Source organism: Lepidothrix coronata, unplaced genomic scaffold, assembly GCF_001604755.1.
Source record: "Lepidothrix coronata isolate B3197 unplaced genomic scaffold, Lepidothrix_coronata-1.0 Scaffold220, whole genome shotgun sequence".
In the NCBI taxonomy this organism is placed as follows: Eukaryota; Metazoa; Chordata; class Aves; order Passeriformes; family Pipridae; genus Lepidothrix; species Lepidothrix coronata.
In genome coordinates, this window is record NW_016690400.1 from 735,336 (window position 1) to 800,894 (window position 65,559).

The window sequence follows — 65,559 nt, forward strand, 5'->3', positions numbered from 1 at the left end:
ACGAGCTCCATCTGCCCGGGGGGCTGGGAATCGAACCCGGGTCGCAGCGGTGAGAGTCCTGCACCCTAACCACTAGACCACCAGGGGCCCCACTCCTGGCTTGGAGAGGTCAGAAGAGTGACGTGAGGGCTGCTGATGGGGGGGCTGTGATTTTCTTTTTTTAGTTCTTGAGTTCATTATCATGGGACTGATTTGACCTTTTCTTGTTGCATTGTGCCATAAAAAGATTTTAAAAATAATTACTTTCTGCTGCAGCTTCATGAGGAAGTCTGAATTATCCAGCCAAAGCTTAAATTTGAGAAAAGGTTCCATAATTTCAGGACGCTTCTTAGAAGCACTTGCTGTTGCTCTGTTGTTGCAAAGCTTGAGTAAAATGGCCTTAAAAATGGTCTGTAGCATTCAGGGATTCAGTGAAAATAAAATTAAGAGAAGTTGAGGTTTCCTCCTGGGATGGATGCACTGATTTAACCGTGCCTTCTGCATCAACCATCTCCACCATATCACGGGTGAAGTAAATGCCACTTTTTTGCAGACCACCAGATCCTGTACACAGGCATGCAGATGACACTGGAGAGGCAGAGCCATTGGCATCACCAGCCCCACAGCTGGAAGCATTGGAAAGAGAAACAGGAGAACTCTACCCTGAGAGAGCAGGACCACCACTGTAACTCAAGCCACGGCATTCATTAATCACCTTGGAGCTACGTGGGCACTATGTGGGGTCTCCTGCAAGCCGGTCTATGGGGCTGGTTGTTCGTCTGAGACAAAGTGGCACTGTTTAAGAGTGTGAAAAGGAAGGAGTGGCAGACAACATGTGACACTCAGAGATGATTATGACTCTAAGGAAGGTTACAAGTGCAAAGTAACTTTTGTATTTTCTCAAGTTGGTAACAGCATTATTTACTATTGAGGTACTGTGTCCAGTTCTGGTCCCCACAGTTCAAGAAAAATGCAGATAGACTGGAGACAGTCCTAGAAAACTTGTCTGAAGAGGAAAGACTGAATGGATTAGGTCTTATCTTCCCAAAGAAGATTCAGGGGGGCCTCATCTCATCACAGAATTTCAGCACTCAAAAGGCAACTACAAGGACGAAAGAGGTTCCCTGTTCACAATGATCCACAAGGAGAAGACAAGGAGTAATGGGTACAACTTGCACCAGGAGAGATTTCATCTCAATATAAAAAGAATTTGTTTTTTTACAGTGAGAACAGTTGTTCACCAGAACAATCACCCCGGGGATGTAGTAGAGTTGACATCACCAAATGTTTTCAAGATGCAACTGGACTAGGTGCTCAGAAGTCTCATCTGAGGGGACAAATAATAAAGCCCCAATATCTGAGATGATTTGAAGAGGTTACCAAATGCTTTAATTCCTGGGGACTTTTATTTGGGAGTCATTGCTGGCAAGGTTCTGTTTTGGACATGGGCTTGGTGTAGAGTTGGGTAGGACAGGCTAGAGCAGCAGCAGAGAATGAAATCTTTTGGCCATTCTCAGCTTCCCTTGATAGCTCATTTGCAGCCCTACCAACACCAGGGCTCTGTGATTGCTCTAGCAGTTAATCCTGTTCCACATCATGACAAACGTAGCCAGAGGTCAGCTTCAAAACTGACTCACCAGCTAGGGCTCTCACACAGAAACAGCCAGGACTGAAAGCTTTTGGCAGCCCTCACCTTCCCTTGCCAGCTCGTTAAAAGCCCCAATAACACTGGGGCTCTGCAGTTGCTCTACTGCCTAACCCTCACCCACCACCTCAGTCTCACCAGGGTCCAGCTCCAAAGCACACTCCAGCCACCCAGGGTTCCCAACAGAAGTAGCCAGGAGTGAGAGGTGTTGGCAATCCTCACCTTTCATTGGCAGACCCTTCACAGTCAAACTCGCAGTGGGTCTCAGTGTTTGCTCTCGCACGTTGTAATGGTCACTGATATCGTGATCACAACCCTATGCGACGCACAGGTCCACCCCAAACTCTGCCAGCAATGGCTCCCTAGAAAATGTGGCCAAGTCTGAAAGCTTTGGTACCCCTCACCTTTCTTTTGCAGCTCCTTTGCACCCCCACAAATACTGCAGGGCTCTCTCTTGTACCTGTGTCTAATTCTCACCCTTGTATTAACCTTTATCGGACCCCAGCTCCAACAGGGAGCCAGCTATGGCTCTCATTTTCATGGCCTAGACCAAAAGCTTTTGAATGTCCTCACGCTCCCTTGGCTGTTCCTTCACAGCCCCATAAACACTGGGGCTTTGCTTTTTGTCATGGACCTATAGCTAAGCTTAACCCTAGCACTAGTCCTAACAAGAACCCAGCTAATGGGACACCCGGCTCTCTCTGGCTCTCAAGCAGAAGTGGCAGCCATTACCTTACCTCAGCTTTCACAGCCCTCCTAACCCCTTGGGTTCTGCTCTTTGTCTCGCACTGCCACTCTTTTCCAGACCCTCATCCTGCCCTAAGCTCACGTCCAACATGAGCCTTGCCAGCAAAGGCTGTCCACCAGGCACCAGCTCTTAGCCATTTCAGTCTTCATCAATTCCCAGTATACTCAAAAAGGGAGAATTACCTTTAAGCATTTCTTATGGAAAGAGGACACTGGTACAATTTTTTAATATTGGGTTGGAGACTCCATGACAGAAAAATAATTTTAAAACCTCTACAATTGACAAACCAAAGTATGCATATGCAACTAACAGTAAAATTAAAACAACCTCCCCAACCTTCCAGATTTTCTTGGTATAGTTTGCTGTCTAAAACTCAGCTCCATACTATTTCTTCGTAATTATCACTAAAGTATTTGAATAGAATAGTAAATTTTTAAAATTCCACAGCAGAAATCAGGAGGAAGATGGGATCCTCTTCCACAGTTTTGATTTTAAATTTTATAAGACTCAATACTGTGCCCAGGGATTAAGTAAAATGCATATGAGGAGACAGAAGGGACAGAAAAGTGAAAGTGTATACACACACACACACACACACACATATATATACACATACACATATATATACACATACAAATACATATATACACAGATATATACATATAAAATACGCAAAAATGGAAAACAACATTTCTGAAAAGATTTCAAAGACTTAAAATAAAGGAGGGATTAAAGCAATAGCACATAACAGTACAAAAACTCCCAAGAATATACTTGATTGCAATTCTCATTCCATAATTTAACAATAGTTCTAAATCTGCTTGCATGAGTCCACAGAAGACACACTGGTAGTGAAATGAGTAGAACAGATCTCCAGATAAAAGGCACGTTTACTCTTGCATGTGTTGTATACATATGCCATACTGAAAAAATGGGGTTTTTTTGCTACTTTTGAAAGACACAGACTGCACTGCAGGTATTTTGCCTTTCTAGTGTAGCACAATAGTTTTAGTTCCCCTTCTGTAAAAGACCTTGAGGATTTGTCTCACAGAATTTTTCACAACAGCAGAAAAACAAATAATTAAAATCTAAATTAGAAGCTTTCCCAAAGGTTATGTCATAAAGAATGAGCAATGTTCACAAATTATACTGTGATCTGCAAGTTATCAGGCAATGAAAAAACAGAAGTTTACATAAATGAAGTAACTGACATATCTATTAATTGCAAACCCTCTGCAACAAGGGGTGAAATTAAAAATCAGCAGTCAAAAGGGCATAAATCAGTAGTCAGTCAAAGAGATGAACCAACGTGGAAAACCACAATTTTTTGTCTTTGGTCAGAGACCAATACAGCAAAATCAGTTAAAGTTCAGTGATTCATTATGAGATTCTCAAAACTATCTGATAAATTCAGAGTAAAAGTTCCAAGGTCACACCACTGCTTCTGGGAATACCATCTCTGAAACACTTGGTTTTGCTATCTGTTTCTTCTTCTCCATACTACTATCCTGCCACTTCATACACCAAAGTGTATACTATTAGCATGAGATTTACTTTCACATGTGTAATTCCTAAAGAACACCATGAAAATAAAAAGCCCAAACTTAAATCAAATTGGAATTGCATTTATTTTGCCTCAGTTGTATAGTTTTTTAAGATTCACTACTACTTATGTACCTGAAATACGATTTTGTTTCACAATAGCTTCTATATCTACAAGTGTGGAAACCACATACAGTTTTGCATTAAACAAAAATCTACTGCTCAATGAGAGTCTGCAAAGAAGTAATAGTTCATGGTAACTCTTTCTTTCTGACCTGACTGTCAACACTGACCCACTGCTAAGAAACTACAACACAACTCCAAAGGAAAGGGTGTGAGTTTCACATATAAAATTATATTTAATAATTTGTGCAGACGTTTGGTCTATAGATGAAAACCATTTCAGGGTAAATACTTACATATTGCTCAAAAACGCTTCAAGGAAAATAAAAATTTATCTGAGACATGCCCTGAGCTATCTAGACTCCTTAATAGTGCAATGTTGCAGCGATGCCTGATTTCACCCTGGCTTTTGCAAAGGAAACACAGTAACTGTTCACAGAGCTCCTAAATGGCTGACACACCACAGTATTATGTGCACTAGAGCAGTTCTTGCAGCTTTGCTAAGTTCCTGTCCATCCACTGGATATTGAGCTGAATTGTGTCAATTGCTTCTTTTACACAACGCAGTTGAGAACTCTCCTCTGATTTTGACTCAAAAAATGACTTCACCTGCATAGCAAGAGTAAAGAAAGAAAAATAAAATTTTAATTAAAATCAGTACTGGCCACACAAATATGTTCAGAAGCAGAGGCTATGTATACGTTGCAGGAAATCCATTTTTGAGAATCATTTGCACCTATGCAGTAAGCAAAACTGTCAAAGGAGCTCCCAAAATGTAAGGAAAGCATTTTTCAAGGATACAGCAGCAATAACTCGTTTGGTTTCAATAAATTATTTCAGCAATAAACAGACATTTACTTATCAAATTCCTCACAAAGCAAACAGACAGTATTTAAGAGTTCTGAAAAGGAGTCCTGTTGCAAGCAACCCTCTTCAGCATTCTGGAATGGTCCCCACACCCACTCATCATTATAGTTGTCTATGTTAACACTTAAAATACTATAGATCAAACCACAAACAACTATCTCTACCAAATTATCTGAACAAAAACATTAATCTAAACTTTAAACCATTCTTGACATATTAAATTCGAGGTCTTGTCAGGGAAGACAAGAGAGTTTTTCTAACAGCTAGTACCCAGTTCTTAGCCAATACTCAACTTCTGCAATAGCTCCTTGGTATTGCTGACATTAAAAATAGCACAAAGAAATTTTTCACAGCACGGTATCACATTCCAGAGATGCAGAAAGCATACCTTGTTTACAAAATCTAGACCAAAACTGTATATAGATGAAATCATTATTTTGGGAGACAGTGTGTTCCAGTGAACAGGAAAACAAAACAGTATAAACCAATAACTGGGTTCAACTCTACAACTCAACTCTGTCACAGTCTCAGTATATAACCTCTCACATGTTTATGCATATATTTGCCATGTGTGAAATAGGGAAAGCAATAGATGTGTATATCCTTCCAGAAGGGCCTCAAGGATATAAATAACAGGTAAACATGCATTTTCCTCATCCCTCAACTAAATGAAAACAGCATTGGCACTAGTAAATAACCCTTTCTGGTAGATTAAGCCACCAACCTCAAGCAGATGCGGCTTTGTTGCAAACTGAGAAGTTGACCAGCTAATGATATTCTGGATGGTATATGAGCCCAGGTGAAACCTGAAAGGCAAACAAATATTTTTAACTAGGAGACACTTTAAGATGCAGTTTCAGTATACGTACACATTCTTTTCAACTATTTCTATTTCTCCTTTTTTGTTTAGTAGTGGGAAATAATTAGAAGCACAAATTCAATTTTACATATCTTATTTTTCAAAAAAAATATGCGGCCTTAGAAATCCAAGCTTCAAGTTCCCTGTTCCCTCTGAAAATGGAACTTCAGAGCAAAGGCCATGGAAAATTGTCAAACTTTTATCACAGGTCAAACAGCAAAGAACTGAGGACATAACACTGCGAATATCAAGATCTCTATTTGTGGTAAGTGTTCCAAAGCTCTACAGTAATTCAGCTGGTAACCAGGTTTTGTTCCAAGCACAGTAACTTCGTAACTGCATAACTGAAGAGCTTGATAGAGCAGAAATTTTGAGTGGAAGCTTTTTTAGCAATGTATAATTGTTTCAAATCAAAGCTGATATTTAGGAACAGAGGTGTCCACTACTGTTAGCTTTTTGAAGACTTGGGAGCCAGCTCTCCTGCTGGGTACCCTTAGAGGCCAGTTAGGAAGAACATATATTTCTGAAGCAAGTGGGATTTTTGGTTATTTGGTTTTGGGACTGCTGTAAAGGGCATAAAAAATAAATGCTGAATTAATTCCATGAGTCTGCTTTTAAACACATTTGATCCACACAAACATACTGCAACTAGAGCAATCATCTTAGAGATAGCAACCTTTCAAGAGAAATTAAAATCAAGATCGTTTAGAATTACTATGAGGTTCTAGGAAGCTCAAGTCCCATCAACGACTGGTGAGACTTCAAAGCTTATGTGGCAAGTTTTATTCATAAACTGAGACTTTAAAACATGATTTACAGTTTTAATACAAATCTTTTTATACGAATGCAACTATTTATTGTCTTATGCCGGAAAGAAACAAACAGGTGCTTTTGCCACTGTGAATTTGAAGTTTCAACTGCATCACAAGCCTTACTTTTGTATAAGCTTTTCCCAGTTCTCTTTGACAAAGTCCCAGGCCAGCAAATATCCAGGCAAACTCTGGCTAATAGTTACTATGATATGTGAAAGCTCCTGTGACCTGATGACTTCTCCTTCAAGACTGTTCTGCATCAGCCTAAGAGAGAAAGCATACGAAAAGAGAGAGGGAAAAAAAAAGTCTATTAATATTTTCAAATGTTTTTTCTGATAGTCCTCAATTAGATCGAAAAAGACTACATAATACATCAAACAAGCACCTTCTGGCATCTGGAACACAGCAGTGCTACATTTCATAAAAACTGTACTTACTTAGCTTTAATTTCCAGAAATAAGAGTGACCTTGGCTCTAAACCAATTTTCACTGAATTTTCACTGTTGTTGGGAAAGATGAAATAAATTTTAACAACTTGTTAAAGAAAAATAATATGTTGAAAAGTTAAGAGAGGAAAGCTGAAGAATAAACTAGGACAACTTGGTGTTGGTGCAGTACTGAGATTTGCTCTATAGAGGGGTGTTGGAGCACAACATAAAGCCAAAATTTCATCCAAAGAAAGAAAAAAAGAGCAAAAGACATCAAATGAAAAAAAATACCCCAACCAGTTATTATTTTGGTCATAAAAATATAGCAATCTTTTTAGGCTCTATAGAACAATCTGCAATTTTTTAATTGTACCATAAAACCTGAAATTCTGTGTTATTGGTAGTGCAAAGTCTTTGAGTTAAATTTTTTTCTCTTAATGCATACTCAGAGTTTGGTCTTTTGTGCCGCTTTTTTACATAAATTATTTTTAAGTGAAAAATATCAATTCTTCATGTGAATGGAAGCGTGTGCAAAACATGTGGATGGGTTCTCTTTAGCAATCAGAAATTTTTTCAACAATACAGAAAAGACAATGCACTTTTCAAAGAAGATTTTTAATGCTTTTAATTTACACAGCATACAACTTTTTGTCTCCTTCATACCAGATCAGCTTTCTGACATCCTCTGTGCTGGCCAAGGCTTCAATCATTTTACTTTTCTCTGCTTCAGAAACTGAAGACGAGTACATGTTTAGGAGGAATTCCCAGCCGTCACTAGTTTTGGCTCCAACTGTATATATGGTTTTCATAACATCACTAGGCAGACTACAGGGAAAAACAAAAGCAACAAAACAAACAAAAAAAGGGGACATAAAAATGCTCATCTGAGAAAAGAAGGAAAAGTCACAAAATTAAAGGATTAACTTGAAAGAGATAGCTCTCTTTAGAGAAATTTAATTCTTTAGCAACTGTTAAAGTTTGCTGGACTGAATTCATGTTGGTCACTTTAAGTCACTAGGAAAAAGCAAATCATACTAGTCACATGGAAACATGGTCAACTGCACAAAAAATGGAGTAATTTCCTATTGCTCGAAATGCACAATGAATCCAGAACAGAATGAATTCTGCAAGGCAAAAAGGTGTGCTTTGACATTGCTACTAAGTAATCCTCCTTCATTCAGCATGCAGCTTAGGAAATGCAGATGGAAGCAATTTGTGGCTGGTTTTGCAGTCACACTTAATGAGACTGGAGACAAAGTCTAGCACAGTCTCCCTCTCATCTTAAAACAGCAATTACTTTTACATATGGAACAGTAAAAGACAGAATGAAGTGCTTTATCAATACTCAGTCGGTGGTGTGGTGGTTTGTTGGTTTTTTTTTTTTTTGTTGATTGTTCTGTTTGTTGTGCTATTTTCCCCCAATACAACGGCGGCAATGTCACAGGAAAACAGACAGATAAAAGAACTGGAAGTTCAGTTTTTGCGGTACCTTACTGTTCCATTAGACTTCATCCACCTCTCAAACATCTCCATGGCTGTTGTTCTACAGTTTCTTATATCATGGGTGCAGGCAAAAGCGAGCAGTGTCGACCGGAGCTCTCGTTCAGACAAGGTCCCATCATCTGTCCAATGCTGCTGATCAATTTTATCTCCAAGTAAGTGCTCTATCCTATGCTAAAAGAGGAAAAAATTACCAGCAATACCTAATTCCTCCAAAAAATATTTTCTATATACAAAATTAGTCTAAAAAAAAAAGTAAAAAAAAAAAAGTTAAGATTTAGAACTGTGAAAGCTAAACATGATACTTTTTCATCTATTTATTCCAATTTAAAAATGCTATTCCTTATCTGTAGAAATAAGTATCTGATATTACATAGATCTGAAAGATGGGCCAGGTCTACATCTTAAATTGCACATGGAAACTGAAGACTACTCTTCAAGCCATGGTTCAGACTTGCTTGTAATCAGCTTACCATCTCAACTAACTACAACTTCTGTATGTTTAACTGCTTTTAACTTCACCAAGTGACAGTTAATAATACCTTAGGTTAGCACAAAGAAACACCTTTTATCTATCTACGGGCTGAGCACCCTTCAGTTTTGTAGTTCTGTAACTTGCCAAAACCACAGCTAGGCATCCAACCAGCTACCACATCTCAGCTGAGAAGTTTTGAACTTACATATGACTGCACAGACACTGCATTGTAAACCATAGCTTGGGCTGTTTATCCTAGCAGATTTGTAAAAACTTTGAAATAATTCTAAATAAGGAAAATTGTTATAATAGTACTTTTTATTTCTTATTTTTCCTTAAGTACTCGCTAATTATCCATACCTACCATAAAGAAAAAACATCTGCTGTTTTATCTAATAACTTAATGATTTTGCTTACAGACTATATCCCTTTACTGATGTTTTACAATGTAAAGCAGCAAGGAGCATTTTCAACCAGTAGATGAATATAGACAAGAAGCTTCATAATAAGATGGTAAACAGAGAAATGAAAAACACATTCCCATCAAGAATTGAGACTGCAGTATTCATTTCATTGCTAAGTCTGTAGCACTATATTGTATTAATCTAGCATACAACTGGAATGGGACAATGACAACCATTCATGTGTTCCTGTTTTTACAGAAAATAGTTCTGGGTTTTTTTCCTGCCTCTACACAAAGCAATTAGACTCTAATTTTTCGGGATAACTTTACTGCACAAGAAAAATGTCGTGGACTTTCGTTGAATTACATATTTGTACTACACTGACCTTTATAGGCACTGTAAGATAAACCCAGACACCACCGTGTTCCTACTGCACTACACTTCCTACAAAACATTTTGGGGCATGTGGATATGGTGTGGAAATGGGGGAAGGAGAGGGCAGGAAGCTGGTCCAAGAAATGTAGCATTTCAGTAAGAGATCATTAACAAAAGCAGGCAAGCCTGGCAACTCTCCAGAATCCCTATCCAACTTAGTGAAATTACTGGATACATTCAACAGTCAACACTTAAAAAGACAATGTAACTATATTACACTACATCACAGCTAATTATTTCAAATTACAATTTACAAAAAGCTAAGGCATACCATGACTCGTGCTGCCAGATGTTGTTCGCCCTTTTTGTCTAGAAGGTTGTATATGTGACTCAGCTGAAACAAAGCCTGAGTGAGCGGTGCAGTGCTGTTCTCTTTGTTAAGGTAATCAATCAGCTCAAAGGCCGTTACCAGAGACTCTCTTCCTAGACTGTTGGTCAACGAATAGAAACATTTTAATGGATTATAAAACAAAATCACTCCCTGAAACAAGATCAGAAGTGACGCTTTCTGTTACTTTAACAGAGAGATAAGTGAATAGAGGGAGTGACATAACAAACAATTTACATGTAGAGATTTTCATATTTTAACTTCAGAAAGATTGCAGAAAGGGAGCAATAGCCACTAGCATGCCTTCAAGTATGGCAATGATGTCTAAAAATGTTTATCATAATATCAGATACAGGTAGCAGCTCCCAAAGAGATCATCCAGAATGCTCAGTCTCACCTGCTCTGACAGTGGTGGTGAAAGACATGAGAGGGATCCAGGAAAAATTTCAGAGGAAAATAGCTTACTTTTCTAAAGTGAAGCATTCACTGACTGAGTACAGGAAAACAGTCTGCTAGGCAGATTATCAGTCACTAAAGAAAAGAGTGTCTTCCTGAAACAGAAGCTATCATGTGGCTCTGTGTGATGCAAATAAATAGATCATGCTATAAAAACAGGCAGATAACATCTAGCACCAGTATGAAAGCATCAGTGAAAGAACTTGAAAAAAACAGTAGTGAATGGTGAACAGCTCCAACAAAGCTATCAAAGACTGAATTAAAACTTTTCTACAGCAGTTGTCTCTAGAAACTAAATATGATCTTCTTTGACTTCAAAAACCTTTAAACATATATTAAATATGTTTTCCAGTATGAAAATCTTACCCTGCAAGGCTGAAGATATTGTTTATCAAGTTGGCTCTGTCTTTAGGACTCAAAGCAGTGTGGTTTTGTTTCAACAGATCAATGAGTGTTTTCCAGTCTTCAGCATAGTGTACCATGTAATAGCCATTCATGTCCACATTGAATTTTATCCATTCCACCTCTTCTGGAAGTTCAATGACAGCTATAGGACAGAAAATCAGTTAGCAGCAGAAACAAATATTTAGCAATTGTTTGTTCAAATCCAAGTCTATGAAACAGACTAGATCCAGAGAGACAAGAAATTCTTCTACACCCACTATTTCCCCCTACTATGAAGAAGGAACAGCCCATACAGAGGTTTCACAAGAAAGCTCAGAAATTCCAGATTGTATTTCTTCCTCCTTCTTCCTACAGGTTATTGAATGAACAGTATCACAGCCTGACCTGTGTTGCATCCATGCAGGTAATTACTTAGTGCAGTAATTTTTCTCCTTTCCAGTCCTTCTTTCAAACAGCCCCATCTCTTATCCACTTTCATACATATACATAGATATATATATATATACACACACACACACAAAGAGCAGTTACATGTATCATAAAAAGGAGTGCAGAAATGAGGATGGCCTTAAGTAGATGAAAGATCACACTCCAGTTTCTAAGTCAACTGGACAGAAAAAGAAAGGCTTTGGGAAAAGTTCTTCCTTTCAGTTGATTCCATAATGACCAACAAAACCATCAATTTGCACAGGACCTACAAGGCCTTTGAAATTTAGTTAATATTCTACCCCAAACTCTTTTGTACATCTCTCCTACTGTCATATCCTCCACATCCAACTTTCTACAGTGAATGAGGAATTCATATGATGAACATGAGACTAGCAACAGGGCCATTTAAAGTGAAATAAAAATGATGAAATCAGGCTGCTTACTTACTAGTTCTAATAAGATCAAGAACACATTCAATTAAAGAGCTTTGCTTTTCCATTTCGATAATTAGTGATTTTTTTTTCTAAAAACTCCATCTCAAACGAAAAAGAATAAGAATAGCATGAAGAGTTTGTAAAACCAATGTCAGAATGACATAAAGAAAAACTACTTACCTTATTTTTAGTATTTCTAATGTAATTTTAGGGGAGTGGCAGTTTGTAAAAATCAGTAAGCAGTGAAAATGTCAAGATCAACTCTAAGAACTTGATTTAAAATTTGCGTAGTTTTATTTCAAAAATTAGAGGTGTGAAATAGGTTTATGAATTAAATATAACTCCCAGTTAAATGCACTGCCTAGTAACTTTAATGGCACAGGGGGGAATGGTGGGGAGAGAAGAAAATACATCAGCATCTGTAAGGTGATGAGTCAGACCAGCTTCAATCAAATGCAAAAACCTATGCATGTCAGAGGAAAGGAATCACAGAATTACAGAATTGTTTGGGTTGAAAGAGACCTTAAAGATCATCTAGTTCCAACCCCCCTGACACAGGCAGGGACACCTTTCACTAGACAAGGTTGCTCAGAGCTGGTCTTGAACACTTCCAGGGATGGGGCATCCACAACTTCCCTGGACAACCTGTGCCACTGTCTCACCACCCTCAGAGTAAAGAATTTTTTTCCTAATATCTAACCTAAATACACTCTCTTTCAGTTCAAAGCCATTTCCCCTTGTTCTGTCACTACAATGTAAATATTTCCCCATCTTTCTTGTAGGCCCCCTTTAGGACACAAAGCCTTCTCTTCTCCAGCCTGAACAACCCCAACCCTCTCAGCCTTTCCTCACATGAGAGTGCTCCAGCCCTCTGATCAACTTTGGGGCCCTCCTCCAGACTTGGTCCAACAGATCTATGTCCTTCTTGTGCTGAGGTCCTCAGCCAAGGTGATTTTAGCACTACACAAAAGTGCATAGTAACTGTTCATTTGGTAAGGAGAAAAACAGGGTTGAATAAAAATAGTCCCATAGACCAGCAGTTTAGGATTCAAACTAATCACTGCACCAAAACCAGAGAGCGTATGTGAAAAGATTTAAAGGTTTCAAATTCAACAACAGCATTCTCAAAATCCTCATCTGTTCCAGATACATTTTCTTACACAATTAAAGAAAATAAGTAGTATTTCAGTGGAACTTTATTTCCTTAAATTTCTGCCAAACTGGCAGAGCTACTTTCACATTACTTGCTCTCTAAAGGATGTAGAGTTTCAGAGATTTTCTGTATGCACTGTGATGAAAAGAGTACGGGCTTTTACAAATTTCAAACCTGTGTTTCTGTTCCAGTTGCTGTCATTTATTTGTACATATAATGCTATGGGGAATCAACTCTCTGATGATGACAACAGCAGCAGTGCCGACCTCCAGATCTTTGTAATTATTTTGTGCTCTGTATGTATTCACCTTCACACCTTATGTAAGGGTGTGCCCAGAAAAAACATAAATCTACAACACTTAAGGAACTTGCTACCAAAGCTTTAAGTCACTTACCCGACTTTTGATCCAGTAAATATGCATTAGTACAATGGGTAAAGTTGCATTTACTAGTTATGTAAGTGAGAGGAATATGCCACAGATAACTGCAAAGGAAAACAAACATTTACTGACATATTATATACATATTATCTGTCTAGAAGGGCCTGTTTTCTTTTTTTTTTTTTAATTTAAGCATTTTTATATATAATACTAGAACCACTCCATGCTGTGTAAAATAATGAAGTATAAATCTCACTCATATAATCAGAATATGGTAACAAAAAAAATGCACAGCATGTACAGCAATTATTTTTTTATTCCCATCATGTTGAGAAGTGGATAAATTTCATAGAATACCTTGGGCTGGAAGCAATCTTTTGTGATCATCTAGTTCAGGTCCCCTGCAATGAGCAGGGACACCTGCAAACTGGATCAGGTTGCTCAGAGCCCCATCCAGCCTGGCCCTGAATGTTTCCAGGGACAGGGCATCAATTGCGCCAGTGTTTCACCACTCTTATTGGAAAAATATTCTTCCTTATATCTGGTCTAAACTACCCTCTCTTAGTTTAAAACCATTAACCCTTGTCCTGTTGCTACAGGCCCTGCTAAAAAGTACGACCCCATCTTTCCTTTAAGTACTGAAAGAATGCAGGGAGATCTCCCTGGAGCCTTCTGTTTTCCAGGCTGAACAGCCCAAACTCTCTGTCTGTCCTCAAAGAACAGGTGTTCCATGCATCTGATCATTTTCGTGGCCCTCCTCTGGACTCATTTCAACAGGTCCAACAAATCATTCCTTTGCTGAGGACCCCAGAGTTCCAGTGGGGTCTCATGAGAACAGAGGGGCAGAATCCCCTCCCTTGCCCTGCTAGCCATGCTCCTTTTGGATGCAGCCCAGGATACAACTGGCTTGTACAACTTGGCAGAGCCCATCCTCTCTGCAGGGCTGCTCTTCATCCCCCAGCCTGTACTGATACTGGGGGTTGCCCTGACCCAGGTGCAGCACCGTGCACCTGGTCTTGCTTAACCTACTAAATAAGTTCGCCAGTGATGCTAAATTGGGAGTAGTTGTTGACTCCTTCAAAGGCAGGGAGGTCCTGCGAGAGACCTCGACAAACTGGAGGGCTGCGCAGGCACCAACTGTATGAAGTTTAACAACAAGTGCCAGATTCTGCACCTGGGATGAGGTAACTCTGTGTGTACGTACACACTGGAGAACAAGATGCTGGAGAGCAGGGAAGCCACTCAAGGAGTGGCTACAGTCACTTCAATTCTTCAGCTTGGAGAACAGGACACTGAGGGAAAACCTCACTGCAGTCTACAACTTCCTTGTGAGGGGAAGAGGAGGGGCAGGCACTGATCTCTTCTGTCTGGTGACCAGTGACAGGACCCGAGGGAATGGCCTGAGGTTGTGCCAGAGGATGTTTAGGTTGGATATTAGAAAGAGGTTCTTCACTCATAGTGTTGTTGGGCACTGGAATAGGCTCCCCAGGGAAGCAGTCATGGCAGAGTTCTAGAAGCGTTTGGACAACACTCTCAGGCACATGGTGTAAGATTCTTGGGGTTGTACTGTGCAGGGCCAGGAGCTAGGCTTTGATGATCTTTGTGAGTCCCTTCCAACTCAGGAGATTCTAGGATTCTATGACACCTCATGGACCCACTTCTCGAGCTTGTCCAGTCCCTCTGGATGGCACCCCTTCCCTCAGGCATGTCAACTGCACCACTCAGCTTGGTCTCATCTGCAAATCTGCTGAGGGTGCACTCGATCCCACTGTGTACATCACTGATGAAGACTGCAAATCACACCGGTCCCAATAAGGACCCCTGATGGACAGCACATTTCCGTGTACTTCTTTCTCAGTTCCAGCACGCTAGGTAGCTTGTCCAAAATCGTATGGACAGGAAATCTCTGGCTGTATCAGAAATTCATTTAGTATTATTTCCACCTCAGTCCAATGTTCTGTTTTCCTGAAATTTTACAAATTTTAATTAAAAAAAAAGTTGAAGTACTAGGCTCAAATTCCACATCATGGTAATATAAACCATAATTAATTGCATACCACAAAGGCTTTCTCTGAACTGCAAGCTGGAAGAATAAACACTAAAGAGGATCAAAAAGATGATAACGACTTGGCTCTTTAGAGAAAACACTTTGAGTAGGATGAAAAAAGTTGCACATATTAATCTAACTTTGACAGGGACCCCTTCTGTGTATGCTTCACATGGAATGCTCTTCTTCAAAACCTTTTCATGCACGACCAAAATTGAGATCAACCAGAAAAGAAGAATTACCAAGCCTGACAATCCTTCCCTTCTTCCATTACTTTTCAACCACACATTGTTTTTCTTCCTTCACATCACAAAAATAAAGTAAAGCCCTGTAACTTCCTACTTTTCAAGAGATAAATTTCCTTCACAGGCCTAGTTTTCTGCAAGATGATGTAAAGGACTCAGCTCCTGTTAAAACTTCAAACAGCTGAATAAAACAAGCAAAATCCTCAGAGAATTCACATTTACATATTTTAGTTTGTAAAATAGTAAAACACTGTTGAGATTCATAATGTAAGTTGTATTCGCAGTAAACTAAATTTTAAAATTAGCAACTGCCACATCTTTGCTTCTTCAGTATTTGCATATGTACTTCCTTTTAGGTTTTGGTAAAATGGATATTGCCTCTGTTATATATTCAGTCATTTGTTGTCATGTGGTATTGACATCTTAAAATTTTGAAGCCAAGGCGGCTTTGACTCTAGCTTCTCTACCTTCTAACAAAGCCCAAGATGTACACTGAATTTTGGCAGGAAGAAGCAGAGGCTTCAAAGTAGGACATATGCATCTGTAACTTCTGTAAACTTCTGCAACCTGCCTTTCTTCACATTCTCGTTATTCACTCAAAACTTTCTTAAATTAGAAGAAACCTTTACCAATGAGATCTGCGTTTTAGTATTAAAAGCCAACTCATTATATCAAGCTTAAAAGCTTCAGGAAAGGAAACTCAGATTACAAAGGATGTCACAGACTCTTACCAGCTGCTTGGGTGGAAATAGACATCGACCTTCAGGCAGGTATTAGATGTGTGAATTTCTGTGCCAAATTCTCTGTTACTACCTGCCTTCAAAGAAAACACTAAAACCCCTGAACACAAGTGAGACAGATGTACGAGATCTAAGACAGATATCTGCAGTTGCTTTTAGTGGATAAAAGGTATTAAGAAGGTAATAACCTTGCATCTGATGTCCAATTTTCCGGTTCCACACGATACAAGAATTTCTCTTGTTGTACAGAAACAGTCTTTCCCTTTCGGACAACCGTGACTAAAGGAAATCCTTTATGCAGAATCCAAGTCTTCATCATTTTCTTCACATCCAGCGTTCCATTGGTAATCTGTAAAAACAACCATAACATAACAAGGAAAAAGCAAATGGAGAACACTTTACTTCCTTCTTAACTTACCAATTAAGTTGTGGCGTGATTTTGCATCTGTAAACAATCAATTTGACAATGATCTTGTAAATTTCATAAGCAACAATTTAGGGGAGCAAGTGGTTTTCATTTTAAATTGAGGGGATCCTAGCCACACAGTGGAAAGACAGATTGGAAACATCAGGTAGGTTGAACTGGTGTGTAATAAGAGTGGAGAGAGAGTGTCACAAAATAGAAAATTACAGTAAGCTCCCAAGCTCCCTCTTACTCTTCCTCATTCCTTATTGGTATGATGACATTATGTGAGTATTTCAGGTTGAAAAATCTTCTTTTAATTATGAAATGAATACTAGAATCTGAAATAAAGTGATGGCGTTTGTACCACAAAAACTACATACACTTTATAACTCTTTTTTTTTTTTTCTTTTTTCCCCTCCCACTTTACCAGCCTTTGAATAGCTTAACCTTCAGCCTCTTCTGATCTCCCAGGAACTGTTTGTACTACAACATCCCCACTAAGCACAAGTACTTTATAATGTCTACATATCTCTTAATTAGCAGAGATCATCATACACCCAGAAAAAGATAGTACGTCCCCTAACATGCAAAAATGTGGTTTAGGCTGAGCTATCAGGAACGTGGAAAATTAATATATCATTATTCAAGTTACATTTACCTTTTACCAACCTCTACTGTGTCTTTTTCTAGTTTACCTCATCAGCATCTTACTGCACACTGTTCTCTGTTCAACCCAGGAATAACATGTAGAGTTCACCCTCATGGGAAAACACTATATTATTTATGTAAAGAATGGCTATAAACTTTAAATAGAAGTTTCAAATCCAGGGAAGCAACTCTCTATCAAAAGCTTCAAATTCATAGAATTTGAGGACTACCTGGGTTTTTTTTTACTTTCTACATACTCCCCCAAAACCACTCTTGGCTAAATCTTCTTTATCTTATTATCACAAGCTTTAATTATTACTACAATGTTACATTAATGTTACCCACTGTCCATTACCCAAAGACTGGCAGAAAGGTTTGTGTCTAATCTGTACAGAGACACGAATAAATCTGAAATTTGCTCCACTGAAGTAATTCTATTCTCATACAGAATCCTTCTCGATCACCTGAAATTAAAGCAATTATTAGAAATTATAGGTTGATAGTTCATAGTAGCAAGAATTTATTGACAATAATTTATTTTACTGACACCTCTTCTTTGAACAGCAGCTTCTAACTCCAATGAAAGCAACACAAGAAATGGATTTAATTTTTTTTCCTTCCAGGCAAGGCATACAAAAGTTTCCCTGCCATATTACAGATTTTTCTTTTAGTGAGCATGCAGTTTTCTCATCTTCACTCCAACTATGATTGACAGGATTGCTTCTGTTCCATTTCCACACAGAAGGTTAAGACTTAAGAAGTGAATGTGCATTTTGCCGTGCGAAAAATTAATGCAAAAATTTATGTTCAAAGAAAATGACACTTCCATGGTTTGAATTTTCAAGCACATTCAGCCTAGGCATAATTAATGTGAGCAAAAGGGGAAAAGAGCCAGTCAATTTGCTGAATATCATAGATTTGTTTTTCTATTATCCAAGCTGATGCCTGGATCCTCCTTCTTCGCCCTCTCACTCCTGCTGTTTCTCTACCCTCCTTCCCCGCCCTCCCTGACTCCCACGGCCTTTGCTTTCTCCTGCCCAAGCCCTTGCCTTCTTGAGCCCTACACACTCACTTTAAAATCAGATGCAGCCTTGTGCCTGCCTTATAATTTGAGAGCTGCTGAACTAAATTGTCCCCTGCAATCTGTTTTCCTACAATTCCAGCACCACTTGCTGAAACTGAAGCTATCACTGAAACAAAGTTATACCAGCAGAGAGTAACCCAAGACCTTTGCGGAGGTTGGGTTCAGCTATTCCGTGAAAGCAAATTTTGTCCTGCATTTGATTACTTTTATTCTGGTCTTAACACACTACCAATGTAGCTCTAGAGAAGATAGGTCCATATTGATGTGTCCACACACGTGGATATGCATGGCAGTGCACAGCCACTCAAAATGCTTTTTTGGGATGATACTCAGTGTAGTCCTAGCAGCTACAGGAATCTCCATACCTATATGACAGAACTTTGGCATAGGATAAGCAAAAACTTCAGAGTATTCACCTGCAGTCTATTACCCTACTTCTTTCATAAACAAGGAAATAAATAAAAATTAACGACACTCTTAAAGAAATTAAAAAAAAAAAAGAAAGAAAAGAACAGTGTGCCAAAGATGGGTGGGTACCTCATTCATGCTGTCCCACAAATCATCACTACGAGCAGTTCCATAGTTGTGATTATGCAAGTATACCTCAATGCCAGCTCGGAAAACATCCTTTGTGAGATAATGCTTCAGCATCAAAATAAGTGAAGCCCCCTGCAGGGAGGAAAAAAAAAAAGAAAATGAATTGGCAAAGTAAAGTTACAGAACCATCTAAAGTATATGCATATTATAGCTATTTCACAGTGGAAGAATAACTCAGAAGCTGGAGATTTTATTCCAAACAATATAATTTGAATAATTACCTTAAACTCAGTTGCTATTCTTTTCTATTTTGTTATTCTTCTAATATTTCATAAACTCCAAATACAGTTACCAAAAGACTAATACAGCTTGAAAATTTGTCCCAGCTGCTTTGGAAAAAAAATATTTTAAAGGCTCAAATTACATTTATACAACAGGCTAGCAGAATCTGACATTTTTTCTATTTAACATCATCTGAAAAACATTGTCTTCTTACTAATGGGTCTCTTCTAACTGGCCTTTTTCATTACCAATATTCATCTATATGGTAAGAACAGCACTTGTGAGACAGTGTTTAACAGTCATATGATCTGCAGTTATACCAAAAACCTGAAAGTACAGGAAAAAAATGAGATACACTTGGTAGGCTGGAATTGACTAGAGAAGGAAAAGTGCCTTTTGTCAGTGTTTAAATACAGCCATGTTTTGTAAAAAAAAAAAAAAAAAGTAGTAACTGAGTAGTTTTGATATCAAAATGGCCATGAATGCTTCACAGTCACTAACAAGTAAATCTCCTGAGGACCTGCATACTGTACAACTGAGTGCAGATGAGAGACACACATTGTGAATCATTTAAAGGTGCACTTGATATTTTCAGAGTGGAATCTCACTATTGCTGAGAAAGGAACAAGAAATAAAGAAGATGATTTTAAAGAGACCACGTATTGTTCTCACACATTCCAAAATCAAGTTTTGGAATTTGAGTAACATCTTACTGGAAACTGAAGGCTGCCTGGTTATTCATTATCATCAAACTGCAGGAACAGCCCCTACTGTACTTTTTAATAATATGGTCATAATTTCCTCTTCTTCATGCATCCATACTTCAACTACAGCTCTGCCACTTTGTTTCTCTTACTGTCATATCCTTCCAAACACTCTGTTGTTGCAGGTGGATTTTGTCCCACCCATGGGTGCTAGATTTACTGATAGTCTGCAAAACAGCCAAGCTAAAAATAATACCCTGCAATAATTCCTATTCTAGACAGTACAATGGAGAGGCCACCTACCAATCTGTGTCTGTTGGCAGGACAGTAAAACGAATTAAGTTGTACAATTCAGTAACAGACCACCCTTAGCTGATTAGGGACTAAATTGCAGGTGTCTTCTCACTCAAATTGCCAAGAGCTAAGCTACAAAAACAGTGGAATATGAAGACTGCATGCATGAATGAGAAGCTATGCAGTGAAATCCTCTGAAACACAGAAAGTAGCGATGAAAACACCATTTCTGACAAAGCAAGGGCAAAACCTCTTTCGGTTAGCTCTTAAACTCAAAGGTGTAGATTGGTACAATTCTATTCAGAATGTGCACGTACTTATTAGTAGCAATAAACAAAACAATTCTCCAAATATAATGGCATACTAATTGACTGACACTCCAACCCAATCACTTGGGGAACATTTCCATTCAAATTACATAGAGAAGTTTCAATTGGGCCACCAGGTAAACTGAAAATCACACATCTCTGTTCTTGTAGTTCATTAAAAAGAGTCCAAAAGAAATGGAAGCACATCACTATTGTAGGTCTATTTGGCATCTCAGATTATTCAAGGATGCCAGACAACTTGTGTTGATCAGTTGAGACTTGCCAAAAGAAATCAGAGGAGACAAACCAAGACTGTCATGGGAACTGCATTCCACTAGGCAGAGGAAGAGTCAGTATTTGATTATTTTCTAGTAAACAATAGCTGTCCCCATGGTTTCTAATTAAATCACAGTATAATACAGCAATGGAAAAAAATGTCAGCTAATCCAAAACATACAGAAGGCTTTCCTCCAACACTACCAAAATCATGGGATGCAGAATCTAAAACCTGAGACAGTGTGAATAAAAATTTTGCAACTACAGGTATTTCTTCTCTTATGCATTTTTATGTGAGGCACTGTGAGGTTTTAATAACATAAGCCTCACACACAACCCTCACCAGACATTAGAAATATTCAACTGTCAGACAACTAGGACATGCAGTAAAATAATTTTACGTTTCAGAGGCAAGCCTCCAGTCCAGGAAGTCTCTCAAATACTGGGACTTTTTTAAAGCAGGGAGAGTATAAGAAGGAATGATTACTTCAACAAATGTTTTGTCGTTACTCTTTTCTTAAGCATTTGTTACAGTCTGCTATCGGAAAAAGAATAAATGTCTAACTGGATATGTCACTTCACCCAGTAGATAAGGATACTTACATCTTCATGAGTATTATACTTTGTGCTGAAGCATTCACTAAGACGTTAAGTAAGAACACAAATACACATACATAATATTTTCCTAACTGAAAGCTATGTAGATGATCAGAAACATTACTGAGAAATCCTGCATTGTTTGTGTTAGGTGTAAATAACCCCCAAACATTTGCCAATACATGCCTGCTTGCTCATGATTCCACATTCATGTTTTCAATAGCTAATACATAATTTTTCAAATGTTTCCAAATATTTTAACAGTTACCTTGATATAAGAAAGTGCATCAAACATTTCTTCTATTTGCTCTGAAGACTGAACAGCAGAAGAGACTGGATGTGAAGAATTCAAAGAATCCTTCATCATCGCCTTGAAAATTAAATTAAGGAAATCTTCATCCTGGAAGAGAAACACTTATAAGTGTTTAGGAAGCAGGAGCTCACATGGTAAGCAGGAAAGTAAAAGTTGTCTCTGCGTTGCTCTTCCATTGCTCTATGCAGCAACAGAATTATCAGGGGTAGCATTTATACAATCTACTCTTTCCCTGCCCTATTTTAAGAGTGGAATCTCACCTTTGAGTTTGCATCATTATCCAGACCCTTAAGCTCCTGTCTCAGATAAATGCATCATTGGCACTAGACAAAAAAACTATGCCTTCTAAATAAGTGTGTGTCACATTTCAGATTTGGCTCACCAGTGTTTTCAGTTCATTTACAGGACACAGGGAATACAAAAGCATGACTTTAGTATGCTTTCAGCATGAAGTCTAGGGAAATTACTCACTACAGTGATGTCTGTGAGAACGTAAACAGCACCTTATCTAGTGATTACCAAGGTCTCTTACTTCTTTTCTTCTAGAATGAAGATAATTGAATTTTATTTTTACATTGGTACCAGAACAAGAAAATCCCAAACACTGTAAACAAGCTGACTGTACCCATATTAGTTGTCATTAGTCCATTTCATTTCATCAAGACGAGCAAACCATTCTCTATGCAGCAGAGAGTTACAAAAAATTAAAAAAAAAAAAAGTTAAAAAATTTAAAACCTGTGTGAAACACAATAAAAATTAAAGTTGAAAACTTGAAAGCTATTCTTGAATGGAGAAATTCTGGGTGATTTTTTTTTTTCCTCACCAAAACACATTTTGGCACCATCAAGTGGTGCAGTGAGATATTGGTGAAGGCACCTTGTCAGGCACCTTTCAGAATGAAGTATGCAGGTGTTAGATGTGTCCCTGTTGAAATGGGATGCTAGTTTTGTGTCCTGCCCTCAGCACATATGCACCCAACAAGTAGAATACCTATATAAGCATACTTTTAAGTGACAATCAAACTGAACAACCAAGCCAGGCCAAATGAAAAACTTTTGAAACACCCATCGCTGAGAAAGAGTTCTACTGAACTGTATTAGCAACCCAAGTTTCTTAACACTAACAAAGTGATTTAAGAAATCAAAAATCACACTTATTCTGAATGCTGAGAAGGACACAATCCATCAAGCAGGAAACAGTCACTACACATCAGGTGTTTAATCCCATGACTAACGCAAATCACACAAACACACCCAGAAGTTGATTTCAGGCCTCAGGTATGTCCTCTTCTAGGAGATACCTTTAGTCAAAATGCAAAATTAGTCTTTCCACTACCCCCTCCATTTAGTTCCACTAATCTTTATTTCTCTAGGATTCTCAGCGACAGGAATGGTTTATAACAATAGTTGTTATTACTTCCTTGGAGAAGAAAGGTCAAGTTTGAATCCATCATGTTTTCCAGAGTCTGAAAATCTAGGTCACTTAGTACCTGAATGAGTTTTTAAATAATCGCTATCCTATTATATAAAAAAACATTCTACCCTTCAGCCATATAGGTAACAGAAGTGCCTATGGGAGCAGTGCTTTGTACTACTAAGTGTAAGTCAACGCTATCAGAATTTTCTGTGGGGGACCATTTGATACTTTACTACCAGGTCCACTGACTTGTGAAACCCAAGCTGATTCAGACAAAAGCAAGTACGACAATGATGGAAAGGCAGGAGTTACTCCAGGCATATTTAGTAACCTAAAGCCTCCTAAGTCTATCAGGGAAAGCAGAGGCAGACAGACTCGGTCAACAACATGTTTGGACTTGTTTATTAAAAATTTTAAATGTGATATACAGACACCTACACCTTTTAACACCTGCTATTTTGTGCAGAATGCTTTAACCTACACTAAGCAGTAGACTCCAACGTAGACTACTAGCAAAATAAAGCAAAAATATTAAACAATCACAAAAACAATGTATCCTTCTCCAAGCCACTTTCACCATAATGAGAGTGCCAAAGCAAAGATGTAGCATGATCCCAATGGTGCCCGCAGTGAATGTAAGTATCAATGCTTTATAGGCAGCATTAAAAACAGATAATAGTGAAGGTAAAGTATAGTTACAGAAAGTACTTACTGAATGTAATTCTGGAAAAATCTCCTCCATGGCAAAGTATTCCATGAAAGTGGCAAATCCCTCATTCAGCCAGAGATCATTCCACCATTCCATAGTTACCAGATTGCCAAACCACTACGAAAGACCAAAACCATCATTATTTTCTTAGAATTAAAATCAAACGAGTACACTAACGCTCCATCCATCCTCTGCCTTATCTTGTGGTAAAATCAAGTTCAGTCAAAACCTCCATAACGTTTCTGCAGGCACAACTCCCAAAGTACGTCACGGTGGTTGCACTCTGCCTGTCGTGCTGTACAAAATACAGCTGCAGGTTTTCTGAACAGATGCAGTGCACAACCCAGTCACAGTCAGGGGAGGGGTGAATTTAAGGACAGGATTGCACTTAAAAAAAAAAACAAACAAACAAAAAAGGAGAAAACAGTAACCTTCCCAGTCTAGTACCTGATGGGCAAGTTCATGCGCTATCACTGCAGTTATTAACTTCTTGTCCCTTGCTGAAGAAGTATTATTGTCAAACAAGAGTGTTGTTTCTCGGAAGGTGATCAAGCCCCAGTTTTCCATTGCACCAGATTGAAAATCAGGAATTGCTACCAGATCTGGAAAAGATTTGAAAGAAGCTTTTGAAAATTGCTTGTTAAAGCAATCCTGTCCTTCAAGTCTACCTATTATATTACATAATACATAATAAAAACCTCATTATTTAAACCCTGTGGTATGAACATACACTCATTACTCAAGCAAAAAGCCTGAGATTAATAACCCTGTTTCTCTAGTAGTACTCTGACACAAGAAACTTAAAGCACTCCAGAGACACTCCCTATGGATCCTGCATGAACAAAAGTAACAAGGAAATGGGGTGGCCCCTACTGAAAGTAGTGTCTTAGAAAATTATATTTCGCTATCTTTCCAGTCAAACTAATGCATGCAGAGAAGTCAGGCTGCAGATCTTGCACTTTAGAACATGGTTAACAGACTGAGAATTATCTCACTACCAAGTTAAATTCACACAAAATTATTTATTTGATGCTGTTTATGTACAAGTTTAAGCAATCTGGTTCCAAAAGCTCACAAAAACTTTCCAACTTGGGACTCGCTTAATACTTGCACTCAGTCAAACACGTAATAATTTTTTAAAATTATTTTAATAATTTCATAGTTGTAACATTTTTTGTTTTTTTTAATGAAAATTCCCACGCATTTTTCAGGTTAGGGTTTCTTCTTATGTTTAAAAAAAGTTCAGAAGAACTTACCTAATTTTTCAAGAGGGTATTTCATTAAAAAGTACTTCTGATAAAATTCCAGAAGTTTCACTGCTGTGTCTAGGGCATACCCAACTTGGTTCAGATGCTGCGGTACGGCATAGACAGATACCTAGTCCAAACAGAGAAAATATTTTAAAACATGTAGCTACAGAACATTTGGAATTGAAGGACGAGCTGGAAGGAGTTCCTGAAACAGGCAGGACACAGTTTTGGCAGTACACTCATAAATAAGCTGTCAATAAAAAGCTAATTTTTTTTGATAGAGCTTATTAACTAGCCAAAATACAGGCACAGTGTCTAACTGGCCAATGTGTATGCAAGAACAATTCACACACAATTTACTCAGAGTATCCCAGAATGCCCAAATAAGGAATAATATAATCCTAGAAAAGTCCTAGAGAATCAGACAAAGGATGTAACTCAAACAAACAGGATGTAAACTAAACTCTGCATACCCAAATAAGATAAAGAACAAACATTAGTTTTTGGTGGTGAAACACTATGATGCTGTGCCTGCTCAAGAACTGAGGTCAAGATGTCAAAAGAAGATGCAGAAGGACCAAAAAAGGACTTCCAACAAGGGTGTGACTATGTAAAGCAAGCTAATGAATACTTACTAAGTAAGTGAGAGTATCTAATGACTATGTAAACAGTAGGGGTAATAAAAAGCCCTATCTGTCTGTCATTTGGCATGTTCAGTTAGAGGAGCTGTCCTCTGAACATCCAGCATGCTGAATAAAGAATGCCCTTTTTAACACCTACAGACTGGGGTTAAGAAGTTTGTCTCTGCTGCTTTTCAGTATCACCATCATTATGATAACACTGGTGCAATCTGCCAGACATTCTCTCAAGAAATAATAACTGGCATAAAGCTCCGTTTCCCTATCTAAGGTAGGGCCACATCAGACACGATGTAAGAAGCATTCATAAAAACCGAGAGGTTATAGTCTCCCTCTATTCATGTTGAATTGTCTGTATCAAGAAAACAACTTTGATTAGGTTACAGGTAGATTGAGGTTTAGGACACCCTCTCGTACACAAACACAAAAATATGTGGAGATCAATTTTCCAGCTTCATTTAAAAAAAAGTCCCTCTCACTGTGCTACAAATTAGTAAACAAATGACATTTCAAATAGATGGATAAGGTGACCTTTTGATTTTTGAGTTTGAATGAAGCACAGAAAAGTAAGAACTTAGTCTAGTGTTCCCGGAGTACAAAAGTATTATTAGCTGCAAATATTAAGCTCAAACCCAAAGTATAAAAAATCCCCAGGATCTTGTGGAGTTGAGAAAAGCAACATTACTTCAGCTCCAAGCTGTCTTAGAGCATTCATGATAATAAACTTACTCCATGCTTAGCTCAAACGCTTTGAATCTCCCAGCGACAAATTGCTAGAAGCATCTTGAGTCTGTATTTCATGGGAAATGTCATTATATGCTTCCTTTTTACTGAATTCCTTGGCCTACTAGACACTGCTGGCAACAGAAAAACCCACTAGCTAGACTCTGGTATGATCATTTTTATTCTCCCTTCAAGCTGGCAAGCACTCTTAAGAAGTTAAAAATATTAATAAATAAAAATAATAGTAAATAAGTAAGTAAATAATTTTTTTAAAAAAAGTAATAAGTATTTTTAATAAGCTAAAAAGTTTTTTGCCTCAAAGAACCAGTTATATGGCTTTACCAGACCAAAGTTCAAATATAGACCTGAATAGTAGCCACAAGGGGGAAAAAAAGAAAATTAAACAGTCTGTTCCATTCAGTTGTATACAGAAATATTTGTCTAAATGAGAATCAAAGCCTATTGTCTAGCATCTTTACTTGTGTATACAGGATTAAAGTGAGGGCTTCTTCTTCTGCAGTGCTACTAGCACTATTCCCTCTGGCTCTTTCTAGGTACATAATGACATTTCACCACAAAGGGAAAGTTCCTGCTAGAGAGTCATGAAAGTTATTGCTGTCATGAAACTTCTGCACTTTCTAAAACAAGATGAAGAAGCAACTCCTAATATTACCCTGTTTTTTCTTTAGCTACTCTAATTGCACACGTTGTAGAAACAGGTCACATCCTTGCAAAGCACAAAGATCAAACAGGACCAACTGTTTGAGTTTTTTTGAACCTTTGGAAAAACAAAACCTTCACAATGAAGTAATTGCATTTAAGTAAGTAAATGGAGATTTAAGATCAGCCTAAATTTGCTTTACTGCAGGGCATGGGTTTCTTAAGGTAGGTTATCTTTGCTGGTACAGAGAACACTTGAGACACTGCTTTAAACCACGTGTAGGTGTTCCTGTAAACTGCAACGTTTCTTTACATCCTCAGAACAACTCTTGGCTTGTGTGACATTACTGCTCACAGAGTGAAGCAGTGAAACAAAGAGTTTAAAGTTTCCAGCTCTAAAAGCTCTTAGGAATTTTACATTTTGTAAATTTCCCTCGTTAAGGAGACCTGATGCTGAGACCCTTGCTGTAAAAATATTCACAGCCTGATATAAGCCATGAACTCAGTTCAACTTACAATATATGGCTTTTGTTCCCTACCTATAATGAGTAAAATAAAACCAAGAAAAATGTAAATTTAAAAGAGACAGAGTTTGCTTGTTGGTTTGGGAATCTTTCTGTTTTGTTTTGGTAGGCTGGTTGGGCAGGTGACGCAGAAAAAGTGAAACAAACACATACCAGACTCCCATTAGTTTCCTGACTGATGTTTTTCAAGTCTGCAACAACAAAAGCTACTAGATAGGTGCTCATCTTCAAACTCACAAAAAACTCATCTTGAACAATTCCATTTGTCACAGGAGTAGTGGATTTCTGCGGGTGAAATTAAATATTATTAATGCAGGCAAAAGAACACTAAGACATGCAAGGAATCAATGTTAAATACTTCATGCTAGGAACAATTTACAGGCAAATTTACACAAATATCTTCATATTTTGGCTCTATTTCAGTGGGACAGATGATACTTACAACAGTGTAACAAACTTAAGAAGAAAATAAACATTTAAGCCCACCCAAAAATTATTTGTCAAGCTTTATTATGTAGTATTACCAAACAACTACACTGTTGGAGAAACACTTTAAAGTCCCAGTATAATCCAAAGTGAACATAAAGACTAGCATTAATTCAAGGGAGTTCTAGGCTAGATCAGAGACATAGTTCAGAACAGCCTACTAAAAATACTGCTATTGCATGAGATACATATTTGTCTCTTCTTAGAAGCCTCTTCAAAACTAGGTAACCAGAGACATTCATTATTTTAAAATAGAGCAAAATACCCCTCACATTCACTCTTAAAAACTGTAAGAAACTGCATTTAAAAAAATGGGAAAAATCTACGATTCCAACTAGTTGAAAGCAAAAACATGCCCAGTTTAAACATACACAGTCAAAAGTAACTGAGTGGTCAGTCTTCTGAAGTAAGACACCATAGTGTATCTCAAATTACTTTTGGTACACAGTTTTTCTTTAATATTAGTCGTAGAAAAGTATGCTATATGCCTTAAAGTACTTTTCTATATATTCCTTCACAAACATAAAATAGAAAACAAATAAAGCAAGATGTTTGAAACCACTGTAGTGCAGAATAGTAGAGGTGTGGAGAGATGGCAGTTCATAAATTCTGAGACTTCATAAATGATTTTGTTTTCAGAAACCACAAGCATAAAAAAACTGGTAACAATAACCTTAGTTTTAGACAAGATCATTTGAAACCAAACAATGATTTAATATCTAACTGCTACTGAAAATTTAACTGTCAGCCTTAAAGAGGAATAGATTTTCAAGTCTGAATGTACAATCAATATAATCATCTAATCTGACCATTGCGTATGAATAGAATGCCATCTTTGAATTCCTCTACTAAGTTCATAAATTTCTGCCTTTATTCCAGCTTTGGCATCATAAGGAGATAACACACTGTTTAAGAAAATCTGCTGCGGCTGCAGATTAACTGGTTCAAAAAATCAGTTATCCTCATTATAAAAAAAAGAAACAAAACCAACCAACCAAACCCACAAAAGGTAACACCACAAGCCCAAACCACACAGTTTATTTCTAGCCTTAATGTGTCAGCCACTATACATTGCCTTGTTAGTGATGTACACGCTAGCTGACAGGGCCTGCTTCTGATATCTCTTGCTCATATAGGTATGGACGATTATCTCAGAATGTCTGCTACAAACATGCAGCAACGGTAAACCATCATTTACTTCCTGCACATGAAGGACTATGCAAGCTGTTGAAAGTTGCCTTAGGCACTTGTCCAGCTCCTAGCAGGAGAGAATGAGCGAGCACCCTTCCTTGTTTTACATAAAATACAAGAGTAGTCCACCAGAATCTCAGTGAAGAAAAGAACAGCAAATAAAGTGCTCTTAGCTCTGGATGTAAACTAAAGTGCTGCAACTCTGTTAAAGTAATTCAAAAGTATCAACACAAATCCAGGAACATAAACATTTGTACACTGTGAAAAGATATTATTCCATAAGGTTGCAACCATTAGCTGGGTTTTCAAAAACAAGGTAGCTGCATCAGCACCTGAGCTTTAGACAACTTTCTGGAGCACAAGCTGCACAGTGTACATGCATGTCCCACCAACAACAGGGGTGTAATTTTTTTCATTATGGGTTAGATCAATGTCAGCATTGAGTTTCTGTTGGGTGATAAATTGTGATAACGTTTTGATGAGAGAGGACCTAGTTCACACAGACTAGAAAGTGTTAGTCTTGCTGGTCTGTTTGAATAAATTAGGCTTCTATAAAGGCTTGTCCAAAGGCTTAATGGCATAAAACATCATCATAAAATTCAGATATGCTCTTACAAGATTTTGCCTGAAAAGATCTAACTGAAGGAATTTCATATCCCTCAATCTGGAGTTGACTCTGTATTCACACCTCACTTCCCCTTGTTTAGGCACAGAAGCATGACCTTCAAGATCAGGCATATCTTTCACAGAGTTGGTGCTAGTTACACAAACTACTGGTAAAGATAGTTAGCAAGGACAGAAAACTTGAAAGGAAACCTTAAGGCAGTTGAGACCAACGTCACCACCAACAAAACTCCTGCAAAATAATCACTCATTTAATTTCCGCAGGAATCCCTCAGCCATTTAACTGTCCGACAGTAACATCCTACACTGTGCACTGCATTGAACAGTTGTTTTCTCTAGAAAGTTCACGCTTTTGAAATTGGAATAAAACATCTGTTTCTCAGTCATACACTTTATAGCTTATCCACTCAAGTCTCAGAATCACACAATGTTCTGAGTTGGAAAGGACCCACAAGGATCATCAAGTCCCAGCTCTTAAGTAAATGGCCCATACAGGAGACTGAACCCATGACCTTGGAGTTATTAGTCAATCCTCTGGACATTAATGCAATAAAAACACAATCAAAAGCAGTTAAACAGATTACCTAAGCAGCAGCTCTACCAGAATTCCTCTACAAAAGCATGTACCTTTGGCATATTTGACAGAGTGGAAAGTTTCTCATCTCTTTTGATCCTGACTAAAAAAGTAGCTTTAAATGCAGGTTCATCAAAGCATGGAAAAGCAGACCTTGCTGCCAGAGGCTCAAACTGAGTTGCTGCAAACCACCTAATGGGAAGAGCAGAGAAGAGCAAAATAAGAAATATGGAAAGGACAAACGTAGTTTATTTAAGATAAAATAGTAATTTCTCTCCTGAACCTTCTGAGAGCTTGTTGTCGAAGTAGCATTTTGAATTGTAAATTACAAGGTTGGTCCAACCAGAATAAACGTTTAATTAACAGTTTTTTTAAAACTCAATACTGTATTTATTCGAGGAGTAATCTTGCTTGGCTGATTTTTGCTTTCTGAACAAAGGAAAATACATTTGGAACAACACAATTACAGAACAATCACCAAAATGTAAGCCAGCCAGTTTCCAGAAAGGAGGAACAAAAAGGAGATTGAAAAATGAAGTCAGAGGGCATGCCCACTAAACAAGAGTTTTGAAACCACAGCAGCAGATAGGACTACAAGGAAGCTTTTTCATCTAATTGCCATGCCATTTCCTGCAGATGTTCCCACAGCTCAACCAAATGTATGCCTGCTCCCTGTGCTGGCTAGGAGATGGATTCTGTCTAAGTTCATGCACTGTCTTGTCTCCCATCCAACAGTCAGTCATATCACAAGAAGACTTCTCAGAAGTGTACATTACTAGTGTAGTATTTTTACACTAACTAGCTGCAGAAACTATGGCTTTTGATAGAGAGCATCTCTGACTTCTGCACCTGCAAGAGAACAACAGGAGTTCAATGAGAAGCTTACTAATTGAAGTTGTGTATCTACTGGAGCTAAACAGTGGAGAGAGCAGTGGTTCAGACTGCTTTTTTTTTTTGCCCTTTTTGTTTTGTTACCCTACTGCCAAGTTACCCACAAGTTTTTTGGGGGTTTATTTGTTCCGCACCATGACTCCAATATTTTTGGACATACAACTTTTCTGAGAAGGCACACTGCTGACAATTCATGACTAAACTCCATGCCTGCTTTCAACTTCTCACTCTTCTCTTCCTCCTGACAAGTTGGTGGAGTTTTACCCCATGATTTTACAGAAGAAAAACAAATAATAAAGAACCATTCTGCAAAAAATTATAAATACGGCCCAACTTATTTATTTTTTATTTTGCTTCTGGCAACAGTGAGCTATTTTGCCATTCTATATTTTTTTATATTTTTGTGACAGTATAAAACATCTTCAAAATAAAGTAAAACTAAACTAGAAGAAAATACATTTTCCAGCAAAATCAGCTTGACAGTTTGACTTTTATACAGAAAATACAGTAACAGCAGAGGTTGTCAGAATAGTCTGCATTTGTAAAAGCACAGACATTAGGCACAAAGAGACAATGTCTCTGCAAATAGAAGAGGCAGGCAAGGCAATGGCAGTGATGACATCAGCAAAGAGTTATCTGAAAAGGATTTACTGAAAAGCATACAGGTTAAAACATGTGCTACATCCTCTTCCTGAACACAGGTAGGTAGCATTGGACCGAAGGGGGACAGAAACTCAAGAACGAACTTACAGGTCATATTTTTTCCTCTGTGATCACACATTCTCTTTCTACTGCAGTAAATACAAGAAGAAAAGAAAATTTCAACTACATCAGGCTAGAAAAAAACCCACGGTTTCATGAAGAGGCCAATGAATGTTACGTTTTCCTGGACTTTGCCTGACTGCCGTGACTTTTCAAATATGATTGAGAGAGGTTTGGCAACAACATCTGCCAGTTCCCCTAGCACTGTGCAATGCATCTCACTGAGGCCCGCGGACTTGAGTGTTCTGGTTCCTCCAACAGTCTTGAGCCTGATCTCCTCCTGTAATGATGGGACTTTGTTACCCTTGTTCGTGTCTTGAGACTCAAGGACTTGAGAGATGTGGGAAGAATTTCCAAAGAGAAAAACTAAAAAACAAACCAAAAGCCACACTACGACTACCTACAACCCCTATACTGCACTACGTTCCTCTGTAGGAGAGGCTGCCCTGACTTAATGAATTCACCCATGAAAGACATTTTTCAGGTAGATTATAAAGATTGATATTTCTCAATAGGAATAAGTTGTAGAAAATGTCTGACAAAAGCCCCAACCCTTTTTGTTACCAAAGCACAGCCTAGAAGGGACAGAAGAGAGAAGCTGTATTTGTGGGCATACCTTTGCTTAGAATTCTCATCCTTGTAAGAAATTTTGTAAAAGCCATAGTAGGTGTCCGACAGATTAGATGAATATTCTATGTCGATAGTATAATTCTGTCCTACAAGGAGAGCCTCTGGAGTCATGACTGCAATCTGATCATGCAATGGATATTCCAGGAATTCAACTGGCTTTGCTTGATGCCCTTGTGCTGAAGTAATGGTTGCCTTGGTGATATTAAGTCCTGAGCTGTGAAGTACAATCTTCTGAGTTACCCGGAGGATGCTGACCACTATTCTTACAGAGCCTGCAAATTTCAAAGTAGTTAGGTTTGGCTGCAAGACAAGATCGTAATGCAGTGGTACAACATCAGTAGGAAGTCTAATTTTTGCCCATGGAAATACTTTTCCATTGGTTGCCAAAGGGTATATTAGTTCCATTGTGTGATTTTTTTTATGGCAGCCTTCTTTGGTAAAGGTACATTTGGGAAGAAGATAAATCACTATTACTAACGAAACTGCAATCACAAAAACAACTGTGCAAACCACCGTGGTCCTCACAGAGGGCGCTGAGCACGATCCATTTGGATTTTGTCTATATGCAGACATGTTATTCTGCAGATCTGAGCTTCTGTTCATGAAGGACATCCCCAGTAGTTTTGCTGATGACCCATAATCCTCTTCATCATCGTCTATTTCATGCTCTCCAAGGCCACGCACCAAGAGACGGGAGCTCCTCGGTTCATATTCCACTTCATCAGGCTCCAGGGGATGTAAACAAGGCTCTTTTGCCAAGTCAACCACATCGGGCTCCTCTTCAAACATACTGTTTTCAATCATATTCCTGGGTAACTGAATTCGATCTGAAAAAGAAATAACCATATATATTACATCACAAACAAAAGGCTTGAGCATAATACCTCAAAGATACTTTACCGAATTACAGAATGGGAAACACTTTTACAGCACGTACCACCAAGACCTCTTCAATTTTCTCTCCTAGGTTTGTTTCCAGGAAATATTTCTGTGCCTTTCTGCCTACTGTGATTTTGCTTTCAGTATCTTCAAAAGGATGCTTCCCTTGTGCATGATCTCCATAACTGGAGATCAGCTAAACCAATGCACAGTTCACTGATGTTACTGTCTTGGCTGCATTTCCTCTGCCCCAGTAACCTATATTTGTATTTGACTCAATTATCTGAGCTAGATTATTTTTTATGTTGCAGGGTAAAGCACAGCAGCCAATATAGTCCTAGAGGTGCTTCCAAGTATACTAGTTCTTCAGCAGAGGAGAAAAATCTGCCAGTGTGTTGGCAGCCACACAAATAAAATATCCATTTGACATTTTTAAACTTCATTTTTCACACACATCCCCAAAATTATAAAAATGTATTTCTCACATAAAAATAGCAGTATAAAAATTATAGTTCAAATTGATCTTCATATAAGATCTAGCTTGTACAGTGCTTTAAACTGTCCATGCAACTAAGAAGGCAAATCAGTGCCAATCAAACTGCTGGCCTCCATAAAATTTGTCCTTAATAGATAATGTATCACTGAACATAAGTGAGGAATTGAAATTCATACCAAATTCTAAAAGCATCAGATACTCTCATATTCTGCATGTAGTTATATTGTAATGAAAATTCTGATCATACCTGTAACTGTTTATGTAAAAGTTCATCTTTCAGCTAACCTGCTCAGTGGAAAATGGAAAAAAATAAAAACACTGTTGGAGAGAATTTTATATAGGGAATGGGACATGGACATCCAAAAGTAGCTAACTTAGCAGCAAGGAACTTTGTTTTCATATTGTATTTAATCCAAATCACCATAAACAACACAGAAAAGATGCTGATTGGCTTTTCTTATGACACCGTGGAGTTGACTAGAAAGTCAACAATTCAAAACAATTCAAATGGAAAAGCTATCTATATGGTGATTTCTTTCCCAAAAGCTCAAGAAATCACACTATCAACTTTTTGGGGCCTTGAAATTAATTTGAATTATTCTTCTGTCACAGTTCTATCTAAGGGACTAGACAAAACTTTTGTTCAACTGCAAGGTTTCAGAAATTAAACTAATCTTTCAGTCATGTAGGTCTACTGCCAAGTGAACAACTATCCCATTGCACCCCTATCTTCCATATTCTGTGTTTTCAGAATGAGAAAGCTAAATTTTTCTTTGGGTCTAAACATACTGAAAGTGGGTTGACTTTTATTAATTTCTGATAAGAACGTACATTTTGCCAATCTATATGTATTTTAGAATAAAAGTGTTCCTATAATACATTATTTATTTTATTTTGTATTTTATTAGAGTCAGATTTCCATATGGCTGAAATTCTCAAAGGTGAAAATAAAGCATCTTAAAGAAAAGATGGCAAGAATACTTTCAAACCATATGTACTAGAGTCCTCAACATTTACTCTAACATGTATCAAGACTTCCTGTTTCAGGCCACAAACTCAGAAGACTATAGTGTCAGTAACTGTAACACTGAAAAGGCCTTAAAATAAGAAAAAAAAGAAAATAAAAAATCTTAACCCACAAAATTCAGTAAGAGAAAGGTGCACTAGCCAATCTGAACAAGAGAAATGGAGATGCATAACAGCAGGGAGTTGCTGGAATTTGGATCTACCTGCTTACCCTTTGTCCCACTGGAAACATGCTGCTCTAACTAGGAATAGCACTGTAGGGTCACAAGATCCCTGAGGGTGGAAGTGACTTCAGAAGGCTATCTGCTCGAAGCTCTAGGCAAAAGTGCTTCTGAAATTTCCTGTCCCTGTGGCATTTCCCACTGCAGCGCTCACGTGCCAGCCCTCAGGCCGCAGCTGCAGTTCAGTGGCCCAGCACCATGGCTCCAGCTCTACACTGGAGCACGTGCACCCCTACGTCAGACTGGAGGCCACGGAATATAGAGGATTAAGTTAAGTTACAAATGAAAACACACAGAAAAACTAGGGGAGAAAAAGGTGGAAAGACAAAAGTACTATGAGACAGAAGCTCTTTTACAATTCCTCTACCCAGGAACAGTCCATCAGGAATTCATTATGCTACTTTTAGCAGAGGTATTTGATTACTCCCCTCAGCTGGTTGATTTTGAAACCTGCTGACTAGCTTCAATCAAATTTGAAAACAGAGGCAAGACCAAATTTCAAGTCCCAATGCCACCCCACCCCAAAACAACCAGCTGCTGGTGGACAACACCCAAATCCATATCCGTGATGTAGAAAAGGCAGGTATTAAAACTCACATCTTAACCACTCCAAAAGGTAGCAGTCAATCAGTACACAGCTCCAAACCCAGCCATGGCATGTGCTGCTGCATGGCCAGCAAAAGAGGTAGAAGACAGGGGAGGCACTGCAGAGGGAAGGAGGAGAAAGATAAAGCGCATAAATCTAGCAGAAAGTAGGTTTCATCAGCTCTGCTGCTCATACAACAGTTTGCTTTTTGAAGAGCTTACTCTCTAATAAGTTTCTTCTAAAGACAACTACCTTAATATTTGCAAAGTTGCATGCAGGCACTAACAACTCTTTTAGTCAAAAAGAATTACACAAAGAAAATATCAAAGTGAAACTAAGATAGAAAAGTTAAACTAGAAGTTAGTTTCAAGACAATTCACAGGTTTAATACCTAAGAGACGTTAATTTCTAGGAAACAACAGTTTTAGCCAATTTCTATGGAAGTATTTGCAAAAATTGGAAGTAACCAAAATCCGTAAGATCAAAACCTTATTGCAGATGAAGAGCATCATGAGACTACTACTCTCCACTGAAAAGAACATTGACAAGGTACCAAAAGGTATTTATGCTGACATATGCATTCACAGAAGCACAGAAATCTTTTTGTAATTTTCTTTATTCACAGAATACATTTTCTGAGGATGAACCATGGCAAATTCGTTTAAAACTTTTACAGTTTGGTAACTGTAAACTTCCTGTTTGGTTCACTGGAATTGATAACATGGCAGTGTGAGCAAATTGAACTTCTAAGACGTATCGGTTTTAACCCATGGGCTGCCCACAGGAAAGGGAAAAACTAGTATTTTTAAAGTGAAACAACCCACAAGGAGTAAGCAGCAGCCTGAGAAGCGTGATTGCAACCATCACATTTCACTGTCATCTCTCATACCATGTATGGCCAAGAGGCAAACATTCCCACTGTAAAACATAATAAAAGCACATTAATCCAGATATTCAAGCAGATTAATTCAGATTCCAAATATAACACAGGAAAAATTTGTACAACTGCAAGATTAGGAAGCGTAACCCATAAAGAAGCTATAGGGTTCCAATGAACCACCACTGTCATGCCAGAGGTTGCAGGTGCACTAGAGACATTTGTGGTCACACTAGTCCACAATTACAGAAGTACCAATCCAAGCTGCTAAAATGCACTACAGAAACTATCTGTCATCAGGCATGGCAATTTGAACCTAAATCTTTGCTAAACGTAAGCTTAGTGTGAGAGGTTTTTTTTCTCTAAGGAAAAAAAAAAAAGAGTCATGGAGTTGAATCCTGTTGCTCCCTAAATAGCACTAATGAAATTATGCTAAATGTTTAAAGATTAAATCTTAAGCTTTTAGCTACAGCAGCTAAAAGCTTAAACACACCCAAATAAAAGTGATTTTACACAATTCTTCCACAAATTTTTAATCCAAAACTTAGAGATTTTCAACATCTTCCCCAATACATACCTACTGTCACATCTAGCAGAGAACAATCTGAATAGTCACAGTTTAGAAACAATCCTGAGAAGAGATGTGAGGTTAAATGCTGTGTGATAGACAAATCCAGAAAACCAATCCTCCTCATACTGAAAAGCTGAAGGAAGGCAGACATTTTCTCAAAATGCATTGTTCTGAAAAAGTTTCTTCAAAGCTGCCTCCTACAGCAGAGATGCCCATAAACCTGTCTCAACATATCTCCTCACTACAAGTATCTTCAGGGGATCATAAGGAGCTGGGTCTGTTGTGTTCCGTGAAGAGGACAGAATGCTTAGTCACGAACTTCAAATGCAGTTTGCACCAAGCCAACAGTACAACAACCTCTCTGTATGTACTGCACCCTTTGATAACATGATCCTTGTAGTCATATCTAGTTGTTAAACGGTGGCATGACTCAAGGACACAAAGGTGAGTGATTAATCAGACCAAGCCACACAGCTTGTTCCTACAACACATATGTTTTTCACTCCTACACCCCTTCACAAATTAGTCTTTTAACTTAGAAAGCAACTTTACTACAATACTCAATTTCAGTATGAAACGTGATCACGCAGGAACAATCAGGTGTTGCAGTAAAACAGTCTGGCATTTCCTCCAAGTATTTATTTTGTCTGAAGAGCTCTGTTTTCATTAATGAGGAGAATGTAAGCTTTTCCCTGAACTGTAAAAGCCTCAGGCAACACCACCTACTCAATTTTAGTATGTGCAACAACGAAGTATCTTAAGATGTTTTGGCTTGGGAATTCATTACAAATATTCTCTAAAATACAAAAAATTATTATTCCTTTATATTTCAGAGACAATATCTTCCTCTAATGCTCTTGATACCTCTTTTTAATTCTAGAAGTATGTACTTTTCCCTTGCAAAGCAAAATAAATAAACTTGTCTATCAGGATTTGTGTCTGGGCATTATATGTCAGAATGGAAATCTCAACAGTCAAAATTCTTATATGAATCTAAGCGACCCATTCCTCAAGTTCATTCCTTTTTAAAACATATGCAGAAAATACTCAAAGGCATTTTTTCCAACTTTCTCTATTCTAATTAAGAGGTTAAAATAAAAAACAAACAAACAAATCCTATTAGATTCAGACAGATTGTCGCCACTTTCTGAAGTTCAGCACAACATCATCTTTAAATAGTGAGTAAATATCACAGAATATTTTAACTGAAAAAATATTAAAAGAATTACAGTAACACCTAGCATTTTGTAGCAACCAAACTCCTGCTGCAGATAATAGAAAACTTTCTATTACCCTGGAGTAACCTTGGAGCCAAACAACTGTTAGGTAGCACACACCAGCAGATGTAGGAAAACCCAAGTCCAGACCAAACTGCGCTGTGTAAAGTGGTATAAAGTGTGCTGACTACCCGGAGTAAAAACTGATTCCCACCGAATGTAAACTACTTCAGTTGTATACAAACAATGGGAGAGAAGGAACAGAGTTACTCCAGCCCCAAATCCGACAACTGTGCCTGGCGGATCAGGAAAGAACACAGAAACACTGTGAACCAAGTACCTGTTTTGCTACCAAGCACCTCACTCATACGATGTCAAAGAATAATTCTGTCCAGTGATCTCAGGAATAGCTACAAATGTTTAACAATGCCATTAGCTATTAAGAGCCGTAATACTGTTTTGTATACCTAACTTTTATGTCCAAATTTGAAAGCATTGGCCTTTTTAGTTTAGCAGAAGCAGCTGCTGACAAAACAGCAAATTCTATAGATTTGCTCCTATTAAAGTCTAGTTGCTTTTGCTGAGGCCATCCTACAGGGCAAAAGGCAACTTTGGGGTGGATTTCTTCCCTTTAAAGATACATTTTATCTTCGTGTACTGGTCTAAATGCTGCCTCACACAAAATTAGCCATGAAACACTTGCAAGATTTTGGCACAGATAGTAAGATCAGAATATGTGATTCCTAATATATCAATGAGCTTGCTTCCAAGATGGTAGAGTGAGTTTGGGGAAACAATGCCATTGGGCACAAATACTGCGCCACACAGTCTAAAGCCAAAAGAGCAAAGACTCCACTGTTCCTTAAGAATTGGAAAATTACTTTTACACTTTTAAGGTTTAGCAATCAGCATAAAACTCTTTGTTTCCAAGACTCCAGGGAATGATTTGAAGCACTTACAAGCACTTGCAAATACATTGTGTATGGCAGGTAAGCACAGTTCAAGCAGAGAGCTGTATGCTTTTATGTATGTGTCACCTATAAACATAGTAAGACTGGTCAGAGTACATGGAACTCGATCTTCTCTGTTTTATTGGTCTTTGGGACTAGTAGTAAAGGAAAGGAACGTGATAGTGAAGGCCAAAGCAGGTCACTGATACATAGCCATGGATACAAAACTGTCAAATGCTACTGCTTTTTAAGTTACTTAATCCTTGTCAGCAACTAACATTATGTCACATGGAAAAGCCCATGAAGGAATTTTGCAGAAATAGTGACACATGTGAAGTCGCTGCACTGCCTCATATCAAAAGCACTGTATTCAGTATAACCATGTTTCCAGAAAAAAAGAAGAAAAAACAAAGGTTGAAAATTAGATATCAAAAGAATGCTTTCATTAAAATTTATATTTTGCTTAGTGAAATAAAAATTTCTCACTGTATCTGAAAAAAAAATAAATTTGGAAGCACTCCATAAATTAAAAAGAACCTATTATAGCCAGGACAAAGGTATAAAATTTTTCTGCTATACTTGCATTGTCTTTAAGAGGATCTGTGCAGCTGACATGCAGATATGCCACCAGAAATTTTACAGAAGGTGTACCTGCTACAGAATCTGTTATTTTAGAGAAAAGGTTAACAGATCACTTATTCATCTACATTTATGAGAGGAAACCAAAAATACATCTACTTAGGTTTACACAGTGAAATTTCTCACACATACCTCACGTCATCAGTCCTCCCAAGCTAGTGACAAGAACGAGATGAAATATGAGAGCCAATTAAAACCAGATGTACTTGCATTGTACAGTTTGAATGAAAGAAGGAAGAAAACAAGCCACTGGAAAACAGTGTAAGGAATATTCAGCAAGTTTTCAGAAATGTTATGGGTTTGTTAAGATTAAATCAATAGATAAACAGATACTAGTTTCTATATAAATTTAAAATAAGTCAACATTTTAAATGTATAAGCCACTAAAGCTATCACTAGAAAAAAATATCCCTCATACATGGCAGGAGAGGAAAGCTTTATTTGATTGTAGAAACTTTTCACATGTGTAACTTTTCACATTAAACAGTCATCTAAAATGTGTGTAAGGACATTTGAGGCGCTAAGGATTTGGAAAGACTATTAAGGGGTTACACTTTTTTCCCTGAACTGTCTGTCTCCAAATCTGTATCTTCAACCTCAAATAAAAGGAAGAGAGAGAAATGTTTAATACTCAAAATCTCTCTGAACTGTCCTGACTAAAATTTCAGAAGTGTTACTGTGGAAAAGAAACATAGCATATGGGGTTTTATCACCTTTTTCTAAGCTTGGGTTTTTTCAATTTGGCATAAATTCCACATTTAATTAATCAAAACAATAAATCCATTTACGCTGAGCTACTTAGTAAAAACATAACTTAATAGATGGTAAAAATTAGAACTATATATTCCGCTTCTGCTCCTACTAATGGTAGTTTACCAGTTCTGCTTAAAACGAAACAGATCCATTTCCACAATTCCAGATTGTCAAATATTAACATTATTATAGAGTACAGAAGAGAACATTCACTTTTATTTGTGTACCCCATGCTGGATTCACTGCTTGAGACTTGCTCCAAATCTTGACCTTATTCTCAGCCAAAACTATTGTCATGGTTATTGTTTCTGCCTTGGCTGAGAGGAAAGAAGAGAGACAGGCAGCCCAAAAGGGAGTGCCAAAACACAGATTCATTGTCACAGCTGCTGAAACTGGCACACAGAGGCATTTTGAAGAAAATTTTTGTTCTAAATACTACACTAGAAATCCAAAAGGTTCCTCACTAGAGGCTGCAATTAAAGTCATAGTTCCAAACAACGCCAGCTATAATTTTTATTAACGCAAATCAGTATTTTTTAAATAAAAAAATAGAGTTTAAGTCAATGGAAATAAGAATGCCCAGTAGTATAGATAAGTACAACTTGCTATGCAATATTTTTTCTCAACAGATGAGTAACAAAACAGCCTTGACTTGCAAAGAAGAGGCTTAATTGACAACTAAAGATCTAAACTGGTAGCCTTTGAAAATGCACACCTAAAACATTAATTGTTAGCATTTTCTTATCTATAAACTTAATATTTTTCTAAACCTAAAGATAAAATAAGGCTGCAAAGTTTAGTTGATGCCACTTATGAATTGCATAATCTCATAAGACAGAACGGAGTTTCAAAAATGCAGTAGAGAGGGAAGCAACTCAACTGCCACTACATCCCACCCTACTTAACCACTTCAGCAAGTGAAATAAGACAAAAAAAAGATAAAAAATCCGAAGTGACAACTCAGAAACTTTACATTATTTTATATCAATAGTTTAGTGGAAGATAAATAAGTAAGTATTTTATGAATAAAATCCTCAAAAGATATGAATACTGAGGGTTCTTTTGATTTTCGTGGTCTCACTTCCCTTTTTATTTAGGCATAATTCAAATCCATATATATTATGCTCTATTTATATGCTGTATCATGAGATCTTTGGCACAGGATTTGAACACAGAGATGACTATCTCTCTACTAGTGACATCTGACTTTTTCCCCCACAAAAATTCTCAAAGAATACAAATAATTGGCACTGACTGATCCCTGTCTGAATATGCCAGTAACTTCTCAGTCTACAAGTGCTTAAGAATAACAGAGCTCCTGCTATCAAAAGCCTTCTTTAAGCTCTTTATGAATGTTTGGATGCAGACTCAGAGCTGCTTTCTGTGTTACTGCAATTTCAACAGTTGCTGATCAAATCAGAAATAACCTCAGTTCTGTAATAAGGCTTATGATAGATTGCTTGCTTAGGTGAATCATTTTCACTTCATTATCTGAACAAAATTATACAAGAGACATTTGAATCAACTGGCTAAAAGTAACTATACCAGTAGTTAACCTTTAAATTTTAATTACCTGTTGATGCAGCATCAGCAGCTGTGAAAGGAAAGTCAAGCTTTCTGAGCACTGAATATAAATATGAAGTCTACATTCAAAGTTAGCTAGAGCAAACAGGTAAACAGACCTACTCATATGCAAAAGTACTTGTCATCTTAATAGCCTGTTTATGGCCAGTCCAAAAGAATGGGATGGAGCCTCTCAATTCACCTGAACTTCACCTGAGTACATAAAAGCTTCATTACCTTCCCACACTTGAAAGGAGACCACCTCCAAAGTTACTTGTGAAGCAGAATTCCTTTCCAACTCTGCTGAATCAGGAAATTAAACACCAGAAATACAGTACTGACTGGAGCTATGCAGTCCAGTTCTTACTGTCACAGACAACCAAAAGAACTGGCGGCTGATCTAGACATTTCACATGCAATTCTATTCTCAAAAGAATGAAATTATATGAATTCAAAACCAAGTCCCACAACCCCTTTACCTCATCTTAGCATTACTTTCTATTTATTTAACTGATTACTCACTACCTGAAGGAAAAGGTCTTCAGCATCCAACAAAAAAAAGGTGCAGTGGAAATTAAATATCCTATAATGTCAGTAACGCAAAATACACTCTTCTGTAATTTATTTGCTAGCAATATTCCATGCTCAGCAGGCAATTATCCCCAGAACTGCAGGTTCAACCTAACAGCCACTCTTTAAGGATTAGATTTGCCATTTTTATCAGCTGTTGACTGCTGTGGTCTAGTGCCTTAACTTTCCTGGATGTACACTATGGTGGTCAAAATCAGTACATAATGGTTCTGCAGATTGCTTTAGTTAAAAAAAAAAACAAACAAAAAAAAAGATAGAAACTGGGCCAAGAAAAAAGGCAGACATTTTACACATTTAGCAGAAAATGATACTAAGAACAGTCAATCAGACCTGTGCTTATAAACAGTTAAGAGAAGTGCTGTATGGATGAGTCCATTTGAGAGGTATTTATTTTTGAGAGAACATAATCTTCACTCATTGCTTGCTAATAAGCTCTTCTGGATAGAAGATAGTGGTGAGCAAGCAGCATTCATAAATCTGTGCCCAAGAGTATAAAACTTCAGAAAAAAATTCTGACAGATTTAAAAGATGTTATTTCACCTGGTTTACAAAACTCTCTGATCTATTTGGGAATGAGATCATTCCTCTAAATATTTTTCCTCTTATTATAACTGCACTTAAAAATACATGTTACTCCAAGGCAACTCTTGGCCTAAAGGTTTAATATGGCCTGTAGGTTGGGCTGCAGTGAGTAGATCCCTTCAGTGACAGCTGTTGAGTCAGAAGTAGTGCTTAAAGGTTTGAGCAAAAGGCTCAAACTGAACAAAAAAGGTTTCTAGTGGTTAAACAGGCCATGAAGTTACTACAAATTTATCTTTAGAGAGGTGTCCACAGTCTGATTTCTGAAACTGCTGGTGCAGACAATAGAAAAATAACATAAAAAGGCTGTGATTAACAACAGCTTGTTTATGTTACTGGTCTCTTAAAGACCTCCCTCCTCTTTTGTAAAACAGAGGTTTAAAAAAGAGATAAGGGTGTTACTTGATAGTTCAGCAATGATCTCTTCTGAGACGAATTATTTTGAATCTCAGCAGCCCAAGTGAAAACAGCATCTCATTTGCACGTTCCTCTGTGCAGATATTTTGACTGCCCTCAAAATTTCTTCCAAAACAGTAATTTTTTTGTCTTTTGTTTGTTGATCCTCCTTCCCCCTCCCATAGAGCCATTTTTCACCTTCACAATATATGAATACCAATTAAGGCAAACCACCAAAAATACTCAGAAAACTATTTGTTACTGACTTTTCCATTTCTCAGTTTTTGCTGCTGTTCAGTTTAAAACTTGCATGAAAATACCCAGGGCTTGTTCATAAAGATTTCTGTATTTATCAGTTCAAATATATCACATATGGGTATAGAGTGGGTTATTTAAAAGAAAAAAGAAACAAGCAAACAGAAGTCTGAAATTTGTTTGTTGCTGAAAAACAAAAGCCACAATTCAGAGGCTTGACAGCCAACTTTGTCACTGCATGCCCATACCTACCTCTCGGAGAGTCTGAGTTACTGTGTAGGTTTAGGGTCAAAACATCTAAACAAGTGTAACTTACATATTGAGTTACAGTCATGAAAATTTTTCTGGAAAAAAAACTGCTAATCAGTAAGCGATTCCTTTCAACAGGAATAAAAACAAAGAGTATCTTCTGTTCAAATTATGACTTCATCAACTCATAGAGCCACTGCTGTATGTTCATGATGAAGGAACTCAAAGCAGTATATAGATTTAATGTTTTCTTTCCAGAAATTAAATTCTTAGTTGGTTAAATCTGTTTTGGGATATTTCTTTTTCATCTGCTCTATCAGCCAGTAAATTAGTCTAAATTTAAGGGAGTTGAAATAATAGTAACAAATTTAGAGCCGAAATACTGAGTTATTTAATTGTATGACAGTTCACATACAGACAAGATAAAGAATTCCCATTTTTATATCAAATTTCAATTATACGTTCTGGAGGGGAAAAAAAGAAAACAACATGAAAACACAAACCCCAACTAAGAAAGGAAGAAATTGTCCAATTTACTTCGTTTCTCTACAACTACCTGAAAGGAGGTTGTAGTGTGTTGGGGTTGGTCTCTTCTCCCAAGTAATAAGTGGCAGTATAAGAGGAAACGGCCTCAAGTTGCATTAAGGGTGATTTACATTGGATATTAGAAAAGATTTCTTCACCAAAAGGGTTATCAAGCATTGGAACAGCTGCCCAGGAAGTGGTGGAGTCATCATCATCATCCTTACAGGTATTTAAAGGACATGTGGATGTGGCTCTCAGGGACATGTTTTAGTGGTGGATTTGGGCATGTTGGGCTATCGGTTAGACCTGATGATCTTAAAGGTCTTTTCCAACCTAAATGATTCTGTAAATTAATTGCTTACTGTGGAGGTTTTTAATATCAGGTACAAATTTTATAACTCTGACCTAATCAAGTACATTGCTCAATTTGCAGACTTTCTCAGTTTATTTGCTCATGGCATACTGTATTCCCTGCTGTTAAAACAGGTAGAGCACCACACAGTGAACACCATTGTGACTAATCCCTCTCCTAACTCACTGCTTTCTCTAATGGAAAGATATATCATCCTCTCACCACATCCCACCATTCCTTTCCAGGCACCTGTGTTCAAGATAATGCAGTCACTGTTTTGTTTTCCATTCTCCTCTTTGTTCCTTTCAGAAAAACAGCTCTTGGACATCCTGCTGCTGCTACCCAGAAGATAAAATGATTAAAAATGTAGGCAAGCTCTTCCTATTTCTCCTCTGAGCACTATATCCACCAATACACTGTGGGACTGTACTCCTATTTCCAAGAGCAGTTAACACAGGAATTAATGTAGTTTCTTATTTTGGAGCCTGGAATGGTCACAGATTATTAACTAGATCTTTCCTTACTTTGGTTTCCAAGCAAAGATATAGGAGTCACTTAACTTCTATTTCCTCCTCTCTCTAATTGCCAGCTCTCCCCTCCCTGTCACTGCATGTCTAGTCTTGTCATAGCTTGAAAATAAATGCCTTGAAATTTTTGATGAAGCAATAAAAAAAAATTTAAAGTGGAAAAAAGTACTTCACTAACAAATATTGATTTAAAAAATAGCTTTGCTGTTCTTCTAAAATACCACTCAACAGAAGTTATATCAGTTTTCTTAAATTTTGCCCAAAGACAACTGATTTACAGCATAGTCAGTAAATATTCCCTGTTGCTGTTTTCATGCTCTCTGGGACATAGAAATTCACCTGCAGAAAGAACAGAAGAGTATTGGCACAGGCTCTTGATGATAACATGCAAAGCCCCGGAGTATACTGGGAAAACTATCCAAAATCCTAACTAAAACCTCATGCTTTCATGGGTCAGGCAAGCAGTAATATTTTTGGTTCTGTCCTCCCTCCCCCAGAGGAAAGGAAGTGTAAGGGTGAACTTCAAGCAAGAAGTTATATTTATTCAGAGTCTGCATGAAAGCAAATTACTCATCTGAAGTGATTTCTGACCCTGACACTTAAAGAAAAACTCTGTGCAGTTAAGCTGCTTGCGTGGATCCTACAGAAGACAAGTATAACTCCTCAAATTCAAGACATACTCAAATCTCTGAGTGCACACATTTCTGGGAAAAAAAAAAAACCAAAACTGTAAATTTACTTATGAAATCTAATTTTTGAAAGATACTGTACTTCGCTAGTGGAACAGCATGTAAGTAAAACATAAGTAAAGAGTAAAATAAGTAAAAACCTTTATATTTTCAAAACTCTTGCTGGACAATTGCATGTTGTTGAAGATGTAATTTCAGTAACTGTATCAACACTTCAGTATTGCATTACACTATTTCTTCCTGTGGATAAGTGTCAACAGGCACATCATACATTAAAAATTACACAATTCAAGAAAGCAGTAATTTTTTAAAAGTCTGACTTTTAATTTTAAAATCACAGAATATCCTGAGTTGGGAGGGACTCATGAGAATCAAGTCCAACTCTTAGCCCTGCACAAGACCATTCCCAAGAGTCCCTGTGCCTGAGAACATTATCCAAACACTTCTTGAACTCTGTCAGGCTTGGTGCTGTGACCACTTCCCTGGGGAGCCTGTTCAGTGCTCAACCATCCTCTGGGGGAAGAACCTTTTTTTAGTATCCAATCTAAATCTCCCCTGACTCAGCTTCATGCCATCCCCTTGGGTTCTGTCACTGGTCACCACAGAGAAGAGATCAGTGCCTGTCCCTCCTCTTCCCCTCACAAGGAAGTTGTAACTGCAGTGAACTCTCCCCTCAGTCTTCTCTTCTCCAGCTGAACACACCAAGTGCCCTCAGCTGCTCCTCACATGGCTTCCCTCCAAGGCCCTTCACCATCTTCACTGCCCTCCTTTGGACACTTCCTAATGGCTTAATATCTTTTTTATACTGCAGTGCCCAAAACTGCACTCAGTATTCAAGATGAGGCTGCCCTAGGTCAGAGCAGAGCTGAACAATCCCCTCCCTCAACTGGGCCGGCGATGCTTTGCCTGATGCCCCCAGGACAGGGTTGGCCCTCCTGGCTGCCAGGGCACTGCTGACTCAGATTCAACTTGCCATTGATCAGGACCCCCAGGTCCCTTTCCATGGCACTGCTTTCCAGCATCTCACTCCCCAGTCTGTTTTAGGAATCTTCTGGCCCAGTCTGTACCAGCTGTGTGATGCTCCCAGTTAATTTCTGGCAAGCTGAAGTCCCCCATAAGGACAGGGGCAGTTGACTTGGAAGTGTCCCTTAGTCCCTCAAAGAAGAAATCGTGGACATCATGTCCTGGCTGGGAGGTCTGTGGCAGACTCCCACAATGACATTTGCACCATTTTTTTGTCCCTTGATTCTTACCCAGAGGCTCCCGACTGTGCCTTTGCCAACTGTGAGCTCCATACATCCTAATCCTTCTATTACACACAGTGCCACCCTTCACAGTGCCACCCTTCTGCCCTGCCTGTCCCTCCTGAAGAGCCTGGAACCATCCAACAGGGCACTCCAGTCAGAGGACTCATCCCACCAGGTTTCATTTATCTCAATGACGCCAAAGCTTTGGGACTGGGCCGAAGCCTTGAGCTCCTCTTGTTTGTTCCTCATGCTGCGGACATTGGTGTAGAAACATTTCAGGTGTGGTACATTGTAGCCAACACCTCATGAACCAGACTGAGGGATCCCATTAGTGCTCCTTTCTTTGAGTTTTGGCACACCATCCCATCACTCATCACTGGCAAGCCTGGTTTCTTTTCAGCGTGCACTAAAAAAAGGTACTTATTTGTTTGTGATGATTATTCCTTGTCATATCAGTTTAGTTCTTCCTTCTATAATGTGAATTACTTCCTGCACTGCTATACTTTGGGCTTTCTCCAACTCATTCATAAAAAACTCTTGTGTCTGGAGGCAATGGAGGAAAGCTTATCTTGTCTTTTCCAGCAAGCTTGTTCAGCAAACAAAGCCTATATCTACAAACATATTAGTTATGCTAAGACTCTGACTAAAGGTTTCCTTCTTCTCTACTGTGTCTCCCTAACAGTTCCATGCATTTTAAATTCCTTCAGAGCAGGAAAATAATTTAATTCTATACACAAAAATTATTTGCTATTACTAAAACAGAAAGAGTGCACAATGTCATTCATGTAATTTCAAATCAGCATCTCTCTACAATAAGAAAACATACAATTATAACCTTCACTCCGACAACAAACAAGGACACAACTAGCCCGTGGAATTTCAGGGAAATCAGTAAGTCCTACTGGAAACCACTCTGCTCTCATTTCACCATGGTTTCACATATGACCTTGAGCTGGGGCTTTGCTTTGCTTGTGTGTACACAGCTTTTCCTTTCCTTATTAAACTGTCTTTATCTCAGCCCACGAGTTTTCCAGCTTTTATCTTTCTGATTCCCTCCCTCATTCTGCTGGGTCAGGGTAAGCAAGTGGCTGCATGGAGCTTAGCTGCCTGTCAGGTTTTACCCACAAGAAGAAAGTTTAAGCAGAATTTTTACTTACTTATATAGTTAGTGCATAAGGGCAATATATAGCCACTTACAGGAAGGCTCAAATATTTGAATTTAGAAATAAAAACTTTCATGCTTGTAGTTATTTTAAACGTGTTAAATCTCACTTCTAGAACTTTCACAGAAGAAAAACATTTCTAAAAAAACCCTAAGTTAGCCTGCTAGAAGACAGATGTCACCACTTTCTCTCTAAAATTATTGAATTCAGAGGAAAAAAGGATATAATCGAATAGAAAAAAATAACCAAGGAATATTAGGTAATATGAAGTATTGCTATTAAAATCTAAATCATCTATGTGACTTATCTGTTTTTTAGAGATAGAACAGAAGCAATAGATAGGCTAACATCATGTCCTTAATTGTCATGATGCTGCAAGATTACATATGCACATTTTTAATAGATGAAACCCAGACATATATGCTCATATACTTTTCTACACTGAATGCAATCATTTAAAAAGAAACAGAAACATGAAAGCCACTTATGCTTCCTGTGGATAATGAGCCTAAACCAACATTTTCTAGTCCTTCTAATATTACTTAGGTACCAAAAAAAAAAAAAAAAAGGCACACATTGACTCCAATAAAACAAAACAGGGTCTTGTTGCTTTTTGTAGTCAACATCTACATGCAAACAGATATGATGACTCTGTACAATTTTACTACAAGCTCTTATCAAAAGGCAGGCAGTTCATGAAGTCTGCTGCAGACTAGAAGTACATCCTAGTGACAAATGCCATTTTGTAAGGGTTTGATTTCAAGAGACAAATAAAGCTAAGACAAATTGTAATCTAACTGGTAGAAGTTTACAAGAATCTGTATAGTTAAGCACATATCACAGTTTCCACAATTAAGTCACATGGTATGGACAAAAAACATACTACATAGATGCTGGTTTGGAAATAAAAAAAAAGCCCTTTTTCACAAAAAAAAGCTAACTTGAGAATTAACAGGTTTTCCTGTACTGTAAAGGAGGATAAATGTTCCTTTCCACTCCAAAATAAGGAAGGGAATTTGCATTCCAAGCCTTACAAGGTCACTCACTCCTTCAACCTATACTGGGAAGTCTAGTGTTGCTGTTTGTTTGTGTGGGTTTTTTAAATGAATATCAGATCAAATACTGCAAGACAAGCTTCTGCACGTACACTGCAGAAAAATTCTGCCAATTAACTGTATCATGGAAATAAAACCAATATGTGATTATGTATTTTAAGACCCTCTTCTATCTGAAGCTGCCACAAGAAACATAAGGTAAGAGTGTAATCTCAAGCAAGTCATTGTTTATTGGTCTTGGGTGCTTCTAAAAGGTTTTCTGAAAGTCTCTTCCTGATTTTTAAGTGAAATCCAATTGCAATTTTTGTCAGGATCTCAGGCTGAAGAAGGTCAATGGAGATAAGTGGAGAATTTAAGGCTAACCAATTCAAGCTTAGTCTGGGTTTTCATATCCAACAGAGATATACCATGTCCATTCACACCTTATCATCCATATATTTCCAAATTTCAATCTTATGCCAGTTACATTTTCAAAGAGGAAAGGCAGAGGAAGTGGAAGGATGGGAAGAGGAGGTTGTTTTAAATGACACTTTATTCTTTCAGCACTACTGAGAGAGAAAACCTTCAACAAGTCCCAACAACATGAAGCCAATGTTCAATCCTCAGCCATTGGTTGAACAAAATACAGGCTAGGAGAGAAGCCTTTGACATTTAATTATAGAACATGGGTTTTTAGTTTCCTGTTTTCAATCTTACCAAGGGTATGTTTTGCAATTAAAATCATATAAAATGTTTAACCACAGGGGTCTAATGAAAAGGCCTTGGGCCATGGAGACACGCAGGAAGTTGTCTCTTGAATTTCTTGAACTACTCAACTCCCATATTCAGAACTGCTGACAGTCCTCTTCAAAACATCCGTCCATCAGTTTCATAGCTGATAAATACCAGGTTCATCACAGCTGAAAATACAAAACATTTCTCTGCTGGTGTCAGTCGTTCTAATGAAAAATTTTTTGAGAGCTTTGTGAAGCATCTAACAGATCGTCAGATATGAAACCTGACAGACTGCATACAACTTGATGCTTCCTTGGTCTTTTTTTTCTTTTTAAGCAATAAATTCATAGAATCATACCTTCTTGTCCTAAACAGTCTCTGCTCCACAACTGGTGTTTCATCTCACAGAAGCAACAATGTCTAAAGGTTATTGCCTGTGACTTGCAACACTGTAAATTTTATACCCGCTTAAGAGAGCAACAAGACATCTACCTAAATTTTTGTCAGTCTCACGATATAAGGAGACAAAGGATATTGACAGAGATAGAAGTGGCAGCACGTCTGCATGGTGGCTCCAGAAATACTGAGATCTAAATTACTTCAAAGCCCTAACCAGGTATTATATATTAGCTTGGAAATTATCTTCATTACAACCACCACCATGGGGGAGTGATCAGCTCAGACATCAGACACTTTTCAGAAGGTCCCTTGCAACAAAAACCATTCTATGATTCACGCTTATGAATATTCATTTGTGCCAAAAGAGATAGTAAGGCCTCATTAATATCTCCATCAATGATAAAAGGCACAAATTTTGACAACAAAACTAACAGCTTATACATGCTGTATTCACAGCCTCATTTCCTAAAAACCTACTGTTTGTTGTTCTCTTATAATGGTTTACAGCTCAGAAGTAAGGAGGCCTCTAAAGTGTACAGAAGATTTTGGACTCCCATTGATACAATCTGCTGTTTCCAGAAGCTTAGCTTTCATGCATGAAACAGAGTTACAAGTGGTTCGACTGAGGTGTTAACAATTCATTGTTACTGCAGAAAAAATTATCAGCTTTTATACAAAAAGAAAGGCTTAAATAAAAAGCAGTATTAGGCCCTAAAGCAGTAGGCGGATCAGGCACATTCTTAGTTTTGAACGCAACTGGTTATCCATAAAAGCCAATAGCACTGATGGAAGAATTGTTACATGTGAACCCCAGTGTTTACAGAATCTATTCCTTCAATGTCAGAGTGTCTACAACTGAATAAAAGTTCTCTGCACTCAGCTATGCTTAATAAAGTGCAATGAAACAGACGACTCCAAACATCTCCGTGGGAGCTCTGAAGGGGGGGAAAAAAATAATCCCCAAATGAAAATCCACCTTATTTCCACATGAACAAACAAATGACCGAAAGTGTCACATATTTCAGCAGAGTCAGGATTCCACTTTTTCACTCTTCACTAGATGTAGTAAAGAGGACCACTGGTGCAGTAAACTACAACACATCATGAACAATCCATCAGAAGAACTGGCCTCTGAGGTCTTCTCTGAATATCTATTGCAAGACAACACTTATGATGTAATAAAGCATCGGCTGTGCCCTAGGGATGCAAACTGGGCAGAACCCAAAACACTGTATTACCCTGAAATTCCTGTCTCTTTGATCAACTGGATGAGATTTCCACAGATGTTCCCTCTCCTCCTTCCTCCAAATTTCCTTCAAGAGTATCCATCTGTCCTCCTCCTTTCTGGCAAGAAGGTACACAATCTTTTTGGGATTAGTAGAATTTTAGGTTAGTATACTTCCACTATTTAAAGCAGTATCATGAATAGTCAAAACATAACTATTAGAAGGTCCATATGTACTCCTTAAAACATTTACAGGCAGCTAAAACCCAGATCACACAAAATCCTGGCATATTTTAAAAGTTAACTTGATGTTATTTTAAGTTATTGCTGGACAGAAAAAGGAATAATATTGCTTTCACTCATAAAGACATTTTAATGTTTTTGCTCTTCTACGCAATCTTTACTTTTGTATTTAATGAAAAAAATATTGTTCTGCAGATCTGGAAGTTCACTGAATTCTTTTCATTCAAATCACTGAATAAAGGAGGAAAAGAAAAACTTGTATTCTCTGAATTCATCACTACTGAAATCAGAGGATGCATTAACAAAGATAAATTCAATTTCTTATTCTTATGTAATTACTACATCAATGTCCATCAAATATGCAAGTAGAATATTAATTCCTTAGTAGAAAAATACTAACAAACAATCCATGGTGAACACCTATACTCTGATCTTCAGACACAGTTTTAAGTTACTGAATTCCCTTCTGAGCATCCATTGCTAGACAGGGAATTCACAGAAATGCAGTAAAAGCAAATACATACCCAACACATTGAGAAAACAGGTTTCTGTTTAGCTTAGCTGGCACAGGAACACAAGTGCAGGTACTATAACATGGCTTTGTGGAAAATTCTATCCAGCAACACGCACTTGAACAATATAAAACTCAAATTCAGGAACAGATGAAATCAGCATTTTTTTCTGTCAGTAATATTTCATGGGATATGCAAAATATGGGTGATGGAAAAAGACATTGAGAGCAGACCTCTTAGATTTTTTTTTTATCTACCATCTTACGAAAAAAAGATTACTCAGTCTGCTGCTTAGGACTGAATAAAAACCAGCAATCCTTCTTCTCCAAGACACAAGAGTATACAGTATTGCCTGTTGTACCCAACAGACTTAGGCTATGCACATAGAACATGCTCCTGCACTCTCCAATACATTCACATACTGAACAAAACTAACACAAAGAAAGAAAACATTTTGGAATTGACAGGAACTGGCTAACTTGATTTCTTTCTACTTTCAGAAAAAAACCAAAACCAAACAAAAAAACCAATCAAACAAAACCTCCTACTTCTTTCCATGTGGAAAGATTTTTTTTTATTTTGTTCATCAGTTTAATCACGTAATTAATATCAAAGATTCCATTTGCTGTGCATAAAAAGGATAAAAATAAATCAGGGATGTCAGCGAATGTGAATGTTATTTGTATTTCAGCAAATCATCACAAGTTATCCCTTCTGCAGTTGCATGTTCATGCATACCACCTATTTAAGTGAGAAAACATGTAATAGCTCACTTCTACCTTTTACTTTCATCTCAAATGGATAAGTACCATGTTTAATGCATTAAAAAGGAAATGATCTTTCAGAAACACACGCAACCTAAAAAAAGGCAAAAGACTTGCAAAATAATTTGTAATAATGCCCAAAATAGAGACATCCCAAAAGACATGACATACTCCCTTTATTTCATTTTTCTGTTTGCTTTGGGTTTTTTGCTTGTTTCTTTTTATTATAGTGAAACTGTTGAAGTAACAAATGACTAGTCAAAAGTAATACTGGTCATTAATTTGCAGTTTCCAATTCAGAGGAATTTGAGATCATACAACTTAGGGGAAAAAACAATGTGCAACAATAAGGAAGACTTACATGCACTTCTAATTAAACTTTGATTATTCATTTTTTGGAAAAGATCTCAAATTAAGGATGGTCATGTAAAACAGAGGAATTCCTCTCAAAAAAAAAAAAAAAGTCTTACTAGTAGCATTTCTAAAACATTTACTAATTTATAGCACTCATAACATTTCAGAGGAAGTTCAAACTGGATATTAGGAGAGGGTTCTTCCTTGAGAGGGTGGTTGGTCACTAGAACAGGGAATTGGTTACAGCAACAAAGCAGCCAGAGATCAAAGGAAGTCCAGATGCCATTCTTAGTCATATGGTTTAGTTTTAGGTAGTCCTGTGAGGAGTAGGGAGTCGGATTCTATGATCTTTATAGGTCCCTTTCAACTCAAGATATTCTATGATTAACTCAGGTATTCCAGGCCCTAAAAATAAATCTTCAATTGACTGTTATTCCAGAGCTACAGACCTCGCCTATTATCTTCAACTAAATTCCAAGGCAGTAGGGAAGGCATAGCAGAGACCTCTCCAAAGAGGACCAAAATCCCAGTACAGGGGTGAAATCAAAAAAGAAACCTTAAGTATTTTTAATTAGGTTATATGAAGACTTCCACTGCAAAAAGTATTAAAACAATACAGGGTTCAGCTGCAAAAAGTATTAAAACAATACAGGGTTCAGCACACTCACTAGCATTTCAAGGAAAGGACAAGGGTTTCTTTGACTTTCAAAATGCATTATGGGTGTGGTTTTTCTTTTATTTAAGGAAAAGAAAAAAAAACCCACCAAATACTGAAGTAGAAAACCAGTGATCTTCCATACCCCTTTTAGAGCATCTATTGCCTTAAAAAGACTATTTAAAAATACATATCCACTCTGATACAGCTCTACATCCATAAAGTAAAACAAGAAATTGTCTTATTGCCAGTTTTACAAATGGGCATCATAGTTCTGAACCAAACTGAAACACTTCTGGAAAATCTTATGACCCAGTCTGTTCCCTCTGTTTTACAAGGGCAAAAGCCCCAGAGAACTAAGCCAGAGACCTACAGACATAACACTGTAAGATACTGTAAGATAGACATCTTCTCCTCTGAATTTACACGGTACTTTTCACGAGAAATCAACATACAGACTCACAAACAGAACTCATTACTACTGTATAAGACAAAACAAACAGCCTTTCAGTTTATTTGAAAGACTTGATGTCCACATGAGCTTCTAGATTACCAGCCATGAAAACGAAAATTAAAAAAGCCAACAATGTAATCAATCTCTTCACTTCAGATTTTAGCAGCTGCTATTGAGCACCAAACATGTCTCAAGGTCATAAAAAATAAGGAACAACATCTCTGCTCTAATATTTTCCCATTCTCTGTAGTGTCCATTCCAGCAGAGCCAGCTTTCCGAAGAAATTTATTGACCAGCTTCAACTCCAAATTTTCTTCCAAACAGTCTCACCGTCACCTCCACGCTTTCTACTTTAGGGAACACAATTAGGAAACTCTGTCCATGAACATTGCTTCTCAGTACCTTTAAGCTACATGCTCATGCCCACAAGGCCATTTCTTCCAGTCACATGGAGCTGAATTTTTTTAATGTTTTCTTGCACAATGCAGTAAGAGTATTATGTCAAATAGACTTCTAAAGCAACATGATGGCTGTCTCTTCTAAAGAGAACATACTTAGCAGGATGACTTAGAAAAAAAATTATTCCCCAAACTGCATTACTATTAAATATAAGGTCTTTTTACCACACATACAGGAATGCAGATTACAACCCTGTGACTGAAATAAGATGAAGTTGAAAGATCTCTTACTAAGGCCAGGATTAACTACAGAACCAAAACATCAACTGCTTCTACGAACTGTAATTTTAACATAAGGGGGAAAAAAAAAAAGCAGGGAAAAGGTCTATCTTGCTAGTTAAGCCACCAAAATATGCCCAAAGCTCATAATCTTTATATTTTTAACAGCAACATCAAATTAAAGAGAATTTTTAGTGTATTTGAGAAAACACAAGGCAGTGATAATAAATTTATAAATCACAAAATGGTTTGGATAGGAAGGGATCTTAGAGATCATCTAGTTCCAACTCACCTGCCATGACACAGAAAATTTACTTTTTACTGCATGGGGTTTTTTATACTCTGACTTGTCAGGCCTCTGAGGAGTTAAAATATAATGCAGCAAACTCTACCCGGTGTTTTAGCGATGATTATTCAATATGCAAGTTATTTAACAGACCAAATCCCACCTGTAACAAAAGTGTTGTGTTTTCAACAGGAAGGCTGTTGTTTTACCCAGTGTCTAGTACTAATTCCATATTTGGCCATGGTCTTGCATCTAACCAAACATACTCTAGTTTCAGTTTGATCTGAGAGCTTCATTTCCTCCTCTGTCCTGGACGGGTAGAATGAGTTGCTGTTAGAGGAGGCAGTAGCAACACGGAATTCACATGGCTTCACTTTAGCCTCAAGCAGGATGCACGCACACTGCTGTATCACGATGTCAACAAACGCTCCCGTATGCTCACCTCGGAGCATATGCAACCACGTCGGTATTTCAAGCACTTCTGTCAGTGCACGGGCAGTTCTGAAAGCCTTCTGGCTTTCATGAGCACCCTCAAACATTATTTCGTACACCCCAGACACTTCTGTATTTTATTTCTCCTTTCGCTCGGTGGGAGGAAACGCTCTGACGAGAGTGCCCCGATCAGGAAAACGCCATGAACAGCGAGTCTGGCTCCTCCTTCCCATCAGTCATGACGGCTTTGGCACTCCAGACGCCTATAATAATGCTCTTTCACCGGTGCAACACACAGCGAGCGCACACCTTGGCGTAGAAGTCGCCCCGGCTCCTTGGTGTCGGTCAGACCACGGCCGGGCTCTGAGAAGCGCAACAGCGCCGAGAAAGAGAGAGCGCCTCCTCTCACCTCTCTCGCTAAAGGCACCTATGCCTAATTAACCAAAACTAAACCTGACCTGAGGCAAATTTCAAGCCGCGGACCGTAGGGGCAGCACGACTGAGAAGCCTCTCCCGTTGCTCCGGGCAAGCGGCTCCCGCCGGACGCGCCTCCAACCGGGAGGCCCCGCTCGGGGCTCCGCCGGCCGCCCGGGTACTCACCGCTGGGAAAGGGCTCCATCTTCCTCCCCGAGTCCGCCCTCAGCCCTGGCGAGGCGGGCAACGACGCGGAGGCGCTGCCACGGCTTTTCACTCCTCCTCCTCCTCCTCCTCCTCCTGCCGCCGCATGCTCCCAGGGCGGGCGCAGTCCCTGCCCACCGCCAGCACCGCCCCGCCGGCGGCTCTATCGGGAGAGGGAGCTCCTGCCGACCGTCTCCCGCCGGGGCCTCAGCGCTCGCTTCCTCCTCGCCCCTGGCTGGGCCCCGCTGCGCCGCCTCCTCCTCGCATGGGCTCGCTTCTCGCCGGCGATGCCGTGGCGGGCGCTGCGGACAGCGAGGGAGCGAGAGCCGAGCGCGGGATGGCCGGGGCTGCCTGGCAGGGCCGGGGTGACCCGGCCGCTGCGGCACCCGGCTGCGGAGGGGCCCCGCAGGCCGTGGCAGCTTTGCCTGCATCTCGCAATTTAGTTTTTGTAAAAATAAAATAATAATAATAATAATACAAAAAAAAAATTCCCATGTCGTTGGGTGCTGTTCTTCTGTGCAAGACGCAAGAGCCAAAAGGCACAACGAACCGTGTGAAAGAGAAAGATTGGATAGAGTGTTTCCAGGAACCAAATGCAAGAGATCAAAACATACAAAACCAGACTCGGTTTTTCTGTGAAAGAAAACCGTATGTGGTGCATGTCACTGTGAGAAATGAAAGTACTGAAACATCATCGGAAGAGGCTGCTGTGGAAAAAGTAGAGGAATAGAAACATCTTCAAGAACACATTCAAGAACTAACAAATGCTGTAAATATTGTGTTTATGGGTTTTCCCCTTGGCACACGTGGGAAGTGGTGTCATGGCAATTACGAACCTTTGAAGGCTCTGCATCTCTCCAGCTCGAGGCAAGAGAGAGCTGCCCATGTCCTGGCTTCCAGGGCACTTTTTACTTCTGTGGACACTGTGCACATGTTTGCTGTAAAGCACATTGTATTGTGTCATCTTAAACTAAGTAATATTTAATATCTGTGTAGCACCTTGTACTACTGTACTTACTGTAATAGGTATTAATATCTATAATAAAGTATTGACAGGTGACAATAACACTTGCTGCCACCCCCTACCTTCCCAGAGGAGTCAGGAGGAATGACAAAAGCTTGTGAATATGGGCAAACACCAACAAAGAGCCGTAAGATCAAAGTGAACACCGTGAACATAAAGCCACTGCAATCCAGTTGACATCAAGAACTGATTGTAAGGAGAGGTGACAAAGGAGTCATGGCATGATGTGTCACATACCATTGCTTTGGAACAACGGTCTACCAATTTTGACCAAGGTGGGCAGGCCACCTATACTTAGCATGGAAAAGGAACATATATAAATTACATGTGTTTGATAAATAGCCTCATTACTTATCTCCTCCCCAACCATTATGCTTCTGCTGTCACATGAGGTACTGAATGGCTTTTTTTTCTTCTTTAATACAAGAGATTTTTAACCGCTGATTTTTGGGAAAGGAGAAAATGGGAATTGATTAATCCCAAAGAACACAAAATCTAATGGCCCTGTATTTATTCAAACAACAATAAATATCTTAAGATTAATTGTTCTTTGGGTGAGAGAGGAGACGAAGGCCAGAGGTCCACAAGAGCCCAGGCCCTACTGCAGCCCTGTACCTGTTCTTACTGTTTCATAAACCTAGAAGTTCACTTTTTCATACCTGAGTGCGTTTCATAAACTTAGTTATAAAGACAACCCTGTAGCACAAAGTCAAAGTCGTTTTTAACACTAAGTCTTTGGTGTTTAACACTGGCCCTAATGCTGAGTACAGAGCTATATGAGTTTTAATAACCATTTATGTATTCTTAGACACCCCTTAACATGTCACAAGAGCCCATCTGCAAAAGAAAAACTTATATCAAATTATTAAATCAGCAAAGCATTTCTTTTAATAGGATGACATGTTCCAAGAGCTTTCTTTTCTAACCACTGCCCCTGTCTGGCCTGTATTTAAATATATTAAAGAAACATTAATAACTAGCTGGCTAACTCTGCAGTTCTGGGATCCTACACAGTGTTATGCAGAGGCTGAAGAGAAGTCTGAATGGTGGTTTTTGAGCTCCTTATCACTTCTTTTCACCGTTCTTCAATTTTGCTAATTGAAAATCCTTAATTAGTAAGATACATCTCTGAAGAAGAAAAGCTAAAATAAGATCATGCTCCATTACATGTTCAGCAATTTCCATACTCAGATTTTCATATTAACATCAGGTTTTAAGGTAATGCAATGGGAATTATTCATACAGGTAAAGAGCTTATTTCACAGTAGCACCTATTTTCATCTGTGCAATAGCAGAAGAATAAGGGTTTCACTGTAGTTTTGTATAACATCATTTAGAAAAAAAAATTGAATAGCTCTGAAGCTTCATCTTTGTTCATGTTGGGAACAAAAACTAGAATTTCTACAATATGATTTTTAAAAAAGTGTCTAAAAGTTACAGATCCTTTTCCTCTAAAATATAGTTTTTAGTTATATTTTATAGTATGAGAGATTTATAAAAGTGAAGTATTTTAAATTGGTACCTTTGTCCAAATTTTAAGTCAGCTATTACAATGTCTTTTTTTTTTTTTGAGACGTAGAATAAAACATTTTTTTGATTGCTCAAAACCCTAAGTATATCCCTAAAGCATCTGTAATGACCTATATTGCAACTTAGTTTGGTAGCTTCAGCAATATCTTAATTGGGTCTTTTCCATGGGGTAAAACATGTTTGCTAGCAACCCCACCTCCCTCTCATCTTTGAGGACATGCTATCCCTAAGAATGCTTTAGATATTTCAGCTTCTAAACAGCCGGAAACATGACACAGACCTTCTTTGTTCTGGTTTATTTTTCTGGTGAAACGAACAAAGATTTCACGAACAGTACAAATGTCAGTAACCCTTGGGTGCCTTTGATGCAGTGGAAAGTCGTCAGTTGTTTTCAACCTGATCTGCACATAAGAAGCAACTACAAACAGTAAGGTGTAGAGCTTTGTAGTTGAGAAGTTGCCGGGCCTCCAGGGGTTTGAAGGCAAGGGAGTTATTTCATCAGTCTTGCTAGAACATGTTAGAGGTAGCTCAGAATCAGGTGTGGGACTGGTGACTCATTTGGCTGACAACCTTAAACCAAGATGAAAAGATTGTCCCAACGAATGCTTGTGCCTAAAGCTTGAGCAGAGAGATAAGGAATGGGGAAGTTCTTTTTATTCATTGACTCAAGTGGTTAATTCTAGCATGTTAATTTCTTCCTTAATTTAAGGTTTTGTATTTAAAGCCAAAATTGTTTTATTGCTGTGCACACTACTCTGCATAAATCTGACACCCTCATCCCTTGCCAGCAGGAAATACAGCTGTTGATAACTACTGTCTGTTCAGAGTATTACCCTCAGCACAGTATTTACAAAATAAATATCCTTATCTAACTATGTGTCTATCTATTTCTACAGGTGTATCCAGTTAAACAATTAAAGTAAATGATTTTGTGAACAGTGAAGATAAATGAGACGTGGTTGTCTTTGCATATCTTAACTCCTTGCAGATGCTTGGTAGGAGAAGCAGCTGCCCCACAGAAACATCATTGCTTCGTGCTTTATGTTATCTTACAACATACCTTTCTGCAATTCTTCCTAGATCTAGCTTCCATTTTTCACAGAGTTTAGTTAAGTTTACACTGTCCCTTTCCTCTCTCCGTGTCTCTTTCAGGAACCTCAAGAGCACTGTGTATTTTCATAGAATCCTGCAAACTTTTTATTCTCTGTGGCCTAGAACAAGGATTTGACATGATGCCAACTGCAGTCCCATTCTCAGTAGTCATATAGAAATAAACATCTGTGGCACATGAACCTTTGGATGGATTACCGTGCTACATTACAGATAAAAAAACCCAGGCTATTTTAAGAAGGAAGAGTCAGACCACGGTTAGAACATTTTATTACAGTATAGTCACTTTGCCCGTAAATGCTTTCCTTGCTTTGATGATTTTGTTTAATTCATGAAAATAAATAAACTACTGTAAAAATTTTCAAGTCCTAAAATTAAATCAGTGTATTTTTCTCTTTCCCTTGGAGTATTTCTAGTATGTTTGTATCCCAACTCTAGATTTGTCTTTATTTTTCCAGTGATTCCATTCTCATCTTACTCTTATCCACCACTAATTGAAGCTTTATGGCATTGAAGATAACTATTCTTGAATATTGTGAAAAAATGGCAGCAAATTGATTCACTAAGGCAGAAGTTTTATAAAGTAGGAGATCTGATCAAAATAAATACACACTGAGCATTTCAAAAGCACTCACTGTCGACAGGACTTTTTCTTATTAAAGTGTCATGGTTTAACCCCAGCCAGCAGCCAAGCCCCACGTGGCTCCTCACTCACTCCCCCACCTGCAGGACTGGGGAGAGAATTGGAAGGGTAAAAGCCAGAAAACTTGTGGGTTGAGATAAAGACAGTTTAGTAGGGAAAGCAAAAGCCACACACACATATGCAAAGCAAAACAAGGAATTAATTCACTGCTCCCGTGGGCAGGCAGGTGTACAGCCATCTCCAGGAGAGCAGGGCCCCATCACGTGTAACAGTTACTTGGGAAGACAAACACCATCACTCCAAACTTCCCCTCCCACTTTCCTCCTTCTTCCCCCCACTTTTTATACTGAGCATGATGTCATATGGTCTGGAATATCCCTTTGGTCAGTTGGGGTCACCTGTCCCAGCTGTGGCTCCTCTGAATCTCCCAGGCACCCCCAACTTCCTCACCAGTGTGGCAGTATGAAAGCAGAAAAGGCCCTGATGCTGTGTAAGCCCTGCTCAGCAGTAACAAAAACATCTCTGTATTTTCAACCTTGTGTTCAACACAAATCCAAAACACAGCCCCATACTAGACACTGTGAAGAAAGTAAAATCTACTCCAGTCAAAATCAGCACAGAAGTCAACTCTAAATGACATCAACAGCAGTAAAGCAACAACAACTATCGTGGATTTCAAGAACTTCAATTACTGTGTTTAATAAATAAGTTATAAAAATGATGCATAAGTAGCTCTTTTTTATAGTCATAATAACACCATGGAATTTAAGAAGTCATCCACACTCACAGCTCACCTCTGAAGTACCCAATTAGGCAACTGAATAGTATTATTCTCTGCTTTTGCGAACTGGAAAACTGCTAAAGAATTATGAACTGAAATTATCAGCCACTCATCAGACATAGTGAAAAACTAGCACTGTTTGTTCAATGTATTTTTATTAATGTATTTAATAATTTCTGTGCTAGTATTACAAAGTTAAGAGATGTGAATCATGGAAGTATTGAATATGAGAAACATGAGGCTGGTGAATCATCCAAAGAAACTTTGATGCTGATATGCTGTGTTCTGTGCACATGCCTGCCACAGGGGTACTAAGTTGGTTGATGTGTTCTTGGTCTTCCATAAGCTGTATCAAGCATAGGAATAAGGCATGGTGGAATGGTCAAGGTGCTGATACAGAACACATCCATATTATTACATATACTTCTCAGAAGTGTTCAGTGTTGACATCCCTAGTTTGATTCTAGTTGCGCAAGGCTTTCATGGGAACAAAACCCCTTGCATCCATCTAAAAAGGATTATAGATGAAAATTGTGAGAAAACAGCGTGAATAATGCTTCTGTCGCAAAATAGTGTTCCTTAGCGACACTCTTTCATAATCTTAAATTTAGAAGGCTGTAGAGCTTTTACTTGATATGAAAATGTAGCCTTCAGTCAGATAACATGAGTAACAGGATAGAGAACATGCCATGCGCTAAACAAGGTGTGCGTATCAGTGATATATTTAAAACCACGATAATCTAACTTGCATCTCAAGGCAACAAGAAAGCATGAAGTCTTGCCAATGTTTTTGAGCTCTAATTTAAATATATATGCAGAAACTAGAGTTCTTTCCACTTGCCCATGGTGAATTTTGTGGTGGTGTATTTATTTCACTGCAAGTCTATCCATGTGTTGGCAGTGTTTCTCTGAAAACAAATCTTTGAGGAAGTCAGGTGACAAATAACCTGATAACACTGTGTTGAAGAGACGTATCATTGTTTCTAATCAAACACTATAATTACTGTATTTTTAAATAACAAGTGAAAGGAATTTCAGAGATTAATATAATCCTCCTTATATTCACTGTTCTAAGGAATAATGCTTAAATGTTAATACTTTAATGCTAAATACAAATGCTAATGCTAATGCTTAAATCTCAATGCTTTTAGCCCCTTTTTATTCCTGTTATCCATTCTAAGCAGTAGATTGGACTTAATGAGGCTTGTGTGCTGCTGCTTGATGCTAGTTATGCACTACTGTGAGAAACTAGTTATAGAATTGTTGCTGGTATTAAATTTATAGTCTGTATACTGTCCTTTGAAATGCCTTTGTTCACACATTTGTTCCACAACCACATTAAAAAACACTGATTTCATGTGATCCTTGTTGTTAGAATAGCAGTATATTTACAAGGTTTCTCTTGAGAAAGTCAGTGCAGTCTGAGTCACAAAATAGTGCAGTGAATATTCATGGTTAAGATACATGATCACATGCACATCTATGTGAACTTTGCAGCTGATGGCAGTTGGGAAGGGTAGTTCTAGATGGCTTACAAAAACGTTGGTTCAAAATTGAGTTGCCACTTGGTCAGGCTAACTTTGAACCAGTAGGTGATACAGATGTGAAATGACAGATAATCCAAATAGCTAAAATGCAACATCGTTTACCACTGTCAGATAGCAAAATGTGGTATGGGTTAGAAATTCATCATCCGCACACCTCTGGCTCCAAAGGCAGCAGGGGATAATTACCAATTATTAAAGCACCAATAATGCACAAAAAATGTTTGTGGACATAAGACATAGTACTGAATAATGACATTTTGTCTGGAATAGCTTTCAAGTATTGACAAGCCCTTAAACTAGAAAACAAGTCATTTTGCAGTTCAGCTTTCCTGAGGGGATTTATATGAAGATCTTATGCTCCTATGAAATGGTTTGTGCTCCCTTTATTGTCTTGGCACCTTCACTGTAGTAGTTCCTTCAAGACTGAGTCATAGAGTGAAAACAAGATAGTCACAGGACTCAAAGAGAAAGAAATAGAGCATAACTTATATAAGAATCAAATAACATAGGGCTCAGAGTTAACCAGTCCTGTGTATTTTTATTCCTTTAAGCAATATTTTAAAAACATCAATTTTTGAAACTTTTTAAGTAGTCCCCAATTCCCAAGACTCTGTATACACTATAGTGTTAATGGGCCCCACTGCTGATAGGAATAGGTAGACTGACATAGCTTTATTGGACTTCAGTAGTTTTACAATGAATTATAAGCTAAGAATTTAACTCCATAGTTTCTAGACTGAAGACTAGTTTCCCCATAGACTGGTATGGGAAAATGAAAAATTGCTGTCTTCCCTGGAAAAGAAACCACAGAAAAGATGCACAATACCTGCCCACTAGAATAAGTTCAGTTCTCACACTGGTGATTTTTATCCAAGTGTAGAATCATTACAATTACAGAGCAATAAATTCTCTCCAGCACCTATAACAGTTGCCAGTTATATAGAGGAGAAACAAAGCTCTGAATTTCACAGTAGTTTTAATGTCATGATTTGGTTAACTAGGATACTCCATTGCAAGAGTACATTTGCAATTCAGTTTTGAGAAAGAAAGAAAGAGAGAACGAGAAGACAGAAGGAAAGAGGGAAAGAGAAAAAGAGAGAAAGAGAAAAAGAAAGGAAGAAAGGAAGAGAGAAAGGAAGAGAGAAAGAAAAAGAAAGAAAGAAAGAAAGAAAGAAAGAAAGAAAGAAAGAAAGAAAGAAAGAAAGAAAGAAAGAAAGAAAGAA

General features: G+C 38.1%; 1 protein-coding gene across 2 annotated transcripts; it reads right to left on the bottom strand.

Moving 5' to 3' along the window:
• Nucleotides 1–3,976: 3,976 nt before the first annotated feature.
• LNPEP (leucyl and cystinyl aminopeptidase) lies at nucleotides 3,977–57,802 on the bottom strand. 2 transcript variants are annotated; one of them, XM_017833772.1, is made up of 19 exons: nucleotides 57,684–57,802; nucleotides 36,182–36,288; nucleotides 32,949–33,789; nucleotides 30,733–30,871; nucleotides 27,958–28,089; nucleotides 25,266–25,386; nucleotides 24,457–24,611; nucleotides 24,013–24,126; nucleotides 21,839–21,970; nucleotides 19,110–19,241; nucleotides 16,623–16,783; nucleotides 13,418–13,506; nucleotides 10,968–11,148; nucleotides 10,089–10,245; nucleotides 8,493–8,677; nucleotides 7,667–7,828; nucleotides 6,699–6,839; nucleotides 5,629–5,710; nucleotides 3,977–4,646 (listed from the first exon to the last, which is right to left on the bottom strand). In XM_017833772.1, the coding sequence occupies exons 3-19, from the start codon at nucleotides 33,764–33,766 to the stop codon at nucleotides 4,515–4,517; spliced, it is 3,033 nt and encodes a 1,010-aa protein (XP_017689261.1). In that variant the 5' UTR covers nucleotides 33,767–33,789; nucleotides 36,182–36,288; nucleotides 57,684–57,802; the 3' UTR covers nucleotides 3,977–4,514. The 2 variants fall into 2 exon arrangements, with proteins under 2 accessions (XP_017689261.1, XP_017689260.1); XM_017833771.1 differs by lacking the exon at nucleotides 36,182–36,288 and having other exon boundaries at nucleotides 57,684–57,793.
• Nucleotides 57,803–65,559: the final 7,757 nt, after the last annotated feature.

What these genes read in the sequence shown, in the direction of transcription:
- LNPEP (XM_017833771.1), bottom strand. An exon ending in AGGAAACTAATGGGAGTCTG is followed by an intron (nt 25,387 to 27,957) that starts GTATGTGTTTGT and finishes TGTTTGGACTAG; the next exon opens with GTATCTGTCTATGCCGTACC. An exon ending in CGCATGAACTTGCCCATCAG is followed by an intron (nt 24,127 to 24,456) that starts GTACTAGACTGG and finishes GGTCTTTCGTAG; the next exon opens with TGGTTTGGCAATCTGGTAAC.